Genomic DNA, 72,089 nt, shown 5'->3' with positions numbered 1-72,089 from the left:
ACCATCATTATACAATCAATCAATCAATCAATCAATCAATCAATCAATCAATCAATCAATCAATCAACACAGACATTACTTCCATGGCTAAATAATACTGCATATAAGGAGAGCTTATTTTACCTATATTGCCATATATGTTTATTACAACTATACAGTACATGGATTTAGGGTACTTTAAAAGCAAATTCCCTCAGAACTGCTAACCCCTATTTGCTAAATAAAATTGAATGTTTCCGTGATGTGTATATTTTACTTAAAATGCATGGGACAGCCCAATGACAGGGAGCATATGGAGCGTTTAAATATTGAGCATTTAAACACGCACTTAAACACACTGTTCAACTACATTGATGATCAGACTTGATCAGACTAACAAGTTTGTATAGGCTATTTGTATTTACTTTGTTACAGCACCCTCTGGTTTAAATAAAAATACAATTTATTCAAGAGGTCTTATTAAACATCTTAATGTAAATTCAAATGCAAAATTGGAATAAAAGTACCATATTAAAACAAAACTGTTTTTTGAAACCAATAGGAAAATAATTACAAATGATATAACAGGCTAAACTATCACTAAACTATGTCTATGACCCATACATCCACTAAACTATATTCATGACCCATACATTCACTAAACAATTTCCATGACCCATACATTCACTGAACTATTTCCATGACCCATACATTACTCTCCAAAATTGTATTCAATTCAGACCTCAAATATTGGTAGCTATCATAATGAATTTACAGCCTTGGAAAACATCCACATGTACTGTATGTGCTACAGGCCTTTTTCAAAGCATTGGATTTTTGTGAATTCAGTGGTCATAGTCTCGCCTCGAAACAGATCTCAGCCTGTACAGAATCTAAGATACCGAGACAGTAGCTTTGCAACACACCCCTCGCAGGTATGTTGTCAAATGCTTTGCTATCTCCTTTTCTTTGGCATTCATTGTGGTGGGGAACTTAAGTGATCTCATAATTTTCCTTGCTGTTGACTGCATCTTTCCATACACAGCTCCCTCCCACTTCCTCAAGCTGCCTGTCGAGAGGGGCAAGCATCCTTGTCCACTGCTCAATAACAAAAGCAAGCTCTTGGATGAGAGTTTTGTGTGCCAATTGTTGTACAATGGGTTCAAATTTGTCTGCAGTTGGCACCCCCCGGGAGCTGTAGTGGTCTAGGATCTCCAATAATTCCTCCCTGTCTGAGCTTCTGAAGTCTGTTAGGCGGGATTCCAGGACAATGTGGTCAGATTCTGAGACATACTTTCGAAAGTTTTCAATATGATCACATTTCAGGTACCCAAGGGCTGCTTTCTCTAAGATCACTGGAGGAAGTTTAACGGGGAGGTATTTCTCTATTGCCCACCAAAATAGTGATCTGCCCTACACTCTCCCATGTTTACTTTCAATAATCATTCTGGAGAAAAGCTACCTTGAAGGTATTGCCCGTCGTGCACTGCTCATAGAATTCATGCCAGAATTCATAAAGGCAATCTCTGAGAGCCTCCTTCATCCATTCCCATCTCATATTGTCCATTTGGGAGTAGAAGCTTTATTTGAATTCCAGACTGTGTATGAGCCAGATTTTATCACTGAAATGTATAATAAGCTCAGAGAACACCTGGCCGCGGAGGATGACACAATTTATTTTTTCTGTTGTCAGAGGTAAGGTGTCTTCCAGGCTTTGCTCTTCAGTTGTAGATAGGTCTCCAGTGTACTGTATATATTTTAACGATATTGGTTTCCTTTAGTATATCCTCAGCGAGGACTGCAAAAGTGTCCTATTCTAAACTGGGGTCATCAAAAGTTACGTTATCACTCCCAAAATAAGAATTATTTCAGTCGCTTCCATCATAAATCACATCTAAAATATCTGAGCCCTGTGATGATTCTGGCAATGGTTTTTAGGTTTGGGTGCTGGAAGAGAAAGAACCAGCACCATCCTACAGGTTTTCCTATACGAGAAATAGGCTGTTTGGTTCTTCCTGCGTCTCCGCACAATTGCCGCACCCTCTTATTTTGGTGTCAAGCAGAACCTCATGATTGTTAACTTTGCCTCATACAGCGCTCCAACTGTATTGTCATAATCTACTGAATGTTCTCCAAAATTCTTCAAATCCACCTCAAGCTCTGAGATCCTTGACCATTTTTTTTTCCATTCTGGAAAAATAAACATACTGCCTGCTCTATTTCCATTCCTTAGAAGCACTTATCTTTTGTGTCTCATTTGCACAAACCCTTGTGTTTCGTCATCATACAGCATCCAGCCCAACTCCACATTTATCGTTTGTGTCATGATTGCACTTTTGTTTTTGACTCAATGTTGCCTTCAGTCTCTGAAAAAGCTTTGATTGCATAGAGCTTGCCGTATCGGGCCTCCTGCAAAACCCCATCACTTCCAGTCGGTCTCTATAAGAAGGCAAAAAGTTCCTCAGCTGCTCATCTGTCATTAACTGCAGGACATTGGCATAAACAATTTCAATTTTAATTTCAATTCGCTACCTCAAATCATAATATTACATTGATTTTTGTGTTGCTCTTGGATGAAGAGAATATACCCTTTTGTAGCTGAGTGAACATGGAAACTGAACAGAAAAATATCAAAGGGTCATTACACATAAAATCATACAAGACTTGGGAATAAGATATATATGATAAGGCTTCGGGCTTAAATTGTTTTAATTTAATTTCACACCCTTCTAGTGAATACAGTTCAACTTTTGTCATGGTATCCTACAAAATGTACATATAAAGATACAGGGATCTGATAGCTCCAAAATGGTCTTTCTCTTGGAAGGGCAAAGCTCTTATACATATGTATTTAAAAAAAAATGTCATGGTAATCACACTGAATATCCAGAGTACATAATCATCAATATATTATTCCAACTATGGATACCGTACAACACATATTATAAATATGTTTGTATACATGCAGAAAAAAGTGTTCATAATGTAGAAGTCCTGCAATGAAGTTCATGTGTTCAAAATGCTATAATTCTTATGAAATTCTTTAATTTATAAAAAAGTGTTGTTCAATCACAGCTCCCTATTGAAAAAAGCTATATATTGCTTATATAAATATATAGCTGGGTTATATATATATATTTATATATATATTCAAAGATTCAAAAGATTTATTCATCACATAGATACTGTACATACATTCTTTTTTTGGCAAACTCCAGAGATTGTGCTGGACATGTAGTATAAATACATAAAAAGTAAAGAAAAAATAAATAAATAAATAAATAAATAAAAAAGAAGAATAAAAAAAAAAGAAATACAAAGCTATGTATGGCATTTAGAAAAAATACTAGACCAACATCAACTATACAGTGTATATATATATATATATATATATATATATATATATATATACAGTATATACAAAAAAATATATATATATTTATACTATATATCATACATATAAATACCGTATGAAATCATTTATACTATTTGTAGAAATATGTACAGAGCTTAGTATTCATCAGCATAGATTATCACAGATTTCAATGTATGTATATAAATGAAAAAAAACATAACGAAACTATATGACATGAGTACATATAATGTATAATCATGTGAATAATAATATGAATAACCATGTACTATAACCTAACTCTAAACTAAAAATTTTTTTTCTGTTATATATAACAAAATAACCTCTGAAAAATCCCCAACTTCATCTTATTTAAAGGTTTGCCAATTTATTTCTCAAAAGGCCTCCGCACGCTCAAGCAGGCAGCCGCAGAAAGCCGCAGAAAGCCGCAGAAAGCCAAATGTGTTTGTGCTGCCTCTGACAAATACCTTTCCAGTGGAGTGTGAAGTTATAGCCGCAGCTCTATTGTTCGGTCCAGTAAAGGTTGGGAAAAAAAAAACAACAACAACAAAATAACATAAAAGTATAAGAAGCAAGCAAGTCTGCTTTCACGGGTAGATTCCCTCAGGGGGAGGAAGCTACAAATTTCAAAATCAACGAAAATGTCATCGGTTAGACACAGACACAACCGCTTTTATGTGTGCGCGTGCGCGTGCGTGTGCGTGTGTGCACGTGCGTGCGTGTGTGTGTGTGTGTATGTGTGTGTGTTGTGTGTGTGTGTGCGCGCGTGCGTGTGTGTGTGTGTTTGTGTGTGTGTGTGTGTGTGTGTGTGTGTGTGTGTGTGTGCACGCATGTGCATGTTCGTGTGTGTGTTTGTGTGTGTGTGTATTTGTGTGTGTGTGTATTTGTGTGTGTGTGTGTGTGTGTGTGTGTGTGTGTGTGTGTGTGTGTGTGTGTGTGTGTGTGTGTGTGTGGTCGGTGTGTTTGTTGGTGGTTTTGATGGTTAGAAACGCAGGCGGTCAGACGGTTGAGCAAACTCAGAAAGTCAGAAGACAAAGTTCATTCTAACATATCCTCCATGAGCTGCAGGGGCAAAGAAAACAACATAATTCTGATGTCATGAAACCATAACCCATATTTTGGGGAATAGACCTTTTATGGTGTTGTCCTCAATACCCACCAGTAACATTGAGATTTTGCGGCCTCGTCTGGCTGGGTCGAAGATAAAGAAACAGAGAGAACTTACGATATTTGGAGTTGCTAGGCCCGGCTGGGGAAGTGCGTGATGCTCGGCAAGATGATTGTTAACCCCCGACTTCTAAGAGCCAATAGGGCGGACTCTCTCAGACTGTCAAACGTCCTCCTATCCGGAACTGAGCGATTGAAAATCCCAAAGACTGAACGAGACTACGTTCAACAGCCCCAACATTCCCGGTCCATGTAGTGATAAAACGCCCGGTTCTCTGTGACAGTGGGTCCGTGACAAGTCACTCAGTTGAAGGATCAGGTCTATTTCCGCCTCTTAGTTCGTTTGATTCAGTTGGTGTAAATGGTGGAGAGTCCAGACTATGAGCCGGACTCCATGTCCGAGTCGTGCTGCATATTGCAGTTATCGAGTCAAACGACTGCCCGAGTGACTCCAGACGCATGGGTGAGGGAGATTTGTTTGCGACGGACGAGTCGTTTGCGAGTCGTACATCAACTTTCCTAAAATAAGTCTTTATTTCATCATGTAGAGTGTCCGTCTCTGCTGCTAAATACTGACTCACAGGTCTGGAATGGGAGATGGAGTCTGACTTGAGGTGTCTTGTGCAAGGTCAGCATCACCTTCGTATTGCTGAGGAGAAGTTGACTGACAGTCCCGACATTAACAGAAACACACACACACACACGCGCACACGCGCTCACACACACAGACACATGGACATAATAATAATTAATGATATTAATAGTAATTTCACACACAGACCTGCTCTGATCAACGAGTTTGAGCGGGAGTTTTCCTTTTTGCAGCCATTTTCATCTCGATCTCCATCTGCATCCTCAAACACACACGCACTCACGCACGCACACACACACACACACACACACACACACACACACACACACACACACACACACACACACACACACACACACACAGTAAACAAACAGCCATCCTTTGATCCAGAGAATTTCCTCCCTCTCTCCCTCTCTCTCCCAAAGGACTTGTATCGAAAATATTGGATTGATGTAACAAGCAGCAGAAATGGTGTGTGTGTGTGTGTGTGTGTGTGTGTGTGTGTGTGTGTGTGGGTGTGGGTGTGTGTGTGTGTGTGTGTGTGTGTGGGTGTGTGTGTGGGTGTGGGTGTGTGTGTGTGTGTGTGTGTGTGTGTGTGTGTGTGTGTGTGTGTGTGTGTGTGTGTGTGTGTGTGGCGGGGGGTTAAGGTCAGCGTTTGAAACCCTCGTGTGTGTGGTTTCTGAATTCAATTCCTCATAAAACACGAAACAACCACCATTTTTTTAACCCTTTACATAATCCTCTCACTCTATTCCCCCTTCTCTCTCTCTCTCTCTCTCTCTCTCTCTCTCTCTCTCTCTCTCTCTCTCTCTCTCTCTCTCTCTATATCTTCCCTCTCGTGTCCCAGAGGTGTCTCTGTGTTTACATGTTTACCTCAAATCTCACCCCCACCTCACCCCCACCCCCCACCTCAAACATGGCTGAGCTGCATGGGGGGGCAGGGCGAGGGTTTTTTTAGGCTGGGGATGGCTGGTGGGAGGAAGTCTGCAAAGGAAGTAAACAAACTAGTTGCACCGAGGGATCGCAATGCCGGCGCAATTGATCCGGAGCGAAACGCGCAGATTAGGGGTGGAGGGGTTGGGGGGAGGCGGTGGGGGGGGCTGAGGATCAGCCAGACGGCGCTCCCCTACGGCCCATGACTCCGCTTGAGGACGTGAGGCCTGTGAGTAAAGGGGCGCTAGACACGGGAGCGATTCGATTGACTTCGTCCAATTACCCGCGTCCTTGTTTTTATTTACATATTTGGCAGTCATTGCGTCAGGTATTTTACTTTGATGTCGGGGAATGTTTCCGTCAACTCGGAGGTGTTTCGTTAATCTGCGGTTTGTCGCCGAGGAGAAACACGGGATTATATGAATAAACAAAGCAGCGACAAGCGGCAACTGCGGCATCCCCAGGTGTCGCCCTGTCGTTTCGCGTGCCTTCATTCATTTGAGTCCTGGAGAGTTTAACGCGAGTGTGTGTGGCCAAGCGTGTGGCCCCTAATTGAAAAACACAACAAGAAGCCCCTATGTAGGGCTCCGTAAATCAGAGAGGCATCGATCAGGAGGGCACTCCTCACATTTTGAGGTAATTTAAGAAAATGATAACTGAGAGTGTGCTGCCAAGGAGATTGGGCTGTCCAACAAAGGAGCAGGGATACCATACTCTTCATTTTTTAGGAGTGGAGGTCATTCTTAAATGATTCTGCATTTTTCTTTATCCCTGACTGATAATTATCTGAGGGTGTTTTCCTCTTTCCTTCATGAATGAGAAAATAGGCGTAAAGAGTGACCGTGGAATTGTCTAGTCGGCAGCATTTTGGTTTTTGGTTTACTGTCACAATAAATCCATTCTGTGGGATTATCCTCTGTCACATAACTGCATGTTTGGAGCTGTCCTCGGCAAATCAGGCTGAGCTAGTTACATTACATTGGTTACGCTTGTAATGCGTATGGTTACGCTTAAAGGACATAAGTAAAATATAAAATATAATAATAGCCACAGATCATCATACCCTGTGGTCTTGGCCATTTCTAACAATTAAGTAAACATTTGAGGTTTGATGGACCATTTCGACAAATCTATCCTGTTTTGTTGTAGCCGGCGCTCTTCAAGTGAAACTCTGCTGCAAAGCAACATTACTTATTTTTAACCGATTTAGGCAGAACTGATAACACAACTACAGAACTGATAACACAGCCACTCTCTGGCTGGCCAGTGCAATCTCTACAAGGAACTAGTGGCAGTGACAGCGGCAGAATTGGTGGAAGAAATTGTCAATGTGATAAATATAACTCCTCTTTCTCAGTTAGGAATAACCCCCGCGGATTGCCAGACGATGTAGCAGACGTCCATTGGTCACAGGCCATTGTACAGTAGGACTCAAGACATGTAGAGAGATGGTTGTGAGTTATTTCAATTGGAGGTAAACAGCTTAGAGGAGAGACCCAGAGTGAAACTTTCCTTCATGGCTGGAGATTTGTAAATGCAATCGTAAACTACAGTGTGAACCACAGGGATGTGATTGAGGTGAGGTGCCCAAATATGGCAATGCAATATTTGGGTTGGTTTGTGTGTAAAATGTCACTGCCAAAGAAAAAAAATGCACCAAAGGTAAAGGTTCAATGGAAAGTTTGTTGAAAAGCAAGTTCTTTGCAAGACTGTTTTTGGCTATGAGGCTCCACTGTATGATGCTGTTGGTGTCCAAGGAATTTTTCTGCAATTTGGAGTAAACATCAATGTTTTTCCGCATTGGTGAAAATTCAGAACGACTTTGAATTGGTCTCATGAATCCAGGGGATCTGACAAGTTCTCTGCAGGAAAAGGATCGTGGAGACTTTAAATTTGAGTGGAAATAGAGAAAGAAAATGGCAAAAAAGGCAAAAAAAAATAAAATCCCAAACTTGAATTACACTATATTAATTCAATGAGGCCCTGAATGTGATAAGCCCAGGAGACAGGCAATGACCTTATCTTGTCAGACAAAGAACCCTCAAATCCTGGCTATGTCTTTCCAAGCCTCGCTATTAATTGGCACCCCTAGGGCTCCAATCTTAGTTTTGTTTTTTGCTCCCTCTCTCTCTCTCTCTCTCTCTCTCTCTCTCTCTCTCTCTCTCTCTCGCTCTCTCTCTCTCTCTCTCTCTCCCTCGCTTGTTCTCCAGTGTTCCAGCGAGGGGAGATAGCCACCCCTGGGCCACGAAAAGATGGAAACTCAGCAGGAAGGGTGGGGCGGAGATGGGAGTGCAGACTATTCAGAACGCAGCAGTATAGCGGTGCGGGACAGAAAATATTGAAAAAAAAGTCGGAGGAAGAGAGTAGGAGGAGGACGAGAGGAAGAGAGTTGAGGCCAACACTTCCATACCAGATCACCACCAGTCACACTAGGATGAGCAGGAGAACCAAACATCACTAACAACGTGATTGGTTGTTTCTGTACTGTACGGGGAAGATTAAAGAGGAATTGTAGGATTGGATAACTTGATGAAGAACAACCACCTTTGAACATGTCAGTATACTCGCTACAAAGTCTATCCATGAAACCATAATGGCCTGTAAATGAATGCACATAAAAAAACTAGTTTTGGATTTCCACAACGTTGCTCAATTTTCATTGTAATCTGGGTGCAAAGTAATCCAGGGACATCAAATCAATACATTGTACTTTTCAAAAAGCAAATATCTAAGCAGATATGCAAATATAACACTAACTGTAGCCTCTATACCTAAGAGCCCTGCCAGAAATATAAAGGGGCAGCTACAAGCTTCTCAATATGTATTTGCTTTACATTTTTGCTTGCTTTTGTTGTGGGAGGGCTAGACTTAAAATGATGAAAACCTGCTTCAGTTGGCTGGTAAATTCTGAGGTTTCCTTTGCATAAATGGAGGCTGAAAAACAATATTATTGACAACAAGTAAACCACCAGTTAACTTTTATGTATTGTACAAAAAAAAAAATATTAATATGAATATAATGCTCAAATATAATAAATCTTGAAATGAAACAGTCCATGCATCGAAAATGGTATACTACATACTACATATGCATATGTTGATGACAACACCACCTGGAACCAATTGTACTGCATTGTGAGGGCTTCTTGCCTATGTCATCCTGTTATGTACTTTTCACATACTATTTAATGAATAGTATGGTTTTGGACACATTAAAAATGTTCACATGCCAATTTGGCATACTAGACAATATAGTATTTAAATACGTCATTTTGGACGCAATGAGTGACTTTAAGACATCTTTCGTTATAGCTCAAATGACTTCCTTTCGAGTTAAAGTGATGTTAATCTCCCCAGCCCTTATTAAATCTCATATACTGAAGGAGAACCCACGGTGAAGTTTCCAAGCCCTAACGGCTGCGTTGGGACCACGTGCGCTAATCAGTCAAAAATGCGCAAGTGTTCTTTCCCGAGATGTCTGGCTTTCTACAAAGAAAAACAAAAGAAAAAAGAAAAACAAAATACAAAAATCCCTCATATATGCTGCCCAATGATGTGAAAAAATTCTAATTGGTTTCTGAAAAAAAAACAGCAAAAAACAAACAAACCCACAGCTGAGCAGGACGGCAACTGAAATTTCTTCCTAATTTACTTTGGATTGAAATGAGCTTCTCTCTCTCTCTCTCTCTCTCTCTCTCTCTCGCTCTCACACACACACACACACACACACACACCCACACCCACATACACACACACACAGACAAGCACACTTACACATCATGCGTTTCTTACATGCTGACGCCTCCTTTCTCTCACAAGCCCATCACCACAGTCGGCCAGTACATGCTGACACACTGATTAAGCATTCCTTCTGGCTTCATAAGCAAAGGAGGGGCGTAGGAATCACTACACACACACACACACACACACACACACACACACACACACACACACACACACACACACACACACACACACGTATATAATGCATTCACCCATTAAAAGATAAATAAATCGGCGTACATTCTGTTTTTAGGGAAGTTCACTCAATCATCTTTTGTGTCTAACATCATATCTGCACTTTAGCTTCAGTCAGTAAATCAAAGAATTGAAGTGAAAATGGAGGCAAACGGGACAAACACGCTCGCTACGCAGAACATGGATGCGGAGGCAGAATAATTAGTGTGGCTCATTATAGAACATCGCAGCCCCTGAAGGCACAGTTGGTTGCAAATGGCCAAATCTATTGCAAAACCCACTGGAGGCATGGTGTGTGTGTGTGTGTGTGTGTGTGTGTGTGTGTGTGTGTGTGTGTGTGTGTGTGTGTGTGTGTGTGTGTGTGTGTGTGTGTGTGGATGGGATGTCTGTGCATATGCAGGCTCATTGCACTCAGGCCAACACCACCCACTGACATACTCTCGCAAGAGCATACAGCAGAAATGAGTGTGAGCTGGGTGATAGATAGATAGATAGATGGATAGACAGACAGACAGATGGACAGGCAGATAGACAGGTAGGTATGAAGGTGAGTAAGTAGGTAGGTGGGTATGTATAATCATGAATCCTCCCTGATCTCCCGGTCTTCATATTTCTTTTTATGTTTTATTTTTCGTCCGGACATGTCCTCGTGCCGTGCCACTAACCTCCATGTCGTTTCAGATCTGCCCACTCCCTTTTGCTTTGCTGTCACTCCCTTCCCTTCACCTGGTTTCCCTGCCTGCAGCTCATCCTCTCCTTAGTCCCTCAGTCTAAATACCGGTCCACTTCCCTTTGTTCTCTGACAGATTGTCTCTTGTATTACGTTGAGCTTCCCCGCGCTACGCCCTGTTTCCTGTACCTTCCATCTGAACCTCTGCCTGATTCCCTGGACTCTGCTTCTCTACCTGTTCCCTGCCAGATACGTTTGCCTTTTCTGACTGTTCCTGGTTTTGACCCCCGCTTGTTTTTTGGAATAAACCTTGTGGACTTTGACTTCTTTCCTGATTGTTGTTGTGTTATGGATTCACATCGGTTCTGAGTCAGTGAGCGTAACAATGCAGATAGATCTTTAAATGCACATATCACGCTTTGTCCGTCCTTTCGTAGTTTTCAGCTATTTTGTTTCTCCAAAAAGCCATATTGTCATACTTTTATACTGCAAAATCTTCTTCTTTTAATGTTTAATCGAAGTGATTGTTGAAAAAATATTTATACAATTACATCACAATGGCAGGTTCCAACAGTGTATTTAATAGATATATACAGAAACAAAACACCAGTTTGACCGTTTAACCAACAGTGAGACCAGCAGCCATAATGGTCACCCCATTCTGTCCGAGCCAAACATCGATGGCCGTCGGTAATGGACAAGGAGAGCGAGCCCTCCCCTCCCCGGGAACGACCAAGCATTTCCGCCCCAGAGAAGAGAAAGCATGAGCTGAGCAACGATGTCTACTTTTCCTTTTCTCTGCAGCGTCATCACCAGAGTTTGGGGCCACTCCTCATTGACACCCAGGCGGCGACGCCCGGAAAATTAATCCTGTTCTGCCGCTGCTTAGGGTCAGTCACTCCGCACAAATCCCCTAAATGTTAAGAGACCGAGAGAGGGAGGGAGGGAGAGAGAGTGAGGGGAGAGAGGGAGGGGATAGGGGGATGAGGGAACAGGGGGGTAGAAGGAGAGAAGGGATATAGACCTGAGGATATCCTCTCACAAAGCCGCTTATCACTACTTACTTAGCTTAAGGACGGAGTTGGAAGGTCACCCGAGGAGTTGGCCAATGCCACATCGCTGACATACTTTATGTGGCCGGGCAGAGGTGTCGGGTGCAACGGGGCCTCGAGGATCCCTGAGTCGAAGGGCGTCACAGCTTCCCTGCATGCGTCAACCCCAAGCTGGGTTCAAAGAGGACGGAGACGGCGACAAAGGAGAATTGACCAAATTCACTCATCTCTCGCTAATGACTATTCAAAGGGTTGCTCTTAAAGCGTCATGTGGTGGCTTATTTGGTGTTGAAATATGAACTTGTAATTGCTGAGTATTGGAGTTTTCCTTGGGAAGCCCACATGACACCATCATCACAAGACAACCCTTTGGATTTACAGACTGCAGGTAGTGTGGTTTGAGCGATGTGTATCTCAGGAAGAGAGTTTCAACAACGCGGGCACCTGACGTACATCTGAAAGTGCAGGCAGAGTTGGTCAAAGTTTAAGGGACACCCTTTTGGGACTTTTATGGAAATTTGTTTTGTTGTCTAAAAGAAAGTCAAACGTAGTTCAAAATGTAGCAGCATTTTCTGTGACCACAATCGCATGGACAGCGCAGTTTACGCTGTTGCAGCGACCCCGTCAGGATCCGAAAGAATCTGCCGAAAGGAACTAAAGGGAACATTAAAACAGGCAACGTTCAAAAGTGCCGATCGTTATCAGAGCTGATCTGAGCTGAGCTCTCTCTACAGAGATAGAATAGATAGAAAAGATGGACAGAGAACAGTTGTCGTCAGCGGGCCAAGTTTCCCCGTCAAGCTTTAAATGGGACCTATTACGCGCCTTTTTACACAAGTTAATATCAGCCTCTGAAGTCCCCAAAACATGTCTTTGAAAATGTTTAGTTTTTCACTCATATTATGCATTCTAGCCATTCTCACACGCTTCCATAACCGTGTGGTTCCAAAACTGGCTGTTTCAATGGGAGGAGCCACCCTTTTGAGGCCCCGAGTTCTGTGAGCCAATGGGGTTTGAGCCCAAGTTCCGGGTTCTGTAAGTCAATGGTGTTTGAGCATGACTTCTGGGTTTCATCGTATTTGCTCCGTAACTTTCACTGATTTCCCCTCATCACTCCACCAAAATATGCTTCTGAACAAATTTGAGGCGACAAATAAGCACTCCAGTGGCTGAATCTTCACTCATATTTGATCTACAAAGCCTCATTAAAAAAGTTGATTCCGACTTTCGTTGCCTCTCTGCAAGCTTGTGGGAGACACAGACACCCCACCGCACCGCGGACGCGCCAAGACTCTTTGATGTGGGGATGTTTAATTCACGTAAAAGATGGAAAATAAAAGAATAAAAAAATACATCTACAATTCAAAATATACTCATTTTATTGGTTTTGTTTGGAGAGATGCACCGTGGATCGGATGGAGCGGACGATCATAAAAATAAATCCTTGATGAGCTGACGTCAGCTCGTGCAGAGTAGAAAAAAAAAAACACGTCTAATATCATAATAATTTAAACGACCGACATTGTAACATTATATATATGACAGAAACGAAGGAAAAGCATAATAGGTCCCCTTTAATACACACAAATCGCGTCTGCAGGTAAAATATGAAACCACTGCTTTTGAGGACGAGTGCTTGGAGAAGTGTCATTTTCCACTGCGATAGCGGTGGTTGCAGGTTATGGGGAAACAAAACATTATGCATATATGGTACCTGTGATTGTGTACATGGGTACATGTGTTTTGGTCATTTATTTCTCCCTTCGATTGCACACTGTCACTAGTGGCGTTACCCCTTGCAGCTGTGCTGGCAGTGAAAAACTAGGTCCTAAAAATTATAAACCAAGCACAGAACCAAAGCCAAATAATTAATTTTGCACAAATCATTCTGCTCATCGAGCTCCACGATAAGCAACAGCGACTGGAGCTAGCGATGCAAAGTTCGGCTCATTTCGGGGATTCGGCTCTTGATGACTGCATCGGTTAAAAGATCAGTTCAATTTCACGTCTTTTCGTTCGTCTTATTCGGCCAGTGCCACGACAGCCAAAAGAGTTGGTTTCGGCTCCGATATGTGAATGGAATCCTCGCAAGAATCATTTGATTCTGTCACCACTATTTATTTGCACCTGCAAAAATCTGTAGTCTGGAAAGTGCCGTCTCAAGGAGACAGGTATGGTCTTTCTTAAGTCTTTCAAAAGCAAGGTGTGAAATAAAACCTTCCAACGTTGTACCCTGTGGACCTTAAACTCATAAAGTTTTTTTTGAATTGCCGTGGGTGAAAGACATCTTTAAATATCTTGTTTTTGTTCGTGTGGACTCCAGAGGTTCACTTATGCAAGTGTTAATACCTGTAAGCTCCATTCTCTGGTCCGTGTGCCTCTTAAAGGAAATCTTTTGTATTTTTTAACTGAGGCAGTATTTCTTATATTGGGCGCCGAGCCCAGTGACAGGCAATTGCCTTATTTGGCTGAAGCTGCTTCTTCCAGACTGGATGAACTTAAATGAATTTGGTTCCAATCACTCAAATTGACTGACTCCCAAAGATCGAGAAAAAAACAAAAAACAACAAAAAAAAAAGTCTAGGTTAAAGAAATACAAGAGTTTTTGGTGTAAATTGGTGTCTTTACCATCCTACAGTCCAAATGGGTATGATGGCCATTTTATTTTTTAGACTTAAAACATTGCAGATCTTTCCTTTAAATTGGTGTGTTTAGCAATGTCATGTAAAGCCCACAGTTTAAATGGGTTTAACGGCCATTTTCTTATTTTTTTGGATATATGTTTTGGCTTACAAAATACCAGGATTTTCATTTAATGAGTGTCTTTTCATATGTAAAGCCTCAGTTAAAATGGGTGTGACGGCTATTATGTATTGGTCATATATATTTAGCTTAAAAAATACCAGAATCTTCTTTTTAATGAGTGTCTTTACTGATGTAAAGCTCACAATCCAAATGGGTACAAGTCCCACACACAGCATTTTGGAGTCAGATAACTCACTCACTACATTCCACAGTACATTGTCAGGTCTTCTTGTATTCGGTAGTTTTCTCTACATGTATACAGTACATACATACATACATACATACATATCACAAAAATAATAATCACACGACCATCTTTTCTTTCCATTTTAGACTTTTTTTTATTTTATTTGTACACAACATAACAACACAGTACATGTTGCCTTTGTTTTCTGTACAGAAAACTCCTGTTCCAGGAGCTTGTGACCAACATGGTTCGTCGTATACCAACATCAGTGAAAAGCTCGCATTGTTTTTTTTTTAGTTTTTTTTTTTTGTCATGTTCACTATTTTTCTTTTTTAGTTAATCTTCCTTTAAAAAATATCAATTTTATAAGAGGTCCGGTAAAGTTGTTCTTCATTTTCATTTTTTCCTTCCGGTGTTTTTTTTTTTCCTTCACCGTCGTTTCCCTCCGTCGCTCTCGTCACACAAATATCGTCTCGGTTCGAGTCTGTCTACACGTCACGAAAAAGTCTGTTTTTGTCGTCAGTAGGTAAGAAGGCTATGTGTGATATCTCTTTCTTCCTTTCTTTCTTTCTTTCCTTCTTTCCTTCTTTCTTTCTCCCTTTCTTTTTCTCATTTCCACACTCCGTCGCTCTCTCTCACCCACCCCACCCTCCCCTCCCGGTTTTGAGGAACACAGCAGCTGAGTCTTCGGATCCGGGTTTGTTTTGTCTGAAAGGAACAGCAAAAAGCAAAAGAAGGCACCGATTGCTATTCTCTTGCCACAAAAACACACACACACACACACGCGCGCACTTCACGTGTGTGTGTGTGTGTGTGTGTGTGTGTGTGTGCGTGTGTGTGTGTGTATGCGTGTGTGTGCGATGGGATGCATGTCTGTGAGTGCATGGAGAACAGTGTGCTTTTGATTCTGTGTCTTTGATTCGATTTCCTTCCCTTTTGGTTGGTGGTTTCGTCGGAGGTGGTGGAGGTGAGCCGGGTAAAGTGAGATGGGCCCTGAATCGCGCCCTGTGGGACGCCGTCGCCGCCTTTGAACCTTTGTTGTGCTATAAAAAGTGGCTTTTACGAGACACCTAACAAAAAGGCAAAACATCCACTTGCTGAATGAACGAATGACTAGGTAGCAAACTGAAAACCAACCAAAACAAAGAAAACCAAACAAACAACACACTATTTTGTTGAGGTGAAAAAATAGAAAACATAAAAAACAAACAACCAAAAAAAACGGAAAACAGGGGGAAAGGTATGTTTAAAAAAACCCAAGCTTGAACAAGAAAGTCCAAATTCGACTCCCTCTTCCCACACTTCCTTCACTGTAAAAAAAAAATTTATTGGAGTCACTGCATCGATAAAAAATAAGGAAATGTTTTGGTTTCCTCAACATAAAATCTCTCTTGTAATTGCTCGGTTTTAAGTTGAGAAAAACAAAAAAATGTCAGTTTGACAGCATTTTTAAAGTGGATTCAATGACTCATCTTTTTCAGTGCTCCCTCCCACACACACATGCGCACACACACATGCGCACACACATGCACACACACATGCACACACACACACACACACACACACACACACACACACACACACACACACACACACACACACACACACACACACACACACACAGTATATCCTCACATATTCACGTTTAGTATAACCTCATTCGTCCCTGAGCAAATGTTCAAAAGGACACACACGTGTACACACACGTATGCTAAGCCCTATAAACAAATGCTCACACACGCACACACACACACACACACACACATACACAAACACGGTCTGCACACATACAGTGGTTGATACAGTACACGCCAAAATATTTCCGTAGTCACACTCTTTCACCAATTCAAACATACTCTCGCTCTCTCACACACACACACACACACACACACACACACACACACACAAACACACACACACACACACACACAAACACACACACACACACACACAAACGAACATAAACACTGTCTCACACCTCAATAAACAACACAGCACCCATGCATGAGGACGCCTCGGCACCGCCACAACTCTCAAACATCTAGAAGCGCTGAACGTTGTTACAAATGAACAAACATTTTTAACACAATCCCGACTCCCGTGTAGTTTTTGTTTCATTTTTCCCGGTTCAAACAGTGCTCTCTAGGATCCAGTCGGGGCCGCACCTGCCCTTGTCAGAGTCTCCGTCCCCCTCCTTGGGGATGCCGCTCATGGATTGGCTTCGCTTGTTGCGCGACATGCGTCCCAGCCTGGGCTGCGCTGCTCCTCCTGCCCCGCCACCGCTGCCGCCGCTGGGCTGAGGGGAGGAGCTGTGAGTCTTTGCCCCGCCCTCACTGAGAGAGTACCGCCTCCGGGCCTTGTTCCGACCGCCACCCACCTCCTCGGCGGGGAGAGTCCGATACCTGGAGTAGGGGCCACCGCCGCGGGGTGCCCGCCGCAGGACCGGTGTGTCCGTGAAATGGGCGGTCGTCATCAGCGGTGGTGGGCGGGGCGGTTGGGGGGTGGTGGAGGCGTAGCGGGGCGGGGGAGGAGGGGGCGGGTGCTGGTGTGGGTACTGGTCAAGAGACGTGGAGTTGTTGCGGTTGGTGTTGAGATTCTCCAGGCGGATGGCGGTGAGGGCGTGTGGTGGCGGGGGCGATGAGGCCGTGGACATGGCGGTGGAGGAGGTGGAGCAGGTGGAGGAGGGAGGACGAGGGGTGGGGGAGGGGAGTGCACCACCACCGGCGTTAGCGGAGGAACCCCCGAGCTTGTTGGGGGCGGGCTTCCGCTTGGGCTTGTGTAGTGAGCTGCCGGTCACGGAGGAGGGCGTGACACTGGGTGGGTGGTCCAGGGTCCCGGCCAGGGCCCCCTGGTCCCCCACGCTGCAGCCCACGGAGGCTGCATCCAACGCCCGCTCTCGCTCGGGCCCCGGGGCCGCTCGGGTCTGGCCCGCCGCGGACGAGCAGTGGGACGGCAACGTCTCGGACGAGTGTGTCATGGAGTCCCGCCTCCTCCCCCCGTCCACCCCGCCTCCTCCTCCCCTCTTCGTCCCACCCACAGACAGGTCGTCCAGGGCGATGGCGCCGTGCTTGGATGCGCTGGGCGTCACCGTGCAGCCCTGCGACTGCTGCTGCCCGTTGGTCTGCGAGTGGTCGTTGGTCATCGCCATGGAGACACCCTTACCACCCTCGCCAGGGTTACAAACCTTAGGGGGGAATAAACAACAACCAAAAAGAAAAAAAGAGGAAGGTTTTCACACTTTTGCCCCGTGTGGATGATGATTTGATTTAATTTGATTTGATTTGATTCCAGCGAATCATTGAGCGGACGGGCAGAATCGTACGGACAGACGCACCTTGTAGCGGATCATGAGGATGATGATGAAGACGAGGACCGAGGCTACGATTATCCCGCCGATGATGATGATCATGGTGCCGCCGAGGAATTGCGACTGCATGAAGTGACAGCGCATGTACTCCGTCTCTGTGGTGAACTGCACGCAGCCCACCACGCGCGTGGCCGTCAGCGAGGTGATGACATCGTCGTAGATGGCCAGCACGCACAGGTCGTACTGGGTGCCCGCCGCCAGGTTGTTGACCAGGAAGTTCTTGCTGGTCGGGGGAATCATTCTAGGGTGGGAGAGGAGAGATGGAGAAAGGGGGAGTCATTATCAATACGTCTTAATGAATATTTGGGAAGCATATGTTTTTGCATCACTGTATATATGTAGCTTGGTTCTGTCTAACAACTTGACAGCGCCACAAGCTTCCACACCCTTATTTGGCTGACCTATTTGATGCAGCCTGCCCTATCTGCTTTGCTGCCTGCTTCTTTCCTGATGCTTACCACCTGCTTTACATGCGTACATTTATAGAGCGTCATTTTATCCTTTATTAACTTATCTTATCTTACTCACAGCTTACAAGTGAACCCTAATCTAATGCCCAAACAGACCCTTGTGCACCAAATATCACAGTTCAGATCATTTAGGGCAGGCAGCGTAGCATCTCACATTTCCTTCGCACAAAGCATTTCTCCATGCTAATTTCATTAACACTCCTAATTAATACAGCTTTCACGTAAAGTTACGTCAATTAAATCGACTTGCAGAATGCATATCTTCGGACAAAATATTTTTTGAAAGTCCGGGACAGAGCGACGTGGTGCTCAGGCATCCGTCATTTGAATGCGATGCTGACGGAGGCAGGCAGAAAGGAAAAGAATAGGATGGAATAGAATGGGGATGGAAAGGACATAAGACAAAAGAAGAAGCTGGAGGACAGGCGAGCAAATGAGGCGAGAAGAGGATGAAGAGTGAGAACAAAAGCTTTTTTGTGCGTACGGAGAGCGGCAGGAACGACACTACGTCTGACTCCAGATCACCAAAGCAAAACCGACTTCCAGCTCCGCCATAAAACCTGTGGTTTATTTATTTATTTATTTATTTTTAATTTATTATTGTATTATTTGTTTTATAATGACAAAGCAATTCCGGGACTGCTTTGTCATTCTTGAATTTCATATGCTAATCTTTTCTCCCTCGTCCTTCAGTTTTCCTAAAGTTGCCCGTCAGCCTTTTTTTTTTTTTTTTTAGATGTTCTCATTAATATGCTAATGGAATTCCTCATTAAAAGCAAGGAGCTCCATCCTACTTGGCGCCGGATCGCGGGCGATAGGGCCCCGAAGAGGACCCGGCGGCCATTTTGAACCAGGGTTGCGGGGAGAGGTAGCTCAAATCCAGTAAGTCGTGTTGAGGTAACAAATCGAGAGCTCCAGACTTCGAGGTTCAATAAAGTAATGACACAAGGCTGTGTGTGTGTGTGTGTGTGTGTGTGTGTGTGTGTGTGTGTGTGTGTGTGTGGGCGGGCGGGGGGGTTAGGGTTGTATATGCCTCTGTGAATACTAATAGGAAGTGTCTGAACACAGTTTGATCCCGAGCCTTCCCCCATGCCTCCCTCAATGGTGTTTTATCTGAAGTCGCACACACACACACACACACACACACACACACACACATACACACACACACACACACACACATAGCCAAGGCCACCCTGATACAAGGATGCAACTTATCCATCTGGAAATGTGGGGAAGTTTTCTTGTGTATATACCTATAACAGAGTTTCTGCACAGTCTGACATATTTAAATCCCTCCAGTCATAATGCCCAGTGAAAATAATTCCCTCTAAGCGCAATTTGAAGAAGTGTTGGGCGATAAAACGATAACGATAAATATCGACATATTTTTGTCCTCGATGTTGAAACGAAATAATCTCGATCATCCGAAAGCCGATCACTTTGGACGATCCAAAGCCGACCCTTCACCTCAAACCAATCACGGGAGTCGACATATAAATAGGCCCCACCCCCTGCCTCGTGGACAGGTTGCACTTGTAAACACACGGAGCAGCGACAGAGCGCAGCGTCCAGAGCTCAGAGGAGAAGCAGAAGATGATGTTATATGACAACAAGGACACATAATCCATAGTTTGGCATTTTTTGGGATATTTAAGTTCAACCCAAAGCAGGCGGTAAATATCCATTGTGTAAAATATATCGACAAGACGTGCAACACCACAAACTTTTATTATTTAATTAGACCTACTTGCCATATTTATTTTGTTTTTGATTTTATCAAAATTGTATGAGTAAAATGTTAATAAAAGCAGCTGCACTTGTTACATATTGATCACAACCAGAAATTATTTGATTTCGAAACATAATATTCCTAACATTTATTTATAATTTATATTATTTTTAAAACTGCATTAACTGATGGGACTTATTTTATTTTGAATACTCAATAAAAAATATTATACATCCACATGCCTTGATGATGTAATTCCCTATATACCCTGCTTTATATAACTGTTTTTTAAGCTCAATAAACACAGATAATATTTGCCTGGAATCTCTCCCATTTGTCCAGGAAATTGAAATCCAATTTCTTCGAACGGAAACTCTGAACTATGATCAATGTTAACAAACAGTTTTTAGATAGATAGATAGATAGATAGATAGAGCTCAAAATAAAGTAAAAAATATATAAATGGAATAAACCTCTTTTAATTTGCAAAAAATAGAAAATTGGCAATGTACAGTAAACCTTAAAATTAGCCTGATGATAGAAAAAAAATGGCAAGATACAATGACCCTCAAAAATCAACAATAAACCTGAAAAATAAACAAAACATGAAAAAGTGTGTAAATAAATAATACTTTTTGACTTGATCATCTTTCCTTTTGAGGTCCCAACCCTTGTCCATCCCTGAACCAAACAGACAATTGTTCACCGAGCCAACATGCTCGTCCTGTGATGTCCACAGTTCAGTATTCTGTGCGTGTGTGTGTGTGTGTGTGTGTGTGTGTGTGTGTGTGTGTGTGTGTGAGCGCCGGTTATTAATATTCAACAGCTGGTTAGAATCTCTCTTGACCGTGAGCGGGTTTGAAAACTTCTTTGATGATTTGGTCATTATCGAGCAGCGAGCCCCGGACACTTACACACACACACATAATACACACACATATCCACACACAATGGACAAGGCCATGGACCTCCCGATGGACACAAGGTGTCAGCAGGTTAAACACATATATAGCCCATAACGTTCATAATAGGTTTGCTCCATTGAGGCAGTTCATCAGTATGGACAGGGTACAAGGTTACAAACACTCACAAATATGGTCTATATACTGTAGGTGAACAACCACATTAAAATAGAACACAACATTAAGGCTATGGTGTCATGGTACCATTAAAGATGTTGTCTTATAAATAAATCCTAGTGCCTTGGGAGTAGGCAGGAGGAAATTGTACACCCGTCGTCAAGCGTTTTTCGATTAATTTGTGGTCAATTTGGAGACCACGTCCTGCTAAGTCTAAGAATTCAAGGTAAAATGGTCAAAATGTCCAAAATGGTGGCAAGGTTATTTTCTGAGATCGTGGGTGCGTTCAGTGATTTAATGAAGTAACTCCTTATTCCGAGCAATGTTTGCCGGACATAGCAAGAGTACACGAGGACTAGTGTTGTACAATGGAATAGTGGATGGGCTTTAAACACGGTCAGCCAAAACTCTGGCTGAAGACCATCCAGAAAGCCCCAAAAATGCTGCATTGTGTCAAAGCGAGTTTTGGGGGGGAGCAGGGGATACGTCCCCGTCAATATCAAGAACACATGCATTCAAGATTCAAGATTCAAGATTTTTTATTTGTCACATACATATACATACTTTCATACATATATGCAGTGAAATGTAATCAACCGGAGCGCCGGCGCAGGCGACCGCTAGGGGCGGCACCACTATCGCCTCATATGTGCCCCCAATGGATATGAAAGAAACAGGACTTTTATTTTGAAAAATCGCTATAACATTACTAATAGATGCAACAATGTCTCCGACAGGGTTGGGTCTTTCTTTTGCACGGCGCCATTTTTTTTTTTCCTTCCAAAATATGATTATGATTACAATGTTTTTCAGGATAAGGCTTTAATAAGATGTCATTCTCCAATAGATTTGATCAATGTTTTCCATTGGTTATGGCAAAAATGTGAAGTATTCTTGTTTTCAGTCAGCTTCAATAAGGGAGGGAGGATTGAGATGTAGCCTATATGATTCCGAAAACAATCATCCCAAAACACAGATATGTGTGATATGTTTTGAATGTGCAGAAAATCTTGCTGAAACACATTATGAGCCATTGACGTCCAGGGGTTTGTCAATGAATTCATATGAATTGATTCATCATTGACGTGAAAAGGTGCCACATGCACACTTCTCCAAACAAAAGAGTACAGAAGAGTAAATCATGACGATATGTGTGCGGACTCAGCAGGGATAATATCAAATGAGAAAAGTTGATCTGCAGGAGAATAAATATTTGAAAGCTTTACAAAATGCCAGAGAGCTTGACTGCATCAAGGTACATTATCATTTGAATTGTCACCTGGTGCCTGAATTTTGGGTTCCCCTGACAAACTGATAACGACATTTCCACCGTAAATTGATGCATAAAAATTCACCCGAATGCAGGAAATGAGCTGTTTGACGCCCAAACTGTCCTGGTTCACGGTTGAAGTTCATAATGGTGTTCACGTCAGAGTAACAATGAATATGACTGGTTATATACTGCCTCTGTTGTATTTGACACGCTTGCCAAATGTATTTCCATGTGTCAAGCGTCAATCCTTTCACTGGGAAAATGATCATTTCTTAAGCGCGCGGCGCCGCACCGGGTCCGGCTCGTCCGCGCTGAGCGTTTTTCTTTGTGTGTTTCCGATCCGGCTGCCAGTGTTTGAAGCCCTTCAGTGGGCAGATGATTGCTTTGGCTGAGACTATTACACTAATCTATCTAGTCTGCTCTGCCAAGCCCTCAGCCCTGGGCGCCCGAGTGCACGCGCACGTGTGTGTGTGCGTGTGTGTGTGTGTGTGTGTGTGTGTGTGTGTGTGTGTGTGTGTGTGTGTGTGTTTGTGTGTGTACGTATGTGTATGTGTTTGGAGGCTTGTAGGGGTTGGGGTGGGGTTTATTATACTTTTCATAGAGAAAGTAAGAGAGAACTTGTGTCGAGACAATGCATATTTATCTGCAGCTGGCTGCGTGTGTGTGTGTGTGTGTGTGAGTGCGTGTGTGTGTGTGTGTGTGTGTGTGTGTGTGTGTGTGTGTGTGTGTGTGTGTGTGTGTGTGTGTCTGTATGACAGTGTGTTTGAGTTCAAGTGTTGGCATACAGTAATTGTGATTCTGATCTCCCTTTATGTCAGTTGGACACTTACACTGTATCTGTATAGTATGTATTGAGAACCATAGGCTTGTACAGTGTGTGTGTGTGTCTGTGTGTGTGTGTGCGCGTGTGTGTGTGCGTACGCATGAGTGTACATGTGTTGAATCCATTACACTAATCTTCCCAACCTCCCCCACGCCCGCCTCCTGCCTTCCTCCCAGTGGTTTCACCACGGCTGGCTTTTCACCAAAACGCTGCCGCTTAAACGCGGCATTACACGCGTCGGTTAAACCGAGCCCTCAGCCGATTGGCGGCGTCTGAGCATTGAGTGTTAATCAACTTGTCGCTTCTTTCCTTCTTTCGGAAGAGAAAAAGAAGGGAAGCGGGACAGAAGCCAAAGGGAGGGTGAAAGGATAACCATCAGGCGCCCTTGGCCTTTTGTCTCCCAATGAGCAGATGCCTCGGCCGCGCAGAACGGTGAACTCTGAGACCAGATTGTCCCATTTCAGGCCATTACACTTGATTAAAGATCGGAAGAGCGGGCTCCAAGCCTAACCGCATGCTTTATTCCAGAAAAAACAGTATCTAAATTTGTGACTCAGCGGGTTCAGTGAGGGAGAGGGGCTGGAGGGGCTGGAGGGGCAGGGGGTAATTTCTGGAACCATACAAATTTAACCAATATCCGCCTTTGCGATCTTCTTTGATAGAAAGGCCTCATCAGTGTATAAAGGTGGCGCTGAAGAGGTGACACCATGTGCTCCTGAATCAATTGGGGTCCCAGAGATAAAATCTTATCAGATGGCCTAATGTGTATGAAATTGAGGGTCCTTCATGTGACAAAGGTTGAGAACTATTGCTTTAGAACGTTCCTGTGTCCAGTCCATGGCCTGGATCTGGCCTGGGTCTACTCAAGAACAATTCTCACCATCATTACCTGAATCGTACACCCACATTATACACAGAGGAGATGAAAAGAGTTGAATTAGCATTTTTGGGGGGAAAAAACCTTGTGATCGTGTCTCAATGATCCCTGCAGGTCTCAGTGCTGTCTAAGTACCTCCTAAGTCTAAGTCTCTGCTCACAACTCAAGTTCTCAAGTGCGGCCTGAATGACAAAAACGCGAGATCCGACTGAGAGACACATTTTTGTGACACGCGTACGTTCCAAATTTAAAAGCACCTTTCTTTCTTTCTTCTTCCTTTCTTCCTTTCCTTCAATACTCTTTGCCAATCTATAGCGCCCATTTTACCAAAGTGTCCAAAGTCCAGGGTCTGTCAGGTTTGCACATTTGTACTTGAGCGAGCACCTTTGTACACCTTTGTACTACCAGCGACTCGAGTGGATCCTAGGAAGCACTGAAAAAGGAGCAGCAAATGTTGGAAAACATTAGAATTATTTAATAAATTAAGGTAAACTCTTGGCTAAATTTTTTTTCCAGTATTTCTACAAACAATCAATATTTCATCTTGAAAATTAACTGGAAGTTTTTACACAATAAGAAAGGGTCAGCAAAAATGCCTCCATGGCAGAGACTCTTGACACATGAATGAGCGTGGGCGTCCAACTCATAACTGGCCAAATCACGTTCACGGTCCACAGCATGTGCATAAAAGTCTATTTGACAGCTTGTTTTCCCGTTTAAAATGATAGTTTGTTAAGAGACGGAGAGGTTTGTCAGAGCTTCGTGTTTGTCTTTCTCTCACTGGACAGCGGTAGCTTGTTCATTTGGACGGACAAATGGCGAATGAAAATGGACTAGCAAAGAAGGTGATAACGAGCGCCCGAGAAAATAATATAAATACGGACAAAACATAACTAGGAAGCTTGAAACCATTTGTCTGCTGCTGTCGGAGAAGACTAAATGACTACAACGGACTCAGTGGATCGGAACCTGAGTGAAGTCACAGGTTGAAAATTTTAATCTCCTGTAAAAGTCGCAATAGCTGATGATAAACGAAAGAAAAAAAAAAGGGTGGTACGGCTTTAAAAAAAAACAAACAAAAAAAAAAACGAAGTCGCAAAAGCCGACGATAAACAAAAAAGAAAAAAATGGTGTACGGCTTTAAAATAATGAACAGGTGGATAATGGACAGCGATTTGGTAAAACAGCGAGCTCGTGGTGTCATGTGCGATGAATCTAGCCGTTCTCACGCCGGATGAGGAGAGCGTTGGCTCGGGCGGAGGGAAGTGACAGCTGTTTCCCCTAATAAGAGGAGAACATCGTCTGCTATGGACATGGCAGACCGCGCTGGATTTCGCAAGTTGACCGAGCATATACAATCCCTCCGCCTCTCAATCAATTTTATAACTCTGGAGGGAGCCGAGCACTTTAAAGTAATTTGTCGCAAGCAAGTAAAGAGAAAAGAGAAACAGAGGTTTAAAGGGTAAGGGGGAGGAGTTGCCGCTGAATATGCTAAATATATATATACATATACTATATATATGGTAAATAGCATAATATAAAGCACCATAAATAGTATACTACCTGTAAAAATACCGGAAATGTCTCAGTATGCAAACATTGCAAACTACGCCAACAGGAGTATCCCATAATGCATTGCGGCACGTCACCAGGACAACTGGTAGCCGATGGATCTGGATTGAAAACAATAAACAAAGGCTGGAATGCTACCAACCTTTTTACTCCCATCACAAACGACCCTGGACAATGGTACAAACATGTAGTAGGTACCGTCGTACACGGTACGCCATTCTGCACACAGCGATAGACGGAATAAGCCGAGAGAGGAATGCAGAATCCCGGGGCCTTGGAAAGAAGACACACCTGACAAGCAACACCTGGAAGGGAGCCAGATAAAGGCCGTGGCCAGCACCACGGGTGATGTCCAACCAGATTTCTTTCCTCTATTATATTTAATCGTCTAATCCCTTCCTGGTCGCCGAAATTGCTGCTTGTGACTACGTCTTTTCCGATTTAATAGTTGCTGCTTCATATGCAAATGAGGAACGGTCAACAAACAGAATGCCGCCGGCTAAACCTCCAACTCAAAGGTACAAAAGCAAACACTGTTACTTCATTAAATCACTGAACGCACCCACGATCTCAGAAAATAACCTTCACTCCACTTCACCAAACCAAACCAAACTAGCTAAGGATCACTGGTCTATGAATGAGTACAAGGGAAGAGGATTAAAGACAGTTTAACCCATACCCAATTACCGCAGACCTAGAAGATAATATGGCCATTGCAGCAGATGGCAAAATGCCCTGCTAATAGGCCTGAGTAGCTCAGACAGATATAAAACACTGCATTGTTATCAGGACGAGCCTTAGAGGCTTTTTACAAAGCGTAACACTCTAGAAGTCAATTAAACAGCCAAGGAGCCGACATACATTAGTGGAGTACCGAGAATTTGAGCTATAGGCGAATCTAGCTGGCTACCCTCCACATAATGGGTCCAATCAAACCGAGCACCGTCAATAAGGTTGAGGGCAAATCAGTGGTAGTTTGGTGGCTAACAACCTGCTGATACAGCGAAAATGTCGATTTCTGGTTTCTTGTGAGAGTCCCATGGCTTAGCATTGACTGGATATTAAGCACAGTGGGTTTTTAAGCTTTTTTATTTGAGCAGGATCTAGTAAAACAGCAAAAGCTGGCTGTCAAAAGGCCTTCTGTTAGACAGCCGATGTCCTTTTGATCGAGGGATAGCGTGTATTCGGACCATGTATCATAACTATTCAACTATTATCATTTGGGTGACAAAGGCTTGGACCTCTACCAAAGCAACTCAATGTTAAATGAGACTATAACGCCATTATGATGTCACTCAAATACAATCATTATATACAGTATAACTGAATTACTTGTAGGTTTGCGGTTATGCCACACAATTTCATGTGAAATTGTTGTATATGCTGATGAACGTGTATTTAAAAGGAGGAGGAGCTCTCTCCTTGTTCTCAAAAAGAGGAGCAAAAGATAATCGAGGCGGCGCACACTGGCCAACACCATTCCCGCCGTTTTGTCGAATGGCGTCCATCGCCCCATTGCCTTTCAAACGCTTTGTTCAATTCTACACCATGCACTCCTTTCCATCTCCCCTCCTTCCTCCCGTCGTGAAGCTGAGTCAACAAAATCTTTCCTTAAGGTGTGCGGTTGGAGTACACTGAGTATACATTTAAAAGATCACGCAACATCCAACTCCCTGTGTAGCCACTCGCTTGGTACTTCCTGTCCCATTGTTCTTCTCGTATTGTTTGCTTTACATTTAACCTTCACCACAGTGGCTCCCACCCTCAATCCAGCCTGAACGCTGAGGTTTGTTCTGCTCTGTGCCATCTTCTTTGTCCGCCTCCAAAGCCCCGTAGTCCACTTAGAGTCGATCGCCACGTTCCTACAGGCCCGCGTTATGTTTACGGTTTCAAGTCCGAACCGTAATGTCACGGTGGAATTAAAGGTGGACGCTCTTTTACGCTTTTGTCAACAGCTGAGCTAGATGTTACACCTGGGCCGCCGGGGACCGTCGGCCAGGATGAAGCATTGCCTATTAAGTGTGTGTGTGTGTGTGCGAGTGTGTGCGTGTGTGTGTGTGTGTGTGTGCGTGTGTGTGTGTGCGTGTGTGTGTGTGTGTGTGTGTGTACGCGCGCGCTGGACACTCCTCTTTTGAAAGGCCCCGGCACATCCCTCCCTTTCCTTTGTGCGGCCTGTGAAAGGGAAAAGATAGAAAGCCCTGCCGTACAATTAATGCTCGACGCATACTTGTTTTGGGCAAATGGAAACCAGCCCCCGAAGCTTGATGGATCTGCTCGGGTGGAAAACGACCGATGAATGATTAAGGATGGTGGTGGACAGACAACAACGCAAAAAACAAAGGGGAAGTAAAGGGAGAATGGACAGTAAAGACGGGCTGGGAGGTGGTGTCCCATGGAAGTGAATAAACCTGGCTACCTCTGAAGATTCTGCTGATGTTCTGGAGATGTTTATGTCCGCAGGCCCGCGGGGGAAGGGGAGCCGTTCTATCCAAGTCCTATAATGACCCATGTTGCTGGCTATACATGCAACTCAAGCCCCCTTTGAGCCTATAAAAAAGGCCTTGCCTGCCCTTCCAATCTATCTCCTTCAGTTTTTGGGCGTCTTACGATCCAGCTATCTGTCTGTCTGCCTGTCTGCCTCTACTAAATGGAGAATGTTTAAGAGCACATTTCTTTACAGCCACTGCCTCATCATTTATCCCCCATCTATTCATTCCTCAGGGTGATTTATCATCTGGGCATTGGTCACAGTCTCGCTCGGGCCTTTCCTGCTGTTTCCAAATTTTCATTGTGCGTTGTGCCTAATTCAAGATAATAACACAGCTCTCCGAGTGAGTGACAGCGCATTCTCTTTTGCGACTGTTTTATGGTCATCACTGCTGACCTCCTGTCTGCTGAAAATGTAACCGTCGCCGTTTCTGGAAAACGACACCCCGCCGCCCCTATAAAATAATGATGAACAGCTCGAGAAAGCTGCTTTCCCGGCGTAAAAAGTCAAATGTAAAAAGGTTAACTGGGCCACGGCGGGCCGGGCCATTTCATCTCCATCAGTCTTCCCTTGAGATGACACCAAAACAATGGGGTCAAAGGCAGAGGTACACAGCTCAATTGAATCCTTCCATATTCCAAAAAGGCCTTCATCAGTTGCGCTTGGCAGCTATGATAACACTATGGTCTTCTAGGTCACTGAGGATATGGAATAACCTCATGGGAGACAACATTCTTGTGTGATTAGCGTGGCCATAATCCTACCTGGCCAAAATGATCGCTGGTTACTATAATAGGCTGTATCTTACTTACATATTGGGAAATAGAGGACACCTTTACAATGAGAGCTTTAGAATGAAAAACATTCCAGTATAGCGGTGTCAAGGCAACCTGATCAAGCAGTAAAACTTCACCAAGTGTTGGTGATGGTGTGGGACCCTTGTTGCTAGTAATCTTTCTGCATCTCCAAAATGAACAGGGCCGAATAGTCCAATGAATAGTCGCATAGCAAGATCCTCTTCTTAAACTGAACTTGACTGACGTTTTATTCCATGCATTGTGAACAGACAGCTTGGCTCCGATAAAGAGGAGATGAGCAGTGAATGCCCTCGAGATGTGTTAGGAATACATTCAAAACATGAGATCATGATTCATTTCAGTGGACACGAGTTTACTAGTAGAGATCATTTTCAAAGCTCAAGCCCCGGGACAAACCCGACGTTGTCCATGACATCATTTCCCCGATCCCGACCCAAAACCTTTTTGTCGGGGAGCAGGACCTCCACCCTGCTATTTCGAGTTAGGGAGCAACAGTTTTTGTTCAGTAGAACCATTCCAGTGACAAAAATATTCACTTCTACACTACCATCAGTTGCAAATCTTACAAAACACATCAAAGGTGAAACAACTGATATTTGAGTCACATTTGACGTCTTTCAAATAATAAACTCTTGCAATTGGTAGTGAAAAACAATATGATTTCAGCCTCTTTCGTTGTGTGAGCAAAGCCAAGTCCGTCTACTGCAGCGATACTCATGAGCCGCATACACTACTTTTATGAGTAGTTGCGGGTAAGTGTTATTTAAAATTAAATAAAAACATTCTTTAAGAGTATTTCAATCAATTTTGAGACAAATTCTGAGACATTGTCTGCAGTATTCAAAACTGAATTCCCCATTAGGCACATCGACCTAGGACGGCTTCGAGAGAGAACGCATCTATAGGGATCTGTCTCCTGGTAGTGATCAATGATCTGTTTAGTGAGTGGTCAATGGCTGATCACCTGGTTTCCACTGGCAATTTTATTATTAATTCTTTGTATTTAATTATATTATGACTATATATAAGTAAAAATCTGGAGCCGCAACGTATCAGCCGACTCCCAACCGTGCCACGTGAGACCACTGTGTCTAAATCCCCCATCGGCTTCTACGCTACAAGCACCAAACAGCCTCCATGTAATAAATAAATAGAAAAAACATATAATTCATTTATATCGATCCACGGTTTTTATTTAGCCCATTTAACTAAATTTAAGTATGATATTCCAATACATAAACCCAGCAGCCGCAGCAGACGTGCAGTACAGTCGCTTGTCGCTTTCGCTATGTCTACCCGTATACATTTGTACATTATTTGAGTATAAAAATCCATAATACTTTTGTGGTTGCAATGGTAATAAAAAACATGGTAATAATAATATGGTAATGGTACTCATAATAAATTGCAATTATTGCATATGTCATGCTTTTCATTCCTTAGTAAAATATTACCAGTAGCCTTATTTTAAAATGCATAATGGTTTGGTGGAGGAAAGGGACGTTTCAGAAATTTGGCTCTGGCGAAAATATTTTTTCGTTAATGTGGCTCTTGAGCTGGGAATTGTAGAGTACCACTGGTGTATTGGTTCCCGTCTGTCTCTCTTGTCACCGTCAATTTCCTCTGATGGACTCTTCAGCACTGAAGTGCCCAGAACAAAGAAACACTATTATTTGCATAGAAGATGGACGAACAAATAAAGGGGGTAAAAACTGTCATCCACATTGGACAAACTTTGGCAACATGGAGAGCTCTCTGAGAGGTCCAAATACAGGTTGGATAATAGATTATCGCTCCCTTTAGTGGTTCAAAATGATACATTTTTATGTTAAGCATTCCTAACATATCCAAACACAAGGCTTTGAGGGGAGCCTTCGATATGAGGAGATGTGTCATTTTCTGTCAGGTAGCATTACTACACAAAACCAGTTGTGGCACAAATGATACACATGAAGCACATTATGCAGGCAGGTAAGGTAATCCACCCCTTTCCCTATTTTCCAGTGGAGTCCATTTACAGCGAGCCCTCACAGCAGTATATGAACTTCAAATGTGTCGGCCCAGCCCCAGCCCCCCAGGCTTGGGCAGGTTGACGATCAAATCGTCAATCGGCGATTGACTCCATCGATCGCGACTGACATTGATGACAGAGATAATAATTATCCGCCAGGAAAAATCCAAGCATTGCAACCTGTAAGTGCAATTTACCGTGTTCTGCAACCGGGGCAGAAAGGGAGAGAGGAGAAGAGGGAGAGAGAGTGCCGAGGCTCTCGCCCTCTCCGCTCAGAGCCGTCGAGTAACCACTTGTGATCGGATCTCACTTCCCCGCTGTAAATGCAAATGTTGTGATTATAATTTAGCAATATATGATATAATCTCATAGAGAAAGATTTTGATTGATTTAATTTACTTATTTTCTTATTTGTATGGAAAATGAAAAACGTAACCCTATGTCAGAGAACTGGAGTAGAGTTTTTTTCATTTCTCCTCCAGACAGCGGTGCACCATGCGCTGGTTCCCGACTTGCGTGCTGTATTTTGTATTTTGGATCTATTTATTTTAGTTTGTTTCCTCCATGTATGAAACACAGTCATCACTGTCCGGGGAGTAACAATGCACGTCTCCCGGTTGCTTTCCGTTGCTGTGGGACTTTATTTAGTGAAAACTGAATGATTTGTGTAAATACTTTACTTGAGCACTTCTGTAACGGATCGTGTAAAATTTTTAAAATTTTGCACGATCGCCCAAGCCTCCTTCACCGACCCCATTTTTGCTGACCATGTGAAAAATAAACACCTTTAAAATGTCACATACTGTAAACGATTAAGCTACCGGTCATTCATTAGGTGTACTTTGCATGACAGAATAGAAGAACTGACAACTAGGGATACAACCATGTTCCAATTACAGTTGATTCAGGTAACTTTCTGGGCAATAAGCAGTCTGTTTTCACACTGGTTTAGATGACAGACAGAATAGAAGGGTAGCAGCCTCAGTCCAATGGCATATGCCTATCTCGAAATAAGTCGTGCAAAAATGAGTCTTGTCCATCTCTACAAGAAAAACAAAGTGGTAAAATTCTGGTGGCAGCACTAACCCGGCGTTAGTAAGTTGAAGTTCTATTGTACTGCACGACAGTCGTGCTAAGCAACTCTTGATGTATTTAATTAATTGTAACATTTCTTTTTTTTTCTCAAATTTTATCAAAAAGTGGCATGCTTGTGTTATGTACTCTGTTTTGATGAGTGGTTTCCCTTCCAGATACCGGTACCCCTTCAAAGGCTTCAAATGCCGGGATTGATCGAGGGAATTTACCACTGGAGAACAAAGAGGTGGAAAGACCGAACCGAGTAATCCAAGTCCACTGACAGCGAGCACCGTTGAAAAGGCAAGCGGCGTAAGCTCAGAAATATCAATACAGAGACCAAAAAAAAAAAAAACATCAATACCAACTGGTTCAAACTCTCACATATGTGTTTACCAAAGAACAATGGCGCCGCCCCGCCCGCTTCCTTTTCCACCACCTCTCCTCTCCTTCCTGTTGCGACTGACGCGGCTATTCCCGAGGCCGACTTCTCTTCTTCTCTTTCTCATTATCTCTGACTCTTGTTCTCACTCTCTCTCCCTTTCTCTCCCTCTCTCTCTCTGTCTCTCTGTGTCTCTCTCTCTCGCTCTCTCTCCTTTATTTACTTCCACCTCTCTGGCCCTCTCAACTACTTATTTTCGTTGTGTTTGGCTAATGAAAAGCAGGATCAATGGGATGTTGCTTTGTGGTGGCGGGGACACAGAATGGAAATCAATCCGCTTTTCAAAGCCCCACGGAAGCAGCAGCAGCAGCAGCAGCAGCAGCAGGCGACTCCCTTCGACTGAAAAAATACAAACGACTTTGGGGTAGCCAGTGCCCTAGCGGTAGGAAAGAGCAGAAGGGGAGAGGTGGAGCGCGGACGAGGAGGATGGAGAGAATGAGAAATCTGAAGCTCCTCGAGAGGTGACGGACTGAGATGGCGAAGGGGAGATGCCGGCCTTCCAGAGCGGTGAGCGACGGTGAGGGAACGAACAAAGGGGTTGGGACGGGAAGTTTTTTTATTTGTTCTCTCAAATCCCTGAAGGGAAAATCATCTTGCACACTCTTCCCCCACCTCTTCCTCCTCCTCAAGAGTATATCCGAGTTCGCTGGGGAGCAGAATGCCTGTAGCCCAATGGCAACGCGGTGATTCAAATGGACATTTCTCCGGATGAGGCCCAGATCCTCAGAACGTTCATCTGCTCCACTGTCTAGACTTAGCTTTGTTTGTTTGTATGCTTGATGTAACTGCCCTCAAAAATAAAAGGGAGGGCAAACTATTATTTTCACCCGCAGACTACGTCTGTAAAGATATGATAAGGGAGTAATGTCGCTATGCAACAACTGCCGCTGAGAACGAGAGAGGGACAAAACCCTGAATCATCCTGTAGTATACCTTCTACACACGAGGGCTTGTTTGGTCTTACAGCTGCACCGCCAAAGCTTTTGGACAGAAATTAAATGGAGAAAGGAATGGAGAGAGCAACACACTCGGTGTTTAGCAGTATGAGATGTACCGACTCCCCAGTTGTCGTCTTGAGATGATGCGCACTCCGAATAATGGGAAGTGGCCAATGAATAATGGAGAGATTCAGTAATGGATAATAGGAGGGAATCGCCATTGTTTGTAAACGTGTCAACAAATATCCATGGAGCCTCCGCTTCCGTGTCGTCACGGCTCATATAAAGGCAGAGAGACAGGCGGCCGACCCCAGCCTTTCCGAGTGTCTTCTCGTTGATGATGCGTCCCGAATAAATATATATGAGGATTACCAAGCAATTTGACAGGTAGATAATGACGGATGATCTCCCCATGAATGATCTGTGTTTTTGTTAATTCCCCTCTCCTTCATCTCACTCAGTAAATGTTTATCTCAAATAACAATCAGGCTCAGCGGAATAGATGTCATCTGTGTAATCCTGAGCAAACGTCAAAAAGTCGAGGAAGACAAGCAGAGAGCTGTCCGTCAAGGTTGTGCCCGTGACTCGGGAGAGCAAGGCAAAGAGGGCACGCTATTCTCCTGTTTGACTGTAGCTCTCCAAGGTTCTTTTTATTACCGTTCGCTTTCTCTTCCTTCCTCCATCTCGCTTGTGACTGGCCTTGGGTATCCCTATCATCACAGGAATTCCATCATTCATTTGCCCATAGTCGTTATATTGGATGTCTGTCAATAGAAATGCCTCGAAGACATTCCAAGAATTCCCACCAGAACCAAACAGTCTTCAACAGTCCAAACCAATTTAATCTTGAGTTACTAACGTACTGCCTTCCTCCACCTTCGCAGGAGCTCTAGCACCAACCGACCATTGCTCTGAGCGGCGGTTGCTCATCCCTGCTGCGACTCTTCCCCATCATTAGAGCTTCCTGATGCATTAGCGCTTCGGGATGGATGAATCCCTACTAACCCTTTCGCCGGAGACCAAAGCCCTTATCTTTTCAAGATACACTTGGATCTCTTCACCTTACAAGGATCTGCTCCCCCTTCTACCCTCTCCTATGACTCAGTTAATTTCCTCTGATCTAATCTCTGCCGGGGCATTCTTTCATCTCCTATCTCTTTGTGTTATTCACATCAGCAGACTCTCTGACTCCGCCAATGAGCCTGGTTTCTTATCGAACGCCTCGCTGACTATGGTTGCGATGCACCGCCAGTCAGACTGCTACCAACAAAAAGCACTTAGTGCTAGTGACCGTGGACCAAACCATCGATTCGATGATGCGACATAACCGTGATGTCAACCGTAATAGATCCGAAGGTCAGCCTCACCTGTACACCAGTGAGTCATCTTGGCTCCCGTTGTACTGGATCTGGAACATGCGGATGCCGGGGATGTTCCTCTGGAAATTGAACTTGATGAGTGCCGTGGACGAGGTTGCCTCAGCGATCACCACCCGCTTGTCGCCGCCGCCCTTCCCCTCGGCCGTCACGCTGCTGCCGTTGGGGCCGCCACCGCGGGCCGAAGTGGAGATGTCCGAAGAGCCCGGGTCGGGCTCCTGAATGTTGTTGGTGTTGTTGGAGATGTGCGGCAGCTTGATGATTAGCAGCTCTACCATCTGGTGGGCCTCGCCAGCCGGGTTGGATGAAATGCAGGTGAAGGAGCCTGTGTCTTTGACGGTGCTGATGAGGATATCCAGAGTGCCGTTGGTGTACACCAGGGTCCTGGACGAGTTGGACACCAGTTTGCCCTCCGGGGAGATCCAGTGGATGGCCGGTTCAGGGTCACCCCGCGCCTTACACCTTATAGGCAGATAGAAAAATTAGACAAAGAAGACAAAATTAAGACACAGGCTTGTCATACTCTGGTCTGAAATAAATTACTGCAACAAAGAGACCGAGGATCTTCCCTTCATCCTTAACCCCAACATTAATGCAGTCTATTGAATGTCCAGGTGCAATATCATCATCTTTGCTTTTTCCAAAGAGCTCATTTGCTTTTAACAATGAGAGCTCAAGGAATTGATATATGTAATCGTCACATTAAGTTAAAACCCTGATGTGATATTTGAGCAAAATTGCCAACAATTTTAACAGTAAAACTCAATTTATTTTAATTCCCATCTGAATTTCCTGACACAAGTGACTTTCCAATGGCACGATTTTTGTATATACCAAGTAAAACATCCAATTTTACAACTGGAAATGAGAATGAACAATACAAATATATTTTTGATTGGATTCAAGGATCCACTTTACGCATGCCATAAACACTGTCCTGTATGCTCACAATAATGTCTGCATACAAAATGGCACAATTCCCGGCCACCTAAACCAGTTCAAACCATTCGCATCCACGCAAAAGCCATTCATCACAGCTTTAGTGGCCTGCATTTGCAAGATAATAGCTCCGTGGCCTTACCTTATGATGCAGACCCTCTGCGTTTCAAACCCCCAATAAACAACATTTTCAATGAAAAGGTATGTAAAGTGAGGCGGGTTTGTCACTAAAGAGAAGAGATTACCTCCTATTTGCCGTGTGTATACCAAATTGGGAAATAATGTGCGTTAGGATTACAAAAGTGTGACCAATATATATGCAAATGAATAAACCGTTGTCTCCCAGTCTTGTTGTTGTCTTGACTTAGGTTCCTCTCGAAATTAATTTTTAATTTCCCTGTATGTTTGTTTTTTTTCATTTAACACAGGCGGCATTTTGAAACGTTCACACACTCCTGAAAGCTTATTGAAATAGGAAAAGTGAATTCAAATTATGGCCAACAGTGCAGATTCTATTGCTGTTGTTGTGTGTGTGGACTGGAAGAGGAGAGAAAAGCCTTCTAACGTCTTTGAAGGTAGACTGCAGAATCCGGCGTGTCTATCAGGTTGAGAAGAAGCCAGACGCTAGACCTCCTGCATAGCTCCTCGCTGTCACACCTCTTCCCCTCCCCGGAGAGGCTGTTGCTATTATGGCGTAGACAGGCGGTAAAACCAACAACCCAAAAGATCACAGGAGGCTGAGCTGACGTTACCTCACACAGTGCGGCTCAACAGCTATTTTTTTAGATGATCTTATATGTCAGGCATCATCGTATTAGAAGAGGTAGGATAAAAAAAATCTACATGAACCAAATTAAAACTTCTTATAACTATTTATATTTTCTGTTCTATTTTGTATTTTTTCATATTTATAGTTAATATCTTATACTTTATTCTTATATTGTACTTATACAATATACGAATATAATATAAGATATAGGAATTTAATATAAGATATAAAATACATATTTAAAAAAAAGGTAATATTAAATAATATAGATATATATTCTTACATTATGATCTATTGATGTTCTTATATCTTAATATAGTATCTTATAATATATTTGTATGTTTATATACATATGTTCAAATTTTAAAAATACATCCTTCATAATTTTTTTTTATATATAATTTGTTTTTTAAATGTATTTCACCTGGTTTTTAGACATTATTTTTACTGTTTCACTTACTCTTAAATTAATTATTTTTGTGAATATTTCTTCAATTTGGATATTTTCTTTTCACCTTTCACTTGGTTGTTCAGCCCCTTTTTTTACTTAGTTTATTATTAGTTATTACGATTTCCACTGTTGAGAATTTGAACAAAGAATTGACGTGGTAACATGACCTGCTGTTATGTTCTTCATTGAAAAATGAAACCTCTAAAGTTCTGGCACAATGGAGGTTGGTCATCACAAAATCTAAATCTAAAACTCTGTCCGGGGAAAACTCCTACCTGAGCGCTACCCTCTGGCCCTCCAGAACCCTCATCTGGTGGGAGTATCGGGTGATGAGCGGCGGCTCGCACACAAACTCCTCCTCGGGGATGGACCAGAAGTAGCGTCCGGAGAGCAGCTGAGGTGACGCACACGTCTCCAGGTCGTCCTCCCGGCTCAGCCGCCGCAGCCACAGCAGCTCGCAGTTGCAGTGGAGGGGGTTTCCGCCAAATGACAGAGCGAAGGAGGTTGAGGAGAGGATCCCTGACGTGGCCAGGACCTGGGGGTTGATTGCAAGAGAGGGGTTGGGTTGGGTAAAAGATGGTTAGACAATGTGATAGGGAGATAGACTGATAGGAGATAGACTGATAGGCAGATAGAGTGATAGTAGATAGAGTAATATTGTTATAGTTAGTTTTCTTCAGTTACACAAAAAGGGAGTAAGTATTATAGGGGTTGAAGGGTCAAATTTTAGGTTTGCACCAATTGTAATTATGTAATTATGCAACAACAAATAGAGGGGTGATGTCTCATGAAACAGATATAGACAATGATCTCAATTTTGATACCTGTGCTCGTTGGAATAGTGGGTCTGGCGGCAGCTTCAAGAGTTTGTTGGAGGTGACGTCCAAGCGGTTGAGTTTCTGGAGCAGCGAGAAGGTTCCTTCTGGAATGAAGTCCAGCATGTTGTGGTCTAAGCTCAGTGTGTGGAGACTAATCATTCTCTATAGAGGGAAGAAAGATGGATGGAAGAACAGAAATATTTACATTTTACTTCCGACTCACAAGTTAAGCATTAATATTAGGGTGTAAATGGATACACCTCATAACTCTTCATTTGTCTGACCTGAATGGCCTCCCAAGGTATGGACTCCAGATTGTTGTAGCTGAGGTCCAGCTCTTCCAGGGCCAGCAGATCGTTGAAGGCTCCCTGGTGGATCAGAACCAACTGGTTGTTGTTCAGGATGAGGTGGTGAAGCTTGGACATCCCGCTGAAGGTGTCGTTGGCTATCCTTGTCAACCGATTGCTGGAGTAGGAGAAACCAGAGGAATAAGAAGATATGCAGAAAAATTAATTTGTCTGGTCATCACGGGTTGGGTGTCATCACGGTCATTTCAAAGCCTGGAAATCAAGAAAATTCTTCCGGCAGTTTGGCAATTTTGCTTCTATATAGCAGATAGCTCAACCCTTGGGTGTTCAATAAAAAAGGAAGGGACCACTACCTGTTGAGGTGCAGGGCTCTGAGATTCTCCAAATCAGCGAAGGCATGAGGTGTGATGTAGGAGATGGTGTTCCTGGACAATGTGAGGTCCACCAGTCGTGTCATGTTTGCAAAGTCTTTCCTCTTCACGCTGGGTACACGAAAAATTGTACACGTCAAAATTATATAAATACCCACATTATGTGTGCCGACATTAGCGTGTCTTCAGACCAACGGCAAATGGTATGAAAGGAAAACAAACAGCCATTGGGTATCTATGACAAATTGGCCTTTAAAATGACCAAAAAACAAGTTGATATTAGTTCCAGATGTCAAACTGTTTTCTGGCAAACATCTTTCAATATTAAAAGGTGCGGGTCAGGCTAAAACAGAATACATAGAAGGTATGTCTTTTACCTCCGCAACATAGCTCCCGTCAGCATTTGCAAGCGTGAAAAGCTAGCTACAAAAGACTCTGAAAACAGTGGAACCCGGGTACTAAACTGTGACGTCATCAGAGGGTCTGCCTTGATACGTAGATGTATCAGAAAATAAGATGTTTTTTTTACATCCAAATTAGCTTAATTTCATTCCAGCGCCGGCAGTTCCGAGCCAAATAATGTGCCAGGATCCCTGAAAAACATCTCCCCAGGTGCCTACACCGTGTCCAAAAGCGTCATCATCAATGAAGCGTGCCCTGGGCTTTCGTCTTCTAACAACATCAAAGATTTGTGTCTTGGCTTTTCTTCTTTTCAGCCTTGAGTAAGAATTGTTCAGTCACACAAATACAGAAGTGAGCTGTCCATGAAATCATATTATTTACTGTTCCTGTCATAATAATACGAGTATAATTTCTTGGGATCAAAGCAATGGCAGCTGTGCTATCAGCAGAACGAGCAGTATTAGCAAAGGTAATACTACTATGCAGTGGCTGCCAGATGCATTTTAGAATTAATTGTATTTTGGGATATAAGGGAATACCAGGGCTTGATTTGCTGTTGGCAATAAATCTCCATGACACAGTCTAAGTTCTGTATTAGATAGAAGGCAGGAATCATAATTAAAGCTGCGAGCAAAGGTATTAACAGAGAGCATCAAACCAACAAATCAGACCAACCAACGCAGTGACCGCCCATTCCGAGGAATGCGTTGGGATTAAAATACAGTTTCTCACATACCAATGTCGGTACCGCGCCGGCATCTTTAATTGGCTTATTTTCTCTCAATCCCCAAATGACCTTAATAACCTGTGTGATTAAGTCTCCACAATCAATTTGGAGTGAATCTGAGACATGGTTATGAGAAGTTTTTTTCTTTTGCTATAAATGCCAAACTCAGTACGGTACCTAAGAGTGGTGTCCTTGTTGGTTCTGCCAATTTTCAAGGGCCGAAGCCACAGTGACGTGGACTTGTGATAGATTGAATTCAGAATTTCATTGGCTGATATCTCAGAAAGGCCCCAGTCCCCAGTCCCGATCCACGAGCTTTGAGGTAACTTTGCCCAGGCATGTCCACATTCAAGAGTTTACAAAATGTCCAAGATGGTGGAAAATCGACCCAGATGGACTTAGTATACGTACGTAGTGTATGTCCCCCTCAATATTTAGAACACGTGCATTTGTCCCTCCCAATAAAAACAGTAAATTTCATGAGTAAAGAGGGGCGGGGGCGGTGTGGGGTTGGTGTGATTTAAGCAGCCACACCTGTCTTAGGTCTGGTTAATTGGGCCCGGGATCAGGGGTGGCTGTATGCCTGCTCCTCAGAGCAATCAATGAGCACCCCCCCCACACACACCACACACACACACACACACACACACAGGAGGAGCACTTGTCATGACATGTTTCCATCTGCTCCCGACTTGTTAAATCTTGCCCACTCTCTAAAATAAACTTGTACGTTTCAAAACCACCACCTGTGTCTCTGTGTCGGAGGGTCCTCGAAAAGGCTCGGGTGGAGTATGGCAAGCGGAACTGCCATTTCTACGTTGATGTAGAAAAGGCACAAATTGGTGCATAAAAATTCACCAGAATGCAGGAAATTAATTTCCTGTCGGAGGACCCATAGACCACCTCCAATCTTTAAATTAAACCTGGCAGACGCTCTGTGCCCTCCATGGCAGATGTTCTGCGCCCTCCATGGCAGACGCTCTGCGCCCTTGGCTGATCGCTGTAGGTTGGCTGCCACCAGGTATGAGAGGTGGGCGCACTGGGGCGTGGTTGCTCCCTGGCCTGCTGCGCCCCTGGATCGATCCGGTCAGGATCTCTCCCAGTGCCAAAACTTATACTCAGCACATACACTACACAATAGACCGAGGGCTTGCGGGATGGGCGGGGTGCAGGCTATGTGGGTGGGGATGCGGCGGACAGCTGCCATCTTGCTGCCCAAGCGTGCTTCTCGTCCGTCCCAAAATTTTAACATCGAGGTGCCGCGTGCTGGGCACACGCTGCAACGTGTATGGGCACTTGGCACTCACGCTGGGCGGGGCGTCTGGTCGGCTACAGTGGGGCAGGCCTCCCCCTTGTGCGAGTGTGGGTGGGCATGGGGGTCCTGCCAGCTCGCCCGCGGTCCGTGCCTTGCGCCCGTGGCCCGGGTTCTATGCCGGCGGCTGCGTCTTATGCCTGTGAGCGCCCCTGGGGTGCGGGGTCTCCTCGTGCTCCCTGGGACTGGGTCATGTCCTTGGGTCTTCTCTGGGAGCCCGGGTGTCTTCTGTGGCCGCAGGGCAGGGTACTCAGGGCTTTCCTGCAGCTGTAGCTGTAGGGTGTCCACGGGGCTGCAGAGTTTGGGGGGCTTCGGGGCCCCTTCCCATCTACACCATTACCAATGGGGATAAGTCATGTACGCTCACCGGTGGACATGTTACACACACACACACACACAGACACACACACACACAGATACACACACACACACACACACACACACACACACACACACACACACACACACACACACACACACACACACACACACACACACACACACACACACACACACACACACACACACACACACACACCACCACCATCAAACCTGCTTGGAATGCACCCCAGCACCCTCCTGGTTGCATTCATCTCCTTTACTCCCTCGTTTACTGCCATAACTTTGACAGGAAGAGGCCAAGTGACCAGTTGTAGTTCCAGTTTTCCTGGACCTAATTCACTGTTTTTCAATACATGTTGTCGTCCAATGTTTATGTTTTTGTGTAAATGTTGTTTGGTTCTATGTTTATTTGTCTCACCGTGGTGATTCTCCCCCTCTTGTAGTAGTGATCGGTTGTTTAATGACCCAATCATGATAAATAGTTCTCCAAAGAGGGGGGTTGGTGGTGGTTCTCTATAACCAAAAATACCTACAGTTATTGCAGCAGTTCTTGATGATTCAAGAATGAATAAAGAGTTGCATTGAAGGTTGAGAACTTGAACTACACTTGCAGACTAACTCTGTCCTGGATGCAATGGCTTACAAACACTCTGTGTTGCATGTTAACTGCACAGGTTAAAAAAAAAACCAATGCTGCGATGCTTTCTTACTTTACCTGGTGACAAAGTTGTCGGCCAGCCGTAGCTCCACGGTGTGCCTGTCGATGTTGGGCGGTACAAAGAGCAGGCCCTTCTTGGCGCACAGGGTTGCGAGGTTGGGTGACAGGATCTGGCAGACGCATCGCTTGGGGCAGATTTGCGCCCGCACGGCCATGGCAACCGCCAGCATCAAGCACAGCAAAAGCCTCTCCATGGTTACCGCCCCCCCCCCGCCCCCGACCCGGACACAACGCCTGTGGAGAGATAGAGAGAGATTGCATTTAATCATTCAACTATCAGCTCCTTTCATCAGTAAAACTTTGCAACAATAACTGTCTGTGTAACTGAAAGCTACTTTTTTGATTCCCTTTAAACAACCCTTTCGAAGTTATGTTTTGTCCGCAGGAGAAGCAGGAAAACCAAAGCAGGAGAACTTGTCCGCAACCAATGTAACTTTCTACTTGATTTATAATCAATGAACCACAATACATAATAAAACAATGACACTCAGAATAGTGTTAATTGTTTTCTTGGTTACTGGTAAAAACAATCCCAATGCTAACAACAAATGCAAGTTAATGCTTTGCCACAAAGAAAGTCTCCATATGTCGATTTTTGCCGGGAAGAGAGAAAATACCCAGAACTTCACCCTTTATTAACACTTTTAAAGGCATTTAACCTGTGTATTATGTTGTAAGACTCCATTTCATCCATTTTGTCAAGGGTGAAATTGACCCTGCACAGGTGAAATATTCTACATATACCACATACACTACTAATCATAAAATCCGTCAAAACATTATTACCGCTTTTCCAAAATATTCAGCGAGAAGAAATACAAGAATGTCGGATTTTAAACACCAAAATTGACTGCTCCATCTCAATGGATCAACATTGTAGTTAACACAAATTCCACAACCACAATTGCAGTAAAAACTGGAAAAGTGCTTATTTTCAAGTGCACGGATGATGATTTCGGATCAACTTTCATTTGAATCCCATCACAATCATACTGTATAAAATATTGCCTCATGCGCTGTTATTCCGTGTACATTTCCTAGCGTTACATCAGACGTTGTAAGATCATTATCCCAAAAACTGTGGTAATGATGAGACACAAGTCGCAGATCCTGGAGTCCTTTGTCCTTAATCACCGCCCATGATGGGCCGTGACTCATTAAAAGGAAGGGGAGGTTTCTTTTGAGACCCATTGATTACGAAAGCAGCACATGTTGCGCACCGTACCACACACCCGCACACACACACACACACACACACACACACACACACACACACACACACACACACACACACACACACACACACACACACACACACACGCACGCACGCACACACTTTCATGATTAGTAAGCAGCAGAGCTCGGAGTTAATTAGGAAAGGTTTAGTGAAAGAGAGGGGAGCGAGAGACTGAGGTTGAGGGATTCAGGGAGAGAGAGAGGGAGGTTGGGGCGCTCATTAATGACAACCTTGACGGAGCTTTGAAGGACACGGGAGCAGCGGGATTAGCGGGATCGCGTGCACACGGAGGCCGGAAACGAACAAGAACAACAACAACAAGAACAACAACAACAACAACGCCAATTTTAGCCTCGGTCAATCCTTCCCTCGCGTTCACTTCGCAAGCTTTGCAGATGATCGGGAAGAACTCCCCGATCATGTGTGGGCTGTCAGGGGCGAATGAAAACCACAGGGATTGTGGGTCTAAGGCTCTAGGAATGTTCACGATATGCATGTCATGGTAAGTCGATGGATGGGCTTTTGCGTTACCATGGCAATACAAATTTATGCCATTATTAGTTGACCAAATGAGGCTAAAGCCAACATTTCTAACACGATGAAGCTTTGTCTTCAGTCATCTGATGGACTGCGTTGTGTGGATTCAACTACAAACCCCAGAATTCCCTTTCAAACGCCCAGCGATAAGGGGAATTCTGGGGTTTTGGACGGTGGACCCCGGCTTACCCTCGTCTCATCTCTAAGACGACCATTTTCTTTTCCAAAGTTTGCCTTCTTCTGAGTGATTGATTTGGGGTTTTAGGGTTTTTTTCACTTGAGGCGGTAGGGATATTTTGCGTCTCCTTTTTTTCGTGGATGTTCATCCATATTGACAGTTCACCGACCACAACGAGCAGCGCCGGGTTGCCAGATTCAGCGCGACTGCCTTTCACTACTTGTGCGCGCCGGGGAAGGCGGCGGACCCTGCCACCAACCAATGAAAACAGCACACAAAGGAGCGCACACATAACACCGATACATTGAATTGTTGCTGATACCGCATTGTTGTTTGTTGTTTCTTATGAAGCACCAGCAAAGTAGACTATCAAGCAAGGGATCTTACTGGTTACCACTTTAAAATATTGAAATTGCCATTTGCATGCATATATAGTGTAAATATAGTGATAATACCTCTTGCTGTCATACATACATATGGTGACAAATGCTATGAGCAATGAAAATAATAATTGAAAATAATAATAGTCACATCCCATTTATCTGGGACATATTGTGTGACTCATTCTTCCTCCCTCTTTCTCTCTCTCTCTCTCTCTCTCTCTCTCTCTATCTCTGTCTCATTAAGAGTCATTTCTCTTGAGAGTAATTACGGAGTTGAAACCTCCACCCCTGTGTCACGGTCATGCTTTTACTCTGTTTAGGTAAAAAAAAAAAATAATAATTCAAATTAAAAAGGGACGACGCCACAGACAGGAGCGTGGCGGAATAGCCAGAGCGCAGTGACTCACACGCACTTATGAGCGAGCGAGCGAATGAAAGACAGCTCCCATGACCTCCGTGACATGGCCACGGATATCGGCTTGTTAATTACACACGGGAACGAACGGCGACGGGGAATGAGAGGACATCGGAGAGCGAGAGAGAGGGAGAGAAAGAGAGAGAGAGAGAGGACGAGAGAAAGACAGGGAGAGAGGGAGAGAGAGGGAGGGAGGAGGGCGGATGGAATGAGGGCAATAGGTGTGAAAGGGAAGGGAAAGGCAATGGGAGGGTGGGCAGGAGGGATGAGGGCTCCGTGACAGAGAGCGGAGGGAAAGGAAATTAGAGGAATGGGGGGGTGGAGGGGCGGAGGGACGGATGGATTAACGCTTATATTGGGATGATTAGAGGGAACAGAGGATTGGAAAGGTAAAGGGCGCTCCATATGTCAGAAAAGGGCAAGCATATGTAAAATGTCTCCCTCCCACCCACACACACACACACACACACACACACACACACACACGCGCGCGCGGGTAGTCAGGGTAGACACTGACATCCCATTGAAACCAAAGCGATCATGGGGATGCAAATGAGGAAGAACATTCCTAACAATATGAATTTTGATCTTAATGAAATCTGATGTCAAAATTAAAATGTAAATCCATGAGTCAGTCCGCGCCGGGCGGATGAACATGACACCTCCGTCCATTTCTTTCCCACATCCACCTTTGCTCACATTCTTATCTCCAAAGTACACACCTTCCTCTGATCGTGGTCACCCCGGCGGACCCTGCCACGGCTGTTTTGGGTCTCAAGAAGGCCAAGGTCACGTTCCATATTTTACCGATGATGAAAGTGCAGACTGATCAAATGACGTGTCATAAATGGAATTTTTCAAATGCGCACATCTTCTTCAAATGAAGAAATTTGAATTCAACATGCTCATTTCAATGTTGGTGCAACTGAACTTCGTCGAGCAGAGAAAATGCCTCGGAAAGATCCCGACGTTTCTCACACTTTAGAGGCAGGTAATGGGCCGGAACAATAGCTGGTTAAGTCCACCGGCAACCAGAAAATAACTCATCACGGAGAAGTGACATTTCTTGCTTCTGGGGTTTATCTGTTGTTGTTTCTTTAAAACATTGTTACGAAAACCACGTCAGGTCTTCTTCGTGCGCTCTGACGCGTGGCGGCGCCACGTTTTCTTTTACCATGCCAAGACCCGGTGTCGTCAGAGTTCATTTAAACCTTATTTTATCCAAACGGTTTCACATTCTTACTTGACATCACACGGAATATGGAAGGATGATCCTGATCTGCATGTTTGCGTCAAAGGAACCGTTTGTGCTGTTTTTCCGGGTTCAGCAGCGGGTGAGTAACTCCAGTTTTGGAGTCATGGTTTGGAAAATAAATGATGTTGAAAATAAAAACCTCTAGAAACTCGTGAAACTTTCATTCATCATAGATCGAAAATGCACCCCCGACCGAGACACATAGACGAAAACAAGCTTCCTTTGGTGACAAAGTATTAAGTCATCCTAAAACTGGTGTTTGTTATATTAAGTGGGTTCTTCAACCTTTAAACTTTGGTAATATAAATAAAAAAGGAAAAACACTTTCGAGTTCATTTGCGCGACTGTGAGCTTGCAGACTTGTTGCCCTTTTCACCGGACACTGAGGGCTGCTTCTCATGAAGTGACAGCAAAATAGTATCGGATACGTCAAATCAGGGATTTTATTCCTACCAAATAATGTTGCAGATTACCACTTTAACTTTTCTAAATCACCATTACAACATTGCAGCTCACGGTGAGACATCCTGTCAGCGAGATTTAATACAATGGCAAATTAACCAGAGGGATCATGGGTAAAACAACAAAAAAAAGGAAAAGAAACCCAATGTTCGCAGCAGTCTGTAAAATAGGATTCCACAACTGCCAGCTTGTGTTTTTTCACTCTTTGACACTGTTTTTCGTTTGGTTTTTTTTTGTCATTATTTTTTATTCCCAAAACAGTTTCGCTGGGTTACAAGCAGATTTCACCGCTCGTGGGGGGGAACCCCAAAAATGCCGCCTCCGCAAAAAACACTCTCGAGTGAGTTAGGGAAATTGTCTGATGTACTGAAGTGTCAACATTTTTTTTTTTTTCCCTGTGACACCGAAAAAACCGATGGCGATGAAGTGTCGTCGTCGTTTGAAAAACAATTTGTCAGTTTCCTACTTGAATGTCCTCATTATGAGCATTATGAGCACCGGTTGCCAGGTTTGTTTCATCTCAGCGATTTTAGATGAGAAGCTGTTGAGAGGCTGTTTGTCAGTTTCCCCTCCATTTCCGAAACCCACGGTTCCAGTCCTTCCGACCCCCTCGATTTCTCCCAAATGAATTTGAAACTTCTCGCCTCTCTCCCGTGAGCTTCACTAAAACACTGCGCATAAGGTCGATAGAGCGGCTGAGGTACGTTGATATGCTGATGACATGTTCTTATACGGTTTGTTCCTTTATTTCCTATTTCTATATGCTTATCTATATGTATATGTATGTATATGTATGTATCTATATTATATGTTGTTACATATAATACATGTGCTGTTTAATTTTTTTTTTACTATTTTACAATTCTAATGCTTTTATAATTCTGCTTTGTCTTCATATTATACTCTTAGAAATTTTGGGGCAAACGCCGTTTCAACAGGCTACGTCGATGACCCAAATCTGAAATTTTGATTAAATGCATTTTGCTTGTGTGCTTGGCTTGTTTGCTTTGTTTTGACAGTTTTAATGAAAATTTAACACAATTCAGTAGTAATTTGCATCATTTTGTAATGAACATCTTTGAATGCCGTACATAGTGTCACCTATTTTTCTGAGTGACTACTGCATATTGTAATGAGTATGTAATAACACAACTCATTATGTAATAAGACCTGTAACACTTAAGTACTTGGTGATATAGAAGTTAATACTAATTATGGGCATTTAGCAATGACTTGCCACATTTTTTCCTCTCATTATGTAATAACACACCAACACTGCTGTTTTCTTTCATATAAAATGTCACCCTTCAGCATTTCATAAGATAGAAGTCGATACCCGATATGCTCACATAGAGCACAATGCGTGATGTAATTACTGTATGTATGTCACCACAAAATACAGCTGTTATCAGGTAATGCGTTGTTATGCATTTAATCGGTCCGATTTAGATTTTTTAATAAAAAATAAAAAAATGTCCTCATTTTGTCAAGCTAGCGGCAAAATGTCACCTGGTAATCATTTCACGCCGTATGCCCATATGGGGAAGAGCGACTGTTGTATTCGCGCGCTGATCCTCTGTTGCGATGGGATTAAGATAATACACAAACCCGATCCATTTGGATGATACATAACATACATACCGCCTGAGGATTAGCTGGACGAGCCGCCACCGCCGGGACGACGCCCGCGCGTGATCGCCTCAACGAACGCGCGACTCGGGATTAAGTGTCCGACGCGACTAAATGAAGGAAACTCTGAGCTGAGTTTAGGCTTTTTGACCATCGAGTGACCCCGAGACCTGCATTCTATTTGACGGATAACGCATTAGGAAACCGTCATTTTGCCTATGACCTCAGTTCGTGACGCCAGGAAAAAATGAACAAGCGTGTCTGCCGTTGGAAACTCTCCCGCCATCCCTCCCTCCATCTCGCTTTGTTTGCCTCCGTGCAGCAGAGTAAGCCTCATAGTTTTAGCTAATTGGTTTACCCACATGCATAACAGGGGTCAGCTGCTGACTAAAGCCATCACAATTACCTGTTACTCAATTAGGCCACTTTAAGAACGCTGCTGTGGGGCTAATGTGGCGCAAATACGCAATACCGCACGCATGGAGCTCTGGCTTAGAACGGAGGCAAATTTGCAGTAACACGGTGCGACTCAATCAGGGAGCCCTGGACATTTTGTGTGACTTACAAGACTGTTTTCGCTCATAACAAAAGCTTAAATCATCGAAGAAGAAACCGCCCTTGGTGAACACACACACGCACACACACACATAGACACACACACACTCACACATACACACACACATACACACACACACACACACACACGCGCACACACACACACACACACACATTCACACACACACACACACGTGCACAGGCGCACAGACACACGTACACATGCACTCACACACATACACACACTAGCGCACACATACACACACACACATACACAGACGCGCACACACACACACACACACACACACACGCGCGCGCACACACACACACACATACGCGCACACACACACACACACACACACACACACACACACACACACACACACACACACACACACACACACACACACACACACACACACACAGATACACACACACACTTGGCACACACACATACAGAGACACAGATATCAATGTGTCTGCTCTAGCAACAAGATGGGATACAAGCTCGAAGCAGATTTATACAAATGCAAACTCGTGCTAATAAATGAGGCGGACTGAAAACTCACCACGATCCTTTAATCGCTTATCTTCCGTCGGGAGCGTATCAGGAAAATCAGGAAATTAGGAAAGATATTTTGACATCATGACGGACAACTTTTGTGCCCGAAATGAATGAGGATGAGAAGACAAAGGGGAAACCACTCGCAAATTGAGGTCTGGCGTATCCGATATCAAGTTTCGGCCACTCCATCCTTTACACCGCAACGTCCACCAAATAACTGTGTCTGACTTTCAGCTTCATTTTGAAGGAGCAAACTGAGTTTTAACCCATTTTCCTGATGATAGCTCACATTTCCCGCTCTATTCCCGGGTTTTCTGAAAAATTTGAGCGAGATGGTGAGAAACCTCCATTAAAATGATCTCCCTGTTTCTATGTTTATTTGTGTCACCCGTGGTGATTCTCCCCCTCTTGTAGTAGTGATCAGTTGTTTATAGACCCAAACATGATAAATAGCTCCCCAAAGAGGGGGGTTGGTGGTGGTTCTTTATAAACAAAAGCTGTGCTCTTGTCATCCTACAGGTCGTCCACAGGACAGAGTTACTGCAGCAGTTCTTGATGATTTAAGAATGAATAAAGAGCTGCATTGCAGGTTGAGAACTTGAACTCCACTTGCAGACTAACTCTGTCCGAGATGCAATGGCTTTACAAACACTCTGTTGTATGGCCAGCATGCTGACAGCACAGGTTAAAAAAATCAATAAATAAATAAATCAAACAAAAAATAAAATGATCTAAAATGATGATACAGTACTTGATTTTGCAGTTTTGTAGTACGCTTCCAGCCTTTCAAAATGAACGTCTTGACATTGGGGTGGAAACATGCTGCGACCCAACGGCGTCGGAACGCTTTCCGATTTTGAGATCGCGTCTGCGGATAAAGAGTGCAGCAGTGAAGATACAAGACACCAAATTGGAAAAAAAAAAAAAAAAAAAAAAAGGAAGGCGGACAGTTGTAGTCAAAAGGAAGAAGCGGAATGGAGATGGAGAGAGGGGCAGAGGGAGTACGTAACAAGAGACGGTTGCTGGGAAAAGCTTTTCAACGGTACATTAAGTGCGTGATTCATGGCGGGGAGGCACGAGGCTATTTCCGTGCCATTACATCACATCAACCGCTCCTCAAAACACACTATCAGATCATATCTATTGCGGCAGAACATGCCGGGCATGCCATAACGCTTCCATCACCATCGCGTTCCCCCAAAAACGCGCCGTAAATCAGCCGCGCAAGACGCTTTTTGGCCGTAACGTCGCGCGTTCCCCCGACAGGGCTGACGTTTGGCAACGATTGTTTTGGGATGCAAAGCGGGCCATTCCTCACGTGTCCGGGTTTTAATGCGCCGTTTTCATGAAAAGAAAAGCTATTTCAATCTCGCGCGCGCAATCAGTCAGCGCGGCGTATTTTGGCGGCCATGAAATTTTTATGACCCAACCGCCGCTGTCGGGGGAAAAGGCATCCTGTCGGAGATGTTGGGATCGACGCCTCGGTTCCACGGAACGGCTCATCGACTTTAAAACCGTCAGCGTTTCCTACAATGGCATTTATCCTGAATGCCTGCCACCCCCGTCCACAGCCGGGTCTGCGCATTCCCAGTGGAAAAAAAACACCTTGTGTTATCATCGTACATTGTCGTATTACATTGGAATAATTCCGTATAAACATTGCATTATTTTTGTTTGCAGGGTGGCAGCGTACATTATCCTGCTGAAAGAGGCCACTGCCATCAGGGAATACCGTTGCTATGAAGGGGTGTACTTGGTCTGCAACCATGTTTAGGTAGGTGCTACGTGTCAGAGTAACATCCACATGAATACCAGGACCCAAGGTTTTCCAGCAGAACATTGCCCAGAGACTCACACTGCCTCCTCCGACTTGCATTCTTCCCATAGTGAATGAATGAATGTGACTCATCAGACCAGGACACCACCTTCTATTGCTCCATGGTCCAGTTCTGACGCTCACATGCCCATTGTAGGTGCCCAAGTGGTGGACAGGGGTCAGCATGGGCCCTCTGACCGGTCTGCGGCTACACAGCCCCATAGCAATTGCCTTTCGTATACTTCTCACATGTTACATGTTAACAAATACATTAATGGACAGTTTGTATGAGCCGGACGTTATCAGTAGTGAAAGGTTCTACAACCCGCCTCTTTTGTCTGATTGGCTAAGCGACCGTAATGTGACGGAAGAGGAAAGTGGCGGTGCGTCATACAGAGGCCTTTCCAAGCGGCGCCCTCCAAACCATGTTCGGTGAAAGCGCGTGTGGTTCCAGAGCACCGGAGGGCGGATGTTTTATCAGCAGCTCAGGGCACGGCAGCGAAATGAGGCAACAAATCTACGTTACGCTTTGGTCCGGTAGATACCGATCGTATAGGCACCGGTGCCAGGGTGTTATTGAGCAGCTCTGCAATAAAATACGATTTTACCCATTTGAAAATGTAAAAAAAAATAATTTGAAAATCAATACGTGGCGGTCAATGTTGATATTGTGGACACGGCGAGAGCACGGCGACACGCCTATCTCACACACACACACACACAATACACACACACACACACACACACACACACACACACACACCAATTCTTACTCTCTCCTGGTGTGGAGGTGTCATTGGAATAAGATGTTAACTTCACCTGCCAGTGGATTTAATGTTTGAATGTACAGTTGAGTATATATATACAGTATATACAGTATGCATATATATATATATATATACTGAATAAAAAACTGCAAAAAACATTACAGTCACTCTTTTACATGCAATGCAAAAACACTTTCACACAATGAGAGTTACAAATTACCAATAATAAGTCCAAAACAGCTCTGACAGGGAGATGGGGAGAGAGGGAGAGAGGGAGAGAGGGAGCGCCTCTCCCTCTCTCCCTCTCTCCCTCTCTCCCTCTCTCCCTCTCTCCCTCTCCGCCTCCTCTCTGATCGATTCAGAGCGGACTTTCAGTTTCGGTTAACTGCACTTACACCGCTTCACATCTTATAGAAAAATAGTTTGTCATCAATGTCAATCGGCGATCGATGGGTGGATTTAATTGTCAACCTGCCAAAGCCCAAAATATATATAGACATAATATCTCATATGCTCATACATGGTTTATACATTTGAAACAAATTTGCTTCACAGGGTCATCACAGGACATACTTTTTGGACAGATCTGTCTCTTGTATTTCTCAGACTTGTTTCCCTTGGGATTATTGTGCTTGAATTTTTAATTTTCTATCTTTGTATTTTAGGTCCTAAGGTATTGCAGTGTTTTTGTTGTAGTTGGGGTATGTGCTTCTATGCTGGTGTTCTGGTATTTGAGTATTTTATCATTTCATTATTATCATTGACGTTTATTTGCCAGGCTGCTTCCTGAGGCATCGCTCCTCTATGGATATTTACAATGTGTTGTGTCTTGTAAATGTGGGTGACCTGCCATGTTTCTCCCTTAGGGATTAATGATAATAATAGTCTTCTCTCTATCTATAGCCCTAAATTATATGTTCTTTGGTTTTTTTTTAACACAAGGTTGAGGAATGTAGGTTGTTCCAGTCGCAGTGCACAAATACAATAATGTATGAAAATGAATGCATAAATAGGTTCACGGCAGGTTATCTAATGTTCTAACTATAAAGACAGGACTCTCTGTCAGTCTATATGTCTGTCCGTCCTTATCTCAACAACCGTTGATCCGATCTACTTCACACAAAATTTCGAACGGGTATGCACTTCTGTGTACAAATTCCAGACAAATTGTACTCCAATGTGGATGCAAAAGCAGGGGAAGCCATCTTGGATTTTGGAATATGGATTCTTCCTGCAAACATGTTATTTTCTTTTCACTGTCACTATACCTGCATGAATACTGGCGTTAATTAATACACTATACATACTGTAATAAGATAGCCCATAGTAATAATTAATATTATAATTTATTTAACCTATACCATAACAATAATTGACCTATGTATAGAACCATCACATTTGTATATTTGTATCTTAAATCTTAAATATCTCACTATTTCTGTTTTGTTGACATTTAAATTGTATTATCATTTGTATTCCCTTTTTTTCACCGTTAAGATTTACATTTTTATTGTTTATGGTCTGCACCAGTGTCCGAATTTTACAATGACAACTTTTTTTCTCCAGCAGGGCGGCGGGTGAGACAGCGACTGAGAAAGTGTCCCCATTATGCAAGGTTACACATGGTTATACACGGTTACACGGTTACCCCAACCCCCGCCCCCCCGTAATTCTATGCTCTGTACTGAAGTGCACCAAACCTCACCAGAAGAAATTCCTCTGTGCGTAAATGTACCTGACGGAAATAAACCGATTGGGACTTCTAAGTGCTTGTCAAAGAAAAAAATAAAATAAAATAAAAAGAGGAACAACTTCCATCGTGCCAGAGTGACAGTGAACGATGGGGGAAATGTAGCATATCCTCTGCCATTTTTTTGGGTTATTATTATTATTTCTCATCACACTTATGGTATGGTATGCGTCAATTTGTCCATCTGGGATAAGACAGCGAGGTAAAAAAAAAAAAGCCCCTAAAAGCCCCTTTCAGGTCGGTAAGTTCTGATTTCCTCCGTTGGCGCCGTATCGTGTTCCATCTCCTCGCAGGCATGGAGATGTTTCGCTTTGGTAAAATGACACCATTTATTTTCTCCTGTCTTATCCAAACTCAGGCCCCGTATGCGAATAACACCGCCAGAAGTGAGAGATAGGCAGCGTGAGGGAGGAAGAGAGGAGAGGAGAGGAAGATAAATTTGCTTCGCAGAAATAATAATGATATTAATCTATCCCGCCATAAGCCAGACGCTGTGTCCATGGGGACGCTGGGGGAGAGGAACGAGGAAAGAAATGTGGGAACGAGACGGTGAAAAATTAAAACGCACACATACATGCACAGTCACACACACACACACACACACACACACACACACACACACACACACACACACACACACACACACACACACACACACACACACACACACACACACACACACACACACAACACACACACACAAATTATTGTTCTGTTATCAAAGTGAGGTCCGAGTTAATACACCTGGTTAGTGAGGACCCATGTTCCTGGTGCACTTCTAAACTAAAGAAATAGTCAAGTCAAAGACTGGTCCTCACAAGTATGGTAAAGTACACATACACGCGCGCTCGCGCGCACGCACGCACTCATGCACTCACGCACGCACACACATACATATTTACCAAACAGCTTGCCTGGGGTCCCCATAGAGACAGCATCTGGTAGGAAGGAGGGTGCAAGCTACCTTACCGGATTGGAATTCTGGGATTTTTATCAAAGGTTAAGTGAAATGTGTGGGTGTGTGTGTGTGTGTGTGTGTGTGTGTGTGCATGTGTGTGTGTGTGTATATTACGTGACTGTCAAGACTGCAGAAATGATCGACAGATAAATGAATTGATTCAAGGTCATATAAGAAGAATGTTATAACAAAAAAAGGGGACATATGAATTAAGGGCCAAACTCAACTGTAACAAACAAGCGTGTTTGTGTTACAATCTGTGGTGTGAATCTGTTTAAAGACAATATTTACTTAGACACCAGATGATCAAATCTGCACCTATAGACATACCATAGTCCCTATATACAGCATAGGGACATAGAGAGAGCAGCTGGATAGAGCAGCTGTCTCCGTAAGTGGAACTACCACAGTGGTGTCATCATGTGAATTTGATGGCAAATTCCTCGTGTGTAACATATTGTGTTCCCCAAAAGATTGAGTTTGGAGCTTCCTCACCATTATTTGAATTGATAAAACATAAATAATCAAATCATCTAATAATAATCAGGCCCAGATGAGTTTGTGCTGGGAGACAAAAGGGTTCCATGCAAAAACAGTAAAAAAAAAAAAATAAAATAAATAAAAAAAAAAAAAGGCCCCAGTCTCCAGAGGGCTTAACACTTAAACAAACGAAGGGGGAAAGCAAACATTAAATCAGCAAATGTCCAAATAAACCAGTGCGGCAAAACAAATGACAGCGAGGTCTCAGGGAGCAGGAAGATGAGGAGTGAGACTGGAATAGCATTAACAATCACATGTCATCCGCAAACAATCAGATGCGCTGCGGCGTTGTTTGGACAGACAGATAGAGTCAATAAGACTCACCCTTATTAAATTATATCTGTGTTAACAGGGTAATGGAGAGGGGAAATCCATCTATCTATCTATCTATTTATCTCTCTATCTACAGTGGTACCTCGACTTACGACTGTAATTCGTTCTTTAAGAACAGTCGTATGTTAAAACAGTCGCATGTCGAAGCAATTTTTCCCATACACACCACGCTCATTTTTTTCTGATTTCCGTCTTAGTTTCAATGGGAATCATTGCCTTTTTCTTTTTCCCATCATCCTTCTTCTTAGGACTCATCCTGATGCGCGAGCACCGCGTGTCGATTACGCACATTTGAGTATTTTTCAAGCTTATAGAGCTTGTGCGTAATCACCGGGTGTCGTGACATTTCACTGCATATATGTACGACCGTATGTGTATGTATGTGACAAATAATCTCTTGAACTTGAACTTGAACGGTGAAAATAAACAAAATACACAGCACAACGACAGTAAATATGAAAAAATATATATACATAAGCCACAAACTATGTGCACACACCATGTAGGTTGCCCGCTGACTGACTGCTGATTGACTGCTGACTGACTGCTGACTGGCCGCCGATGCGCCAACTGCAAATTTCCACGGTCAAATCTTGGAGCAGTCGGTCGCAAGTCGATACAAATTTTTGCGACTATCGCTACTCGTATCTGGGATTAGTCGTTAGTAGATGCAGTCGTAAGTCGAGCTACCACTGTATCTATCTATCCATCTATCTATCTATCTATCTATCAATCAATCAATCAATCAATCAATCAATCAATCAGTCTGTCTGTCTGTCTGTCTGTCTGTCTGTCTGTCTGTCTGTCTGTCTGTCTGTCTGTCTGTCTGTCTGTCTGTCTGTCCGTCTGTCCGTCTGTCTGTCTGTCTATCTATCTCCCTCTCTTCATTTTGAAATATGGGCCACGATTACAAAGGATTACTCAATTGTGAAATGATTCAGATTGAACAACTTTACTGTGTCAGTCCTGGCAACCAGCAGCTGAAGCACGGCCGGCAACTCTGCAAGTCGGCGTGGGGCGCCGGTTCGAGAAGACGATGTGGCAGAGCGACCCAGTCAGCGGTTGAGGGCTGCTCTCCCAAAGCAGAAAAGCTATTAAACCGAAGTCGTGAGTTGTTGAGACGCCAAAACGCATCAGCGCGCTCTAATTTACCGTGTTTACATCAATGACATCGCTATGGCAACGCAAGATGTGTTTTGGCAATAAGGCAAATTCAATATGAATGGAAGTCACAGAGGGGAAGAGACATAGAGGGATAGAGAGCGGAACCGGGGGAAAGAGAGAGGGAAGTGGAGAGAAAGAGAGGGGTGTAGGCGGATGACGAAGTGTCCGTCCTCCTTGAGGCAGGAGGAGGTAGTATGCTTACATAACAAAACACACACACACATGCGTGCTCATTGTTACACATACCGCATACAACCTACACACAGGGTCAGTCAAATGCATAGTTCTGTTTACATTCAACCAGTGCGAGTGGCGTCGGCCTTCGGAACAATGCACTGTGGGAGGGCAGAGTAAAAACATCATAATTGCTCGTAATGGCAGGGTTGGTCTGCGTGGTTATATTTATGTTTGTGTTTTTGTTTGTGAGTCTGAAAATAGCTCCTGAGCATTGAGACAGACGTGCCTTGTGGGGAAGTGGACGCTAGTTAATCGACTAAACAACGGGCGCTCCCTCGCTTTCCCAGGTTGCTTTTCCGCCTGCCGCGCTTAGTCCGTTTGAATGGAACCACCCTGGGGCCTTTACCTCCTCGGTGCGCTTCCTTTTGGCGGGTGTGAACGCAGTAAAGAGCAAAACGACCGAGAGGCGGTCTTGGGCCGCTTCCGAGCGAAACCCCTACTGCGGTTTGCTGGCGGCGAGAGCACAATTCGACCCTGATTCGCGGGCGGGCAATTGTTTACCTCTGTCTCAAAGCTTCGCCTTCTCCCGGTCTCCGATTGCATGACGTCTTCTTTGGAAAGAGTGGATCTACAACAACGTTGACAACCCGGAGCCACCGGAAGGCATTCGTGCTGCGCGGTGAGGTAGGGACCAAAACAGCGGGCGCTATCAGCCAATCGGAACAGATCGATGGATTTGCGTTGAAGCCAATCAGCTGTCATGATTACCCCGGCACTAAAAACAATCAAATCCTCTGTCCGATACGACCCCACCCAGCCTACGCCCACCTGTATCGACGGCTCCGTCAATATCCCGGAGCTCGGCGTCGATAGCCATAGATAGAGAAGAGAACGTTTTCCGTTTTTTTTTTCGAGCGGAAAGACTCAAAGGCTCAAAGGAAGGTTTACCATCAGCTAGAACTTTTAAACCCGCTCCCGGGTGTACGCGGCAGTCCCCCCCGACAGGAACATATTTTCTCGGCTCATGCTTGCATCTAACATTAGTCCTGAAGCCGCTCTTCGCAACATTGTTGATGTCGCCCCCCCCCACAAAAAAAAAACTGTCTGGACCCGGTAAAAATTCCCACTGAGCTCGTTAATAAGGCATGACGTCCGGGAAAGCGATGGGAGTCCAGAGGAAGTAGACAGCGACGGATAAAGACACAGGTAAAACGATGACGTGCAAGTGGTTTGTCTTGGGGGACGGAGTTTGCGTGTGTGTGTGTGTGTGTGTGTGTGTGTGTGTGTGTGTGTGTGTGTGTGTGTGTGTGTGTGTGTGTGTGTGTGTCTGTGTGTGTGTGTGTGTGTGTGTGTGTGTTCGGCTAAATAATGAATGATGCTCCAAACCTGAGCACGCTCCTCCATTATTTACAAACATCAGATTTAACACAACACACACACACACACACACACACACACACACACACACACACACACACACACACACACCCACACACACACACACAAATGCCAATGTGAATCTTTAAAGTCTTGTCTAAAAGGACTAGCCAGTCAAGATACAACCATGAATTTTTCAAGTATGTCAATATATGCAACTCAAACAGGAAAATAAAAGCGAGAGGAGATGAGCAAAAAGGAGGATCCCCCAAAGAGGCCCGAGCAGGGCTGGCAAACAGCCCTGTGACGATGTCGTCTGAATTGTAGTTTGGGGTTTTTTTTCACGCCGTGGAGGTGAAGAGCAAACAACCGTCCTTAAAGTACCACCGGCAAGGTAGATAGATGGGAAAATAAAGTTGTTAAATTTAAATCATTCACAATTGAGTGATGCTGTATAATCGTACCCATATTTCAAAATGAAGAGGAGATAAATTGATAGATAGATAGATAGATAGATAGATAGATAGACCAACCAACAGACAGACAGACAGACAGACAGACAGACAGACAGACAGATAGATAGATAGATAGATAGATAGATAGATAGATAGATAGATAGATAGATAGATAGATAGATAGATAGATAGATAGATAGATAGATAGATACATAGATAGATACATAGATAGATATATCGATAGACACTGTCAGGTTGGGGTTTTAGGGCCTGCCAGTCTCTTTTCTCTCTGTCACTATTCTTCCTTTTACAACCATTTTATCTTCCAATCAAAGGCAGAAGATAGAAGTGTCACCCTGCTTTTTTCGAACACTGCCACAAAATGAGCGGCCTGGGTCACCGCACCATTGACACAATCTAAGCCTTTGTTTTCCCCTTTCTCTGCATCTTTTGAAAGTTGAGAAGCAGAGCTTCCAAACAAGGTGTCACTTGTGCAAATCAAGCAAATATTTTTAAAGCTATGATTTGTTTATGACAAGGGTGTGGCAAACTGTGTTTCTGAGATAATCACCCTCGAAGTTTTACCCACACCAGCTTCATTCAGCCAGCTCCCAGAATGCAAATGGTATTGGCGGACTTTCAAAGCCTCATGGCTAATTAACATAATGCTGAATGGGCCAATCACGAACAGCTCAACAACACACAACTAATTTTTCTTTTAAAAATGCTTTTATTTAAGAATATACATGTTTTATAAAATTTGAATTATTTTGGAGTTTAAAAGTACGGACAACACAACAAAATGTAGAGTCTATCAATATTATGAGTCTCAGAAAATCTGAAATCTGAAAATCTGTCACCAACCTCAACAGACTTCATCACGTCATCAACTTCTTCCGTTGTAACAACAACAGATGTATCGTCGGTTTCCTCTGTTGGTTTTTGAAAATATTACGTTTTATCGTCACATTAAGTTTGAAATCCGCTGTTTGAAATGTTCCGCCAAGTCTGGAGTAACATCAGTTTCAGCGTCACTGTTGTTCTCCGTGTCACCGTCGGAGAACTGACTATCATCGCGGAAAATGAAGTCCAGTACGCGCTGCTAACACTGACTTGGATCTATTGCACTGGTCAGATTCGGGTCCGAAATATGATTCAGAGCTTCCACCACACGCTTTACATAATCCATAACGATACGGAGAAGACAGTTTTCACAGACAAGTGTGACCCAAACACCCCCGTGCTGCGCTTTAATCGTCTGTTTACGGAAGTGACGTAGGTGTGTGACGCGATGGGTTCTTCTTCTTCGCAGTTTCACAACAGTGTGTGTAAAGTAGTACGATTTAAAGGTTGAATTTTATGGATGGATGATCTTCACCTGGACGGTCGCTTTAAAGGAAACGATCGATCAGCATTATTCAACGCTGTTCTGCGTCTCGGTAAGTGAACTACGTTTTCCCATGTAATCTAACAGGAATATTTAACTCCATGGTTTAATATTTTTCTACTATTTATAAATCAACTCGGTTTTGAAAATACGTTGAGAGATAAAAAACAACACAAAGGAACACGATTTTAGAAATGCGCAAGATGGCAGCTTTTGCTGTGGTGGGAAACATATTGTCTTAATTTGGATGCGCATAATTCTTGTAGGCACCAAATCCCGTCCAGTCAATCCCTCTAGATGACAACATCACATTATGCAGATGGAACAATCCTATTTATTGCAGATATAATTAGGCTGCATTCCACTATATTGTGTTATATTATATTGTGGTAAATTAGATGCTCGGTATCTTGATATCTCTCCCCACTGCGAAGGACAAGAGTCCACTTTCAACGGGAAACATCCTCCGCAACAAGCGAAGCGTGGGGACTTGCTTTGATGACTCGTAACCGCAAGTGTAAACACTAAAAGAGATTATCTCATCACTCCTCTGTGAACATTCCCTTGGAGGAGGTTCAAACCTCATTTGCCAGGCGGCACACATCTCTAAATTATTACAACGCCTCGGGTACGAGACTATTCCTGTCCCTGTCCCCCCGTCCGAGGCCCAGTACATCAAGAAGAAAGACAGCGTGTGTTGGCAGAGTTATGGACTGAATTCAATCCCAGCTTACCCCTTCCATCGCGGTCCAAGGAATGACTCCGGGACAAGAAACGACTTTCATGGTCAAGGGCATAGATGAATTACCTTCAAAATATGAATAGTGTCATCCCAAATCAAATACATTGCGTTGATGTTATATACGCTTTTTGTTTGGCCAAAGTGCCTTTTTGTTTGTTTCCCGATTTGTGAAAGTATAGAAGTATGTACATACAGAGTCTTACTGACTCTAACCCTACTAGTTGGGTTGGAGTCCCCATGACCAAAATGGATGTGGGATTCGAGTCCTGTCATTTTTGAAGTGTGTAGGTCTGCTTGGAATTGAATTTCAATGTCTGTTTTTTTTACCTTTTTATTTCAATGCTTATAGTCGTCATTTTCCCTTTCACTTTCACTTAAATTTTCACTTTCCCTGTCACATACAGTACATGTCTTTTATGCCTCACTGTATGCCTTGCCAAAGAGAATCCGATGAGGAGTCATAGCAAGTATGACCCAACAAAACAGATTATTCGGCTGCAAGGAACAAATATAACACCACAAAATAAAAAATAATGTTTGCTTAATTATGCTGTTTTACATAGAAGCGGATTACGAATCTTGGCTATGATATACATCGGTTTGAAGGGAGACACAGCTCAATTTGAGAATTGCATCTATTATTCATCCGTCTTGGGGCAGCTCAATCAGAATTAATGAACACATACACACAGAAAAAGAGAAAATCTCTCTCAAGGAGCGATTAACCAAGGGAAGATTCTAAATTCTAACCTTTGATTAAGACGTGCTTGTACTACCTTGTAACGCTAATCTGGGACTGAACCAAATCTGACACGTTGAAGCCTTGAAACACAAGTAGACAACTGCAATTTGAGTTTTTACTATATTCAAAATGATTCCTCTTTTGGATACCAAATTGCAAACCCCTACATCAAAGCCATACAGTGCCTTTGTTTTCCTTTTAACTATCAAATCAAACTTGGTCCTGCCCTGAGAGTTTGATAGGTTCAATATGGCAAATCAACACCAAATCAGAGGTTGTTGAGATAATATCTCAGACATTCTTAACCATATCCTTTAGCTTTTCGGTAGATTTGTTAAGGCATGGCCATCGAACATGCATGCCAAACTTGAGGTTATTTGTGAGCCATTAGCCAGACAAGAAAAACATTGGAAATTCCTTTCGAGGTCAAAAACGAGAATATAGGAAATTTATCAAATCTAAGTTCTTTTCGATCGCTCAACTTTTTTTCAAAACTGAGTTTGATTCCCAAATATTAGGTAAATATTAAAAGGTCGAGGCTACTTGATACACCAGCATTTTACAGGGGAAAGAAGTCCCTCACCAAATTTGACCTCGCGAAACAGCACAAACAGTGCTCTTATGGTTCCCTTTGATGCAAACATGCAGATCAAGATCATCCTTCCATGTTCCGTGTGATGTCAGAATGTGAAACCATTTTGATAAAATAACATTATAAGTTCTATCTAGCCTACTAATTTCATCATCATACGTCGGGATTCATTCTTCTTCTACTGTTTTGTTTTGTCTTCTCTGGTGGTAAAAAAAATTTGACTCAGAGAAGACGATGAAGAAGAACAACTAACGTCACTTCCGTAAACAAATGGACAAAATGGAAGACCAGAAGCAAGAAATCTCACTTCTCCGTGAAAACATATCATCTCTGTGTTGTCATGGATTATGAGAAAAAAGTGGTAGAGGCTCTCAATCATATTGCGGAACTTAATCTTACCAGTGCAATAGATCCAAGTGAGTGTAAGCAGCTCGTACTAGATTACATGTTCCGTGTGGATGGTGACAGCCAGGATGACAGCCGTTCTGAATTGGATGTTGACTTGGGCAACATTTCAACAAGAACAGCGGATTTGTATGTGATCATGAAACAGAATGAGCAAGGTAGAACCACTTTAGAACTGACGATGCCTGTTGTTGTTACAACGAAAGAAGTGGATGACGTGGTGAAGTCTCTTGAGGTTGGTGACCCAGATTCCGGCAAAGTAATGATGGACACGATCTTCACGTTCACCTGCAAATGCTGGCAGAGGCGAAAAGAAAATGGGAGGCTGGACCGGGAATCACGTAAAAATAAAGGTGATCATTGTTTTATCTAAAAATCACGCTACATGATAGCAGCCTTAACAGAGCAGGAAAAAAGACACGTTCATCATGGGACAGAAATTCAGAAATGACAACAGACAACAAGAGAACATCAACAAAAAGAAAGAAGCAGTGGACCCAGTACTCAGTGGATGATGTGCAATTCTGCAGAGGTTTATTTCTCTTCTTTCATGGGTAATTATTATTTTTATCTTCATTGTTTCCTCCTGTTATAGGCCTTAAGCTTGTATCTATAAGCCAAAATATTGATGTGCTTATTTCCTGCAAAAAGTGACATATTTTATGTTTCATTAACCACCAGCAGCAGGAAGAGGCAGCACGAAACAGACTCTCAGGGTCTTACTATTTTGTTTGTGTACTCTCCACTTTTAAACCTTTTTACTTTTAAATAAAACTTAATAAAATGTCATTTGTGTCAGAATGTCCTTTTTCAAGCTTCTCTATATCCACAAGAGCAGTGAAAAGTTTGCCCCATTCAGCAGGAAAGGTTTCAATTGCATGTGTCATTGTTGGTCCTCCGAACCATTTGCATTCTGGGACTGCTGGCTGAATTGAGCTGAGTGGGTGGGTGGGTGGGTGATCATGTGCGCGGTCTGAAAGGGCCACTTTCTGAAAACTATCATTGTTATAAAACAATAAAGTTGAATTGTGCATTTTCCAATATCTTTATAAATTAGTGATTCGAATATTATTTAAATAAAACACATTCAAGATTATGTCATTGAAGGAGTACAGCACTATCTATCACTGTCTAATTTTAAAACAAACATTTAGACTCATGGTTCATGAGGGGAACACCTCCAAAGCTTTTCCAAAATATTCAAGATTCTGGAAAATCGAATTAAACAGACACCGATACATGGAGTTTCAGGTCTCTAGGGCTGTCTCAAATGAGGGGGCGGAGCTGAGGTTTTTAAGTTTGACTCTAATCTCTACCAGTGTTTTTTAGACCCCAGTTCATTGAGGTTTACTGTCATAGTGGCAAATTTAAAAAAGATTTTCCCTCCGACCCACGGACGCTTGGAAATGTTTGGATATAATGCGTCACGTGAGGACGGCATGGGACTCTTAATGTGTTAGTGTGTCTCAGTTTAATTAGTCACACCATTATCAAGAGCAGCTACTTCCTGATATCTAGGTTATACACAGATTGCCGCTGTATATGTTTGTATGTGTGTCTATGTAGATGACTTTATATGTGTGTGTCACACACATGTGAAAAATGTGGAAGTTGGATATTATTTTGAGGTTTTACCCATTTTGAGTCTTTGCCAGTACAACAGATAGTGAACCATCGAGCCTTTTCTACACTTCTGAGTTGCTAGAGAATGCCTTCGTCGGCCTTACAATCGGGACGGAATTAGCAGCTCCGACAGCGTCGACAGCTTAATTTTCACATTTTCCTCGTCTCTCACTTTGCCACCTTCCTTTCCCTTCACAACTACACCCCCCACCCCCCACCCTGTCTCCCTGAACACCTCTGACTCCATCCCTCCATCCTGCCCGTCAGTCATTGATAATATTGTTTAACACCAACACCACCAAGGCTCCGGTGTGAAGCCTACCGAGTTTCTTTTTCTTATTTCTTCATGGTCTTATTTATTGAATATTGGAATGGAATATTTATGGCCTGATTTATGGAATATTACCCATTAAAAAGGGTTAGAGCCATGGTTAAGCGAGGGTTAAGATCAGGGTTAGGTTTACCCTAACCCTGATCTTAACCCTAACGATAGGCTCATCTGTGCTTTCAACTGAACTTAAAACCTAACCTAAACCCTTTATAACGATATACCTATAACTCCACTAACCTGCTAAAAAACACTTTGCGAGTATGGATCAGAGTGTCCAAAAACGTGCGAAAAGCACTGACACAGTTGAGTATTTTTAACATGTGTAACATCACGCAGCACCTGGAATGGCTACAAAATGCGATGCAAATGGGAGTCAGAGCTATATTCAAGTGGTTGCTAATGCAAAATAAACAACTTCTCACCATACTTCCGCCTGCCACCCACCTCGAAACAGAAAGAAAAAAACGCATCCAATTACCACCTTGTGGTGGAGGTGCGTTCTGTTTAGGCTCGGTGGATCTTTAAACGCCGTCCGTTCTCTTTTTCCTTTCTGTCTTTAATGATCCAGACCACGAGGAAATGAAGGTTTGATTGAATTTTAATCTGCCAGTTTGCGTGTAGCTCTTTTGCGCCTGTCTCTTTTTTTCACACGCATTCTCTCTCTCCCTCTCTCTCTCTCTCTCTCTGGCGCTCCTGCTGTAAGATTGGCTGTTTGCACCACACGGTCGTTTCTCTGCTCTGTACGATTGGCTGTTCATGTCACACGCTTGAAGTGACGTATTTACAGAGGTTTTATGAAGGAAATTGAACTTACATAATTTTAGTGGTGACTTCTTTCCTTGGATTCGATTTTCAATAGGTTACGTTTCTATGTAATACGAAAAACATTGTGGTATTTCTGTGACTAATCACCATATCACAGCTTCTATTTTGACGACGCCTTACTGGATCTTCACTGCATGACTTCCTTACAGAGTCGAGTGGACTTCACGTGACATGATCACAAGTTTTTGTGGACTAACGTTTTATTGAATTTTTTCATGAACCCGGCAAAGCTATGGGGAGCAAAGAGACAAAATATCAATCGAACAGATCCACAGACCCATAGATCCACTTCCAGGTAAGAAGGTGCATAAATACACGTATACGCCTAGTTTGTAATCTCTAACCACTACAGAGCGTCGGAGTTTACATCCCACACTTGATACGTTACCATGAGACATTCTGACCCATGACCTGCACATTAATAATACATAGTATATCATCATAAAGCGTCTTACTCTAAATCGCACCCATTCCATTCGTTTTAGAATGTTGGCGTGTCGGTGAAGCACGACCGTCACGCTACAGTGGGTCAAATTTGGTCGGTTTTTCACTAATTTCTGCTCTGTATGTAGATCAATTTGGATAAAAGTTGAGATGTTTGTGACATAGCGATTGAAATGACGCCCCAACTTCTGTCATTGTCGTGTTCCAGATAGTTTGTTGTAGATACTTTGGCGTTCGATGACTTAGACTACGTCTGTGATTTTGGTCAAATCTGGTCGGTTTTCCACTAATTTCTGCTTGGGAAGTGGATCAGTAATAACAGTCATGAACACAAAAACTATCCTGGAGTGCCCTGACTTTCATTAAAGATTAAATTTCCTGTCTTGGAAATGTTGGTAGCAAGGCCTTGTATATCAAAAGAGAGACATGCAGAATTCCATCTCGTGCTTAAAGATGACCGTCCAAGTTTTTGACTGACTTTGAATGATAGGCTTCCTGAAGATGAATCAAATGTAACTGTGATAAAGTACCTCTTGTGGCCCCAGGGTGGAGGTGGCATCATGGACACACAGATCATCTCCATAATGAAGTGCAGACTTTGCAGTGGGTCTACAGTGATATTTCTATTCATGAAAGAGAATCGTTGCACTGAGGGAGAGAGCATTTGCGGTACGAGTTCTTGTTAGAAGCGTACGCTATGGATGGCCACTTGATCTTCTCTCCCATGTCAAAACGTCGCTGGATAGAGCATCGTTACGTACGTATGTATGTTTCACCAGGAAATTGCATTTCTGCTGTATCGCTGGCTCCAACGGTTCCAGGAAAGAAGAAAAATAGAGAACATGATTGAAGGTGGGAAAAGGGATGGGATTCATCAGAGTGCAAAGCCACGTAGATTATGATGCATATTTCAACACAGCACTGACAGACAGCATGAAAACACATGAGTAATTGGTGTAGAAATGGTGGTGTGGTGGCCACAATGCTAAATGTCCACACCGTGCTCTCTGTTACACAAGTCAACTCAGTTTCCAAAACTTGGCGGAGCTACAAACTTAAAGTAATTCCACATCACAATGAGACAAAGTGATAGAATGGCCCTGAATCTGAAAGGCCACATCTATTTTCTTGAATCTTGGAAAAGCAGATTGGCGTGGAATGCTCACAGCTCACAACTTCTAGTCTAGTGTACACAAAAGTATATTTTTTTGATCGATTTTTGGATAAAAGGCTCTAAGCATCTTGTATCGGAAAAAACCCAAGGAGCTCCAAATACGTTAAAAACATTGTAAGCATTTTAGCCATACGGCCTTCATCAGGGCGGTAAGAAGATACAGGGAAAGGCTATTTTTAAGATATGTATTTATTATTATTATATTTATTATTATTATAATTATTATAATTATTATACTTATTATAATAATAATTATTATTATTGATATTGTTCCGGGAAAATTCTCCAAATTTTGAAATCTAAAAACAATCAAATCTGGAACACAACATCTGCAGAAGCTACAAACTCGAATTATGTCTTCTTTGAACCAGTATGTCACACCTCATGGTTGACGTTTCATCCAAACTGATCCACGCACGGAGCAGAAAAATCTGTGAAAAACCATCCAAATTTGATCGATATCACAGATGCGGTCCAATGCATTTCAGATCGAAATATGTCCAACCCCGCGAAACATATCTGGAACACATTAATGACAAAAGCTACGAACTCGGTGAAGGTGTCGCTTAAACGTCACAAGGATCTTGTGGTTTAAAATTTATCAAAATCAATCCAGATACGGAGCAGATATAAGTGAAAAACCTAAAGCTGGTCCCGCTTGACTATCACGCCAACTTTGGTTAAACAAAATAATCAAGATGAGATTTACAGGAAAACGCTTTATGACGTCATCATACTGGATACTATAAATGGGCAGATTCCGATTGAGAAAGTCCAGTTGGACTCTGTCCAGTGTGCGGCGTAGACTCTCTCACTCTGTAGTGGTTTGAAATGATCATCTATCGGTTTCGGTGTATATTTATCTACGTTGTTACCTGCTAGATGTCAGTAGATCTGTTCGATGGGTATTTGATCTCTGTGGTCCCCATTCATTTGCCGGATGAATGAAAAAAAGAACATAACAGTAATCCACGTCGTGTCCAATCCACTGAAATGTGCGACTGAGTGATGCCTTCATAGTCCACTGAGGCGTTGGAAAAATAGATGACATGAAATGGAATTTACTCACAGAAATACCACAAAGTTTTTTCGTATTTCATGGCAACGTAACTGTGGCGGATCAGGGAGGGTGGTGAAGCCGCAGCTGCAGATGACAGCACGGCCGGGGCCGTCCAGCTGCCTTGAGTCGGCCCAATCAGCGCCTGTGCTGATTGCTTTACAGCTTACTCTACCTTACAATTAAACAGAATAGAATAGAAATTAAAATTAATGGTTGACGTCTGGTTGAAATGGGAATACTTCATACGTAATGTCATGAAAGTTTGATTTGTGGAATTACATGAAGGTAACTACATGTTTGTAAGTTTGTAAGAGAACGAATAAACTGGACCCCGTGTATTGCTGCTTGCAGCTCTACTTAATATTATTATTATTATTTGTCTTTTTTCTACTGTTGTATTTTTTTGTATAAATCAAGTGATATTTTGTGTTGTCCAGTACTTTAACAAAATCATGAAGCGGCGATCTGCGTTCCGGACAATCTTCATCTGCGAAGTTTATGATGTACCTCCAGAGTGGACTGACTTCTGCTGAGATATTTTCCCCCTGGATGCCTTTCTCGACGTTTGGCTACCTGCACCGTGGCCGCTGCCGAAGATCCAGCGAGGAATCCTGCAGATGAGTGCCACTTTTCGGAGAGTGAGTCAGGAGCGCTTTCCTCATGGCGCTCAACGACGAATCCAGCTGCTCTGCTGAGGAGGAAGGAGGAAGAGGAGCTCTCCTTGGTGCTGAACATCTGTCACTCTAATGGAAAGAGGAAGGGGTTGTAGCTCTCTGTGGAGCTGAACGACTGAACCTGGTGAGGAGTAAGGAGAAAGAGGAGCTCTCTGTGGAGCTGAACGACTGAACTTGGCGAGGAGGAAGTAGGAAGAGGAACTCTCTGTGGAGCTGAACGACTGAACCTGGTGAGGAGGAAGGAGGAAGGGGTACTCTCGGGGGAGCTGAACATCCGATCTAGGCTAGCGATCTGTCGCCATCTTCTAATGATCTGATGCCATCCTTCAGTGTGGGGACTTGTTTTTTGTTTTCTTTTACACTTTTAACTTACCACTGCACTTTATTCTTCACTTTAATAATGCTTATTACACCTCCAAAATAAATTTTGGAGATTTATATTAAATGATAATCTATTATCACCATATGCAAAAAGCCTATTGCTTTTTTTTTTTCCAATCTTTCTATTTCATTTTTTTTTACTGTAGCTCTACACTGTATATTTATTCAGGTGTTTGTTATTTATTTGTTTTTCATTATGTATGTATATATATACATTTATTTTGTTAATTTTTCTTCCATATTCTTACTTCTGTACTTACATATACTATGCTCCACACCCAGCTTCTGTAACACCCTAACGATCCACGATGTATTTGGCAAACGCATCATAGGACAGGGGACAGAAGAATATAGAAGAGGGGATGATGATTGTGAGATGGGATGGGATGAGGTATTGATAGCGATCCGATTTGAGGCAGCTGCTCACTTAACCCTTTAAGGGAAAGCAAGGGTGCGCGATCGGCGAAATGAGCAGAATCAAGCACCCGGGATGTTCCAGGACCTATTTTCACCACTGGAAAGAGCAGGAGTGGAGCTAAAAACAGGCAGTGTTGGCGGTAACGCGTTACTGTCATCACATTAGTCTCTAACAACTATTGTAACAGGCATTGCTCCTGAATCCATTACAGTTACGTGCTTACCTGTGTCAGCCTACATCAACCCTAAATGTAGCTAATAAAGGAAAGAATCTCTGTTCTGTGGTGGTCAGTGAAGTCACTTTAACAATCTCATAATTGGAAAATCAAACTGATGGGCAAAGCCTTGCTCAGCATGACAATAGTGTAGTCATCAAACCAAACAGCAATGTCCATCGGGGTTTCAGTACTTAATTCTTAAGAACACGTAACAACATTAACAGAAACAATTACTAATAATTAAACAACACTGTACTGTATAATCATGCAAAACACTTGCATACCACATATAAAACTTATGCTTAACAATAAAGCTTAATAACATTATTTTTAAAGTCCTACCACATTGCATGCTGGGAAACAAGAAGGCACAATTCTGACTGTGCACCAATTACATGAAAATACATCTCAGGTGATGTTGCGGAGTAACGCAAAAGTAATGTAAGGAGTAGTGTAACGAATTACTTTCTACAGGAAGTAATATGTAAAGTAATGCATTACTCTCTTTTTTTGAGTAACGACCTCAACACTGCCTGAGGGAAGTGTATTAAATGAAGGAGGAGATGGAGGGCATTTTGGAGGAAGAGAGGGTGAGAGAGAGAGAGTGAGAGAGAGAGAGAGAGAGAGAGAGAGAGAGAGAGAGAGAGAGAGAGAACAGTGCTAGCTTCGGGGAGTGAGAGATAGCATCTGCTGCTGTCCCTCTGACTGAGGCGGATGGCTTGAAAGAGGGAAAAGAGAATGTGTGTGTTTGTGTGTGTGTGTGTGTGTGTGTGTGTGTATGTGTGTGCGTGTCCAGTCGTGTTTGTGTGTGTGTCTAACTAACAACATCAAATACAGCAGATTGTGTGTGGTGTGTGCGTGTTTGTGTGTAGTCTTGTGTGTGCACTTGCATATGTGTGTGTGTTTGCTGTCTATGTGCTTCTGTGTGAGCCTTTGTGTGTGTGTATGTGTGTGTATGTGTGTGTGTGATTGTGTAAGTGCGTGTGTGTGTGCGTGTGGGTGTTTGTTGCCTATGTGCATCCGTGCATGTTTGTCTGGGTGTGTGTTAGGCTCGGGCCAATTTACGAAAAAATGGTCTATCAAAGATCGACTCCATTGATCATGATTGACATTGATGATAGATGATAACCAAGAATTGAAATGGTGTAAGTGCAGTTTACCGTTTTCTGAAACTGGAGCGGAGAGGGAGAGTGGGGAAGAGGGAGCGGAGGCTCAGAGCTGTCCAGTAACCACTGGTGATCAGCTCTCACTTCCCCTCTACAGTCCAGTACAGAAACTTTTAAGGGCAGGTGTTAAAAAAAAAAAGACAAGGCACATGGACCTCCAGCCACGGTTCTCGGCATTTTCCCGCTCCGTGTCCACAGCGTAGGTGCGCCGAGGTGCAAGGTTCATGAGGAGTTCCTCATGAATATATTTGTGTGCGTGTGTGTGCTTGTTTGTGTGTGTGTGTGTGTGTGTGTGTGTGTGTGTGTGTGTGTGTATGTTGGGGGGGTCAATGGCGGCGCATCACATTTCGATTGATGATTCAAATTAATATATTCTGGCGAAAAAATTAATTGTATTGTAATTCTGCAATTGTTTCAAATTGATTTTAAGCATTACAATTGGAAAACACTGATATACCTGGCAACAACAATCAATCCATTCATCCAAAAACAGCACGACAGACTCGAGTGAGTCATAACTCGGTCCAATCTCTCGTCAACGTTTTATTTTGGGGCTGACACTTGGAAAACCACCTATGACTCACATGTAAACGAACACGTAAATACCATGCGCCCAAGTGGCATGTTCAGGGACCTCCGGCGCTGAGACACCGAAGACGGGGTTGCCAAAAACAGACACGTATATTGTGGAGAGGGGGCTCAGATAGAACAAACCTCGGAGCAGATGGACACAGGTCATGACAGGGCTCCTCTCTCCTGAGTGTGTGTGGGGATGGGGGTTTTAACCTGTTGCTCATTAGACCAACCAACGGGCAACTGGTATGCAGCCCACTCAGATCCTGGGTCCCTAGTTACCTCGACCCAGGTTAGGTGTGGCTGCTCAAACCACACCATCCCCACACCACAACATCAAAAACCAGCGCGAAAGTCAATCGATTTGTTCGTTCTTCTCCGTCCGCCGGCCGTGTTCATGCATGCGAACGTGCCTGATGAGGTGGAGCGGCGGGCTCGTTAGCACCAGGTGTCACTGCCCGGGCCATCCCCTTACAATAAATGTGTATGTGTGTGTGTGTGTGTGTGTGTGTGTGTGTGTTCCGCATGTGTCATCTTTCATTAGTCTGG

The 72,089-nt window shown here is 43.4% G+C and overlaps 1 protein-coding gene across 1 annotated transcript; it reads right to left on the bottom strand.

The window, feature by feature from the left end:
• Window positions 1–16,864: 16,864 nt before the first annotated feature.
• On the bottom strand, window positions 16,865–42,436 carry LOC307238907 (leucine-rich repeat and fibronectin type-III domain-containing protein 5-like; the record flags this gene model as incomplete). Its single annotated transcript, XM_080012061.1, has 9 exons — window positions 42,231–42,436; window positions 38,715–38,843; window positions 38,338–38,518; window positions 38,060–38,215; window positions 37,511–37,770; window positions 35,068–35,538; window positions 18,071–18,344; window positions 17,452–17,920; window positions 16,865–17,217 (listed from the first exon to the last, which is right to left on the bottom strand). Exons 1-9 carry the CDS (start codon window positions 42,425–42,427, stop codon window positions 16,865–16,867), a joined length of 2,490 nt encoding a protein of 829 aa, XP_079868187.1. The 5' UTR covers window positions 42,428–42,436.
• Window positions 42,437–72,089: the final 29,653 nt, after the last annotated feature.

The sequence above is a fragment of the Zeus faber genome, assembly GCF_960531495.2.
Source record: "Zeus faber genome assembly, chromosome: 13".
Lineage (NCBI taxonomy): Eukaryota > Metazoa > Chordata > Actinopteri > Zeiformes > Zeidae > Zeus > Zeus faber.
This window is presented reverse-complemented; position numbering and strand designations above follow the sequence as displayed.